The 72,089-nt window shown below is 30.3% G+C and overlaps 4 non-coding genes across 4 annotated transcripts; 2 read left to right on the forward strand and 2 right to left on the reverse strand.

Annotated features, from left to right (window-relative positions):
* Nucleotides 1–6,079: 6,079 nt before the first annotated feature.
* On the forward strand, nt 6,080–6,151 carry trnag-ucc (transfer RNA glycine (anticodon UCC)). The gene has a single exon. It is a non-coding gene; the product is annotated as a tRNA-Gly (tRNA).
* Nucleotides 6,152–8,214: 2,063 nt separating this feature from the next.
* Nucleotides 8,215–8,286, reverse strand: trnag-ucc (transfer RNA glycine (anticodon UCC)). The gene has a single exon. It is a non-coding gene; the product is annotated as a tRNA-Gly (tRNA).
* Nucleotides 8,287–22,495: 14,209 nt separating this feature from the next.
* On the forward strand, nt 22,496–22,567 carry trnag-ucc (transfer RNA glycine (anticodon UCC)). The gene has a single exon. It is a non-coding gene; the product is annotated as a tRNA-Gly (tRNA).
* A 390-nt stretch (nt 22,568–22,957) lies between these two features.
* trnag-ucc (transfer RNA glycine (anticodon UCC)) lies at nt 22,958–23,029 on the reverse strand. Its single transcript has one exon. It is a non-coding gene; the product is annotated as a tRNA-Gly (tRNA).
* Nucleotides 23,030–72,089: the final 49,060 nt, after the last annotated feature.

Genomic DNA, 72,089 nt, shown 5'->3' on the forward strand with positions numbered 1-72,089 from the left:
ACTTTATTTGGCTGCATATATCGTCATTCAACTTTAAATCCCAAACAGTTCATTGCAAACAATTTAACACCTTTACTTGAGAAATTAAGTTATGAAAAAAAAAACATTATATTAATGGGTGATTTCAACATGGACTTAATTAATTATAGAGAATCTCCTATTGTTTCTAATTATCTCCAAACATTATGCTCTTGCTCGCTTCTTCCAATCATTATACTTCCAACCATTACACTTCCAATCATTATACTTCCAACAACTTATATTTCAGAACACATGGCCCAGTTTCTCTGTATTTCTGGTATTATACAGAAAAAAAAAAGAATATAAAAACCTCTAGAAGATGCTTTAAAAACTTTGATACTGACACCTTTATACAAGATATATCTAGTATAAACTGGGAGGTGCAAATAAAAGACGTCGATATAAATAAAACAATGATAAGTTTTTTAGATGCATTTGAAAAAGTTCTAGACAGACATGCTCCATACAAAGTTTTAACAAAAAAACAAATTAAACTTCAATCTAAACCATGGATAACCGCTGATATTCTTAAATCCATCTCAACCAAAAATGTCATTTACAAAAAATTTGTTAAATCAAACAATACTAATACAAGAAATCTACTCTTTGATAAATTTAGGTTATATAGAAATAAAATAAGCAACTTACTTAAACAATCCAAAAAAATGTAAAAATAATCCCTAAATATGATTTTAGAGACTTTCTAAAAAATCCTGATGAAAGTTCTTTTTTCTTTAAGCCAGTGACTGAAGTTGAGGTATCGAGTCTCATTATGAAACTTCAAAACAAAAAAAGTCTGGGCCCAAACAGCCTTCCCACATTTATTCTTAAGCTTATTCCAAACATAATCTCAAAGTCACTATCCATAATTATGAACAACTCATGCACTAATTGATATAACTGAAAAAATTAGAACAGCTTTGGACAATAAACTGTTTGCATGTGGTGTTTTTGTTGATCTCCAGAAAGCTTTTGATACAGTTAATCATTCCATTCTTATCAGAAAGTTGGAGTACTACTTTGTTTCTATTAATGGGATAGAATCTGAATTAATAAAATCAACAAATGGTGTCCCACAAGGCTCTGTATTAGGACCATTACTTTTCCTTCTCTTTATTAATGATCTTAATACCTCTCTGAAGTTTTCACCTGCTTACCACTTTGCTGATGACACCAATCTGCTTTTAATAAACAAATCACTTATAAAGGTAAACAAAAATATAAATCATGACTTAGCGAATCTACTCCAGTGGCTTCTATCTAATAAATTATCACTTAACTCCAAAAAACTGAAATTATTATCTTTCAAACAAGTCAAATAAAAATTAAAAAGCACCTGAATTTTAGATTAAGTGGTCAAAAAATAGATACTGTGAATTTTATCAAGTATCTTGGTATCAAAATTGATTCTAATTTAAGTTTTGCATCCCATCTTCAAGACTTGAACTAAGCAGGTCCAACGGTATGTTGGCCAAAGTTCGACATTATCTTAATCTTAAAATGCTTCTTAACATATATCATGTGGTTTTTGAGTCTCATCTTAGATATGCTTGTCAAATATGGGGATAAACCCAATCTTTAACACCTAAAAGATTATCTCACCTCCAAAATAAAGCCCTAAAAATAATCTACTTTCAGCATTTTAACTCTGACCTAAATATCCTCTTCTACATATCAAAGATACTTAAGTTAAAAGACTTTATTCAACACTCCAACTGTTTATTTGTTTGGAAACAGCAGCATAAAATCTTACTTCCTCCATTTACTGATTTTTTTACTTATAAAAAAAATACTCGTTACCAACTTCGATCAGCTAAAAGCTTCAAATTATCTATACCTAAACATAGAATTGTTTGTTATGGACATGAATCGATTAAATATCAGAGCATATGCACATGGAATAGTCTCCCCTCTCAGTTAAAATCTCTCCCTACATTTTCAAAATTCGAAAATAGTCTATTTAATTTTTTATTAAACAAGTATTCTTCCTAATTTCTATGCTACTCTACTGATAACTATCTACTATCCATCTTAACCTTATTCACTTCAATGCTGGTCTATAACTACTAATAATTGATCTTTTCTAAAATTCTTTTCTACTACTTTCTTCATTTCAATGCTGATTTATTACTACTAATACTTGCTCTTTCTTAACTTTTTCTCAAATTAATATCACTATTCTATTTCCAACTCTAACTATTATAAATATTGCAAATTATAAATATTGCTATTATAAATATTATAAATATTATTGTTATTATTGTTATTGTTGCTATTGTTGTTATTATTACTATTAATATTATTGTTATCATTATTATTATTATTATTATTATTATTATTATTATTATTATTATTGTTATTATTGTTATTATTATTATTTGTATTATTATTATTTTGATTATTATTACCAATGACTGGAGTTTTTATTATTATTACCTATTATTTTTACCGATACTTATATTACTACATTATTTACAATGTTGTTACTGTATATTATTATAATCTACTTCTCTTTTATTGCTGTATTTCAATTAGGTATATAAAAGTCTTTTATTCTAGATGTATGAAAGTAATTTAAATTTTGTCCTAAATTATCAAACTTCTTACTTAATTATTATTCCAAAAGCGTTTCGTTTAAGTATTGTAGTGTTTTACGTTTTTTTTTTGTTTGTTTTTTTATATTTTTTTTTTTAGTTTGGTGTTTCAGTTTCTTATTATGGTGTTTACTTAAAATTAGGTTATTGTGCATTATTTTTATAGAGCGTTTTCAAAAAAACTAAGGTTTCTTATGTGTAAAGGTAGCATATAAAATTATAAAAAAGATTTTTTTGTATAAAAATTGCATTTAAAACATTTTTATAATGATATATATTTATATTATAAAATTTAACATGTTATAAATGTACCAGATGTGTTAGATTATAATAATTTATCATTATATGGCTTTAGAAAACACATTTGATCTGAATATTCAGTAAAATAATAATAAATTAATTTGTGTGGTATGATACTTACACAGGGTCGGTGTAGTAGGCAGGATTGACTTAACGGTAGCACTCACTGTATAGTAGCCGTACCGAAGGTAACAAACACTGTACAGTGCTCGCTGCCTAGGTACATATCACTATACAGTAATTCCTACCGGCCAGGTATCAAACACTTAACTAAGGTATCATGTACTAACAGCAAAAAAAAAAGAAAATACTTATTGTTTAAAGTTATTAATTTTTCATAACTTTTATAAGATTATATGATAATTATACTCTAATAGAGTTTTTATAAAAAGATGTCCTTCATGAATTTGACTAAGAAGATTACCTTTCAGGGTTTACGTGGTCCTACTACCATTGCCGACATGTAATTTCGGGGTTTTATTTCAGAGTTTTCCTTTTCTTAAGTTGACTTCATTACAGTTAAGGAGTCTCACTTGCTTCATAAAGCATGTTGTATCAGATTACATGTTTCCAGTAGAAGAGGGTGACCTGATCTGAGTAGCTAAATCAATTCGAATGTCTTATTGCTGTTTATAACCGCAATGTTGGTATAAACCTTTACAAATAAAATATATTTTTGAAAAGACCGCTTTTCACTCTTCTTGACCTCTGGAGTTGTAAGTTTTGTTAGCCCCTAGCTTCTTGAACTTTTTTTTGCTTAAATAATTGCTTGCAGTGTGACTATTTTTATGAATATAATTTTATGAGAATCCATGAGCGCAAAATTCGTTATATAAAACATTACTTTAATCGACGCACAAAATTTATCTGCATTTTATTTTTTCATTTAGTAAAATTTCTAGGTTCCTATTGGCACCAAAAATTTTGTAGTTCCTTAACCACACTACCTGTCAATGGTAAAGGCCGGATTTTAGAAGATTAATAATCTGAGTTGAGGTTGATTGTCTTCTAAAACTTCAATTTTAATAATTAACTAATTGGTAAACCGTGTTGCCGTTTTAAATCAAAACAGGTGTGTTTAAAAAAAAATGAGGGAAAAGAGGTCAACCAAAATGAGGGAAATAAGGTCAACCAAAATGAGGAAAATGAGGTCAAATAAAATGAGGGAAATGAAGTCAACCAAATTCATGACAAGAGATTGCTAATGTTTTCCTAAATCAAATAATTTTATTGTTAAAAAAACAAATCTAAACTATTAAAAATAAAAATAAAAATTAAGAAGTTTTCACTGAAAGTCTTTGCAGAAAAAAGATAATTTCCATAATATTTTAAATTAACCTCGCTAATTTCAATTTCTTGCTTGCTAAAACATTATCAAAACTTAAAAAGGGAGATAATAAACCAAGAGAGTTAAAAACCAACCCATGATTAGTTTTAGAATAATAAATTGCACAATATTCTGGATTTATAAGAATAGTCAAAACAATCTTAAAACAAAGTCAATAAAAAATTGAAATATATACTATAGAAATAGTCAACAAAAACACAACTTAATGTGAACAAAAATCAACCAACAACTACAACTCGTAATGAACACCAGTATTTTGAAGATAAGCTATTTGGTCGTTTTCTTTTATTTCCATCAGTTTAAAACCATTTGCATCTTGAAGAAGAGGTTTGTAAAAATACCACGAAAAAACAAAAGCTTCAGGAATTTTATAGTAAACAGCAATCGGTGTATTCAAGACAGTTGCTAATGCATATATTTCTACATCAGTGCCCCATATTTTATCATTGTCCATTTTTGAATCACTGATGTATTTTAAAACTGATTTTGATATATAAGCATCAAAAGCATTTCTATATTCCACTTTCAAAAAAGAATTGTTAGATGACGCATTATTTTGTAAAACTCTTGACTCAGACAAACTTCCTGACTTAAGGCTTGAAATAGACAATTTCCATCACCTTCAATTTTACCAACTTTGATCAGTTTGCCCAATTGCAGCTTTTTTTTTCGTATTGCAAAGCCTTTCTTAAAAGATATTTAATTAGTTAAAGGAATCTTCAACAAATAGCATTTCCTTATTCTCCATTTACTATTAGTGGGTATAAAAAAGTTTGTTTTGATACCAAGAACTTGGACAATCATAAAGGTTCAAATATATCAGACACCTCATCACATGTTTTTTGAATCATTTCAATTTCAGATCTTTTCTTTAAAAGTTTCATGTTTGAACCATGATGCTTGGTATGAAGTGTTTCACCATTTTTTTGTTTTAACTGATAAAGTCCTTTATCAATAAATATTTCTATAACTTCGTATGTATCACTCTTTCTATCAGCTCTTCTAAGATTATAAGGAAAAACTTCATTGCCTATATTGAATTGGATTTGGTTTTTATGACGTTTTTCATAGTCCTTCTTTTGTCACAATTGAGATTTCTTTATATTTTTTGCTACTTCATCATAAATTATACATTGAATGTTTTTAATTTGTTTTAAGTTTTCATGCAAGTCAACCTGTTCCAAAATACCTTAAAATAAGAACTAAATGAGTTAAGTAAAAGTTAATAAACTAATTTCATTCATTATTAAAATAAATACCTTCTTATCTTTCTAAATTAACAGGTACATCATGAATTAAGCTTTGATCATTTTTTATGCAATGTATGGGTAAGACTGCCTCCCTTGCATACATAACTTGAAAGGGAGTGACACCTGTTGACTTATGGCGAGTTGTTCGAAATGCAAACAGTATGCCATCTAATAAACGTGGCCATTTTTCTTGCTCTCTACAGTTCTACAGTACAGTGTTCGGCACCTAGGTAGGAATCAATTGTCAAGTGTTTGGTACCGTCAGGAAGGAGTTACTGAACAGTGTTCAATACCGGTTAAGTACTTCGTACCTCCACGTGAACCTACTCCTCGCGCGAGTAGGTGTCACGTGGGGGAGGGGCTGCCATTAAAATTTTTACTGATTAAAAAAAAAAGGCCCTTGTTTCTTAATATTTGTCGAATGATTGGTTCTAAAGATCTCCAACTTTTGTCGACTGACTGTCTACATTTGCCGACTAACTTGTCGAATTAGCCGACTAAACAAGCAAAAAGTTTATTGATTATTAAGCGTAATTACAATAATTTTAAAGCTCATTAAGAATGTTGCGTCGGTGGTGTAACGGTTAGCATTGTTGCCTTCCAAGCAATAGATTCGGGTTCGATTCCCGGCTGACGCAAAATTTTGTTTTCGTCAAATAAACGAACTAATTTCGTATTTATTTTAACCAAATAGTTTGTTGTTAAAGTTTATAATATTATATAATTTTTTAATTATTATATTGCATGTTTATTTATTATATATTTTTTAATTTTATATATAATTTAAAAACTATGTTGTTTTTTATTTAACTATTTTTAAGTAATTACATATTTTTTAATTAAGTACTTTTAATTTTTCGTAATTAATTAGAAAAAATTAGGGTAGCAAAACTTCCGGAAATTTTCAACTCGGGAAATCTTCCGGAAATTTAGAAGTTTTGGAAATTTTCGAAAAAAGATAAGTTATTTTTTAACTAATGGGTAAAATTTATGTCTTAGGCAGTTGCTATGGACAACTTTATAGTAAAATTTTGTGAAGCAGATCATATAAATTTTAGAAAGCCCTTTTAGAAAAACACTTTTTTGGTACTTTTTTGAGTTTTTTTTTTGTTATAACTATAAATTATATTAAAATATTATCCTGTTATTTGCTATGCGTATTGATGTTCATCGATGCATATTGATATTCATACTGATGTTCATATGCAAAACATATTGATGTTCATCGCCGTATCTGTCAATATCCATTAAAGTTACCGATAAATTAATCAAAACTGTAAAATTATATATAAAAAGATTTGATAGAAATATTCGCAATATTTTACAATTTTTTCTTGATTTAAAGACGTTATTGATTAATGTAAGGCAAAAATAAAGGAAAATATTTTTGCTAAATTTGAACTATTTAAAAATAAAGTTAGCATTAAAATAAAGAACTAATGATTTTCAGGTCATAAGTCCACCGTTATGTTTAAATTAGTGTGTTTAAGCCGTTGCGTTGCGGTTAGCGCGCTTGCCTCAGAAGCTAGAGATCCATTGTTCTACGCCACCTCTGGGCAAGTTTTACAACATCGGTAAAGAAGAGGGCTTTCTATCAAATGCGCTCCCGCAGTGTTTTGTGACGAGACCGTAGACCCAAAAATAAAAGACCCAAAAATAAAAAAAAATAAAAAAAGTCTCACTCGCCACAACCTTGCTAGGAAACTTTTAACTTTATAAATCAATATATTAAAAAATAAGGCGGAAGGAGGAGGGAGGGGGGGGGGGAAGGATCCGTAAAAAGTAACGTTCCTTAAAAATAAAAATAAAAGAGGTCTTTAAAAACAAAAATTCACCCGACTTAATTGTGTCAGATGCCCTTCTAGCTGACTAAGTTTGTCAAAAAACCGACTTTAACTCAAAAATCACCTTCTTTGAGGGGTTAAAACATCCCCTTCCCCAACACACCCTCCCCTAAAATTGTCTTTGTATGCAATATATACGCATAAAAAACCTTTGTTTCTTTAAAACACTTAAAAGAAATAAAACACAATTAAATTTTATTAATCTAAAAAAGACTTAATTCTTTGTATTTTTTATGAATATTTTACATCGTAGTTGAGAGAAGTAAAAGCTAGAAATATACACATTGTGTAGAATTATACACATTGTGTATAACATATTACAAAAAACAAGCTTACGCGGAAAACATCTACTCTTGTTGTTTTGCAAAAGTGATGTAAGTAAAAGTTACATATAACAACTTGAGCGTTTTATTGCTTTTAAAAAAATGTGTGATTCTTAAATTGACTATAGAAATTTCACTAAAAGATGGGCATTTTTTGCTTGTGGGTCTTTATTACTTTACATTTTTTGTTGAAATGTTTAAAGAATACCTAAATACTACGATGATAAAACACGTATTTTTGAAACAAAGAAATGAATTTTATAAAACTATAAAATAATTATGAAGTTTATTGCTATAGAAAAAATTTTTATAGCAATATTTCCGGAAATTTTCAACCCAAGAAAAAATAAACCATTAATAAGTTTAATAAAAATAAAAATTACCATTTAGTTTAACAAAAAAAAATAATAAAGCAACTATATTAATAATTATAAGCTTTTATTATTATTTTTTTTTTGTATAATGTTTATATAAAAATATAAAAGTATTAAAATTTAAAATATTTTATGAACACTTGCACTACTGACAAAAACGTGCGTCAGCCGGGAATCGAACCCGGATCTATTGCTTGGAAGGCAACAATGCTAACCGTTACACCACCGACGCGTTGATAGATGTAGATGTTTTTTACTTATTATAATTTACTAAATTCTGTTTGTTGGCTGACTGAAGCTTTTTTACATAAGTATATATTGTCTCTTTTTTTAAAATGTACGCGTATACACATTTCTTTAATGATATAAATAACGTAACAACTGAGTTTTGTTTCCAAAATACAGGTTTTACCAACGATACCTTCCTATATTTGGTAAGTGAATTAAAAACAATAAAGAAACTCTTTCGAACATTCAAAAAAACAAGCTCTTGCAGTATATCTCTTTTGGTTCAAGATTGATCTTGATCAAAATTGAATTGCTTGTTAATTTGATTTGTCATGTCGGTTGAAAATTCAGAATTATTCCCATCGGATAAGATAAGCCTCGCTTAATGCTGATGTTGTTGGCAAAAGTTTACGAGCAAAATTACGATCACAAAACAGAGCCCCACCCCACTTTTTTTGTAAGGTACCTTTTTTTTTTAAGAAAATTTTAGATATAGAGGACTTTATTTAGATATTGACCTGTGTTTTCGGCCATGCAAAAAGATTATTAAATAACACAGATATGATCAAAGATTTGTTTGACTTAAAAGACGAACAGCGAGCAAATATAACCGATGGTACTTATTTAATCTGTGAAAAAACTTCAAATAATTATTTATAAAGAAAACTGTACAGTGAGCAAAAAAAAAAAAAAAGAATACATTTAGTTAAGTAATAACTTTTTTATTGAGATAGTTATCTTTTAAATCACACAACCAGAGTCAAAGCCAAAATTGAGTGAGGAATTCTTACTTGTACCTTTAATTTTCTCGACATTAAATTTTCATAGGAATAATGGCTTTTTTGATGTTTTTGGCAAAATGAGTGGATGTAAGTTATGTGCTGCAGGATCTCCATCCTTGATTTTTGACCAGCAAAAACAACAAATAACTTTAGTTACATTTTTTGCTTGTAGAATTAATTATAAGCGCATAATCTTTTATGACTGGCTTAGCTTCTTTGATAATGCAAAAAGTTTCCTTTTTGGTCTTATACTTTTTTATTACCCGTTTTCTTCGCCCCTTTTACCTCATTATTAAAAGTTACTTTATTGTTACTTTCACTTTCTCAAAGAAACTTAAAAGTAACTTCAAAAGTCAACTTAAAAACTTCAAAGAAACTTAAAAGTAACTTCAAAAGTCAACTTAAAAACTTCAAAGAAACTTAAAAGTAACTTCAAAAGTCAACTTAAAAACTTCAAAGAAACTTAAAAGTAACTTCAAAAGTCAACTTAAAAACTTCAAATAAACTTAAAAGTAACTTCAAAAGTCAACTTAAAAACTTCAAAGAAACTTAAAAGTAACTTGTAAAGTTTTGTAAATGCATATGCAAGTGTATAATCAAATATTGCAATTTGTACAATTTAAACAGCTCCATGGTATAAACTTTGATTGAATGGAAATTCAGTTGCAATTCTTTCGTTTGGTAACTTACAAAATAAGATATTTCACCGTCAATACTACTTTTTATTGCTTTTAAAGGGGACGACTAAATAAACGCGAATTTCATAAGTGCGAACTGGCATAAGTGTAAAATAGTTGCAAAAAAAAAAAAAAAAAAAGTTGGCACAAGTGCTGGCATAAATGCGCCAAAAGAATTTGTTAACATTTTATTTTATACACAACAAAAGCATAATCGTTAATGATGCATTAAGCATGAAGACGTGCGAACAACTTCTTATTCTTTTAGGTCAATATAATGCAATAAAAATGTGCAATATAGCAAGAAGAATTAAATAAATCCAAAAAGCTAATTCAAAAAATTGTAACTGCAGTAAATAAAAACGAATAGTTTTGAATTTTTTAAAACTATATTTAAAGATCAGGTTTTATTCTTTAGTAGAAGAAACTATTAAATTCATTAAATGGTCAAATGCTATTATAGATGAAGACTTAGAATTAAAATATGACAATGGGTGACCCATTGTCTTTGCGAATCAAGATCTCGTCAAATTTTGAATTATACTATCGATTTTGAGTTTACATTTTAAAAAAAAAAAGACTGATTTAATTTTATATTAAATAAAATTATTGCTGATTATAAATTTGTTACTCTTAAAAATATTGATTTTTAAGACAATTTTATTATTTGGTTAATTTTTCATTATTATTGATTTTGAAATGTGTGTAAACTTTTTTTAATTTTTTATTAAGCTTGTTTTTATGATTACATAATTTAAAGATATATTTTCTCAAAAAAAGTGTGACCAAGGAAAACGTATTATTTCAAAGAAAACGTATTATTTCAAGACATTTAGGTAATAAAAATCATTAAATAAACGGAAAACGTTGAAACACATTCTACTTAATTAATACTCAACACTAAACAAACCAAAGCAGAGTAATTGAGCGCTTCAGTGGCGGATCCATAAGGAGGGGATGGGGGGATGCATCCCCCTACCAGAATCTAAAAGTTCTAAAATATTTTAGAAATGGAGGACTTTCTTTTTTTTTTTGGTATCTGATACAAAACACAAAAATGTTTCAACATCCCCACCCACCAAAAATTCCTGGATCCATCACTAAAGCACTTAAAATTTAGCAACTTAAAATTTTTACATATTGAAAATAAGTTAGCTTCAAAGTTAGAAAAGTTTGTGTTTAAAAAATTAGCATTCTTTAAAAAACTAATAGAATGTTGCTCTTCATACGAATCGACACGAACAACCTAAGCATGCACCATAGAAAATGTGTCACAGATACATTTTAATAATGAGGAATTTACAAAAAAGTTCAAATACTAAACTTAAATTTAGACCCTAGCCTAACAATTTCAAACAAAGTGGATGTTTTATGCTTTAAAGTCAATAAAAGAAGAGAAAAAATCTTAAACTCAAAGATATTAACAACAGCATAAACCTTCATGTACATCTTTGTGTGTGTAGTATTTACAATGACATGCATAAAGTATTTACTTTAAAAAAAAATGCATTGAACGCTCTTATTTAATTTTAATTAATAGGTAAACCTCCTTTGATGTCATTAAAATAATAAATTTTGTTTGAGAAGGTTGCAAGCAAGGTTGTGGTAGGTAGTTAAAAGCGACAACTGTCAGAATGAAAAAACATCAGATAATTTGTCAGAAAACTCCTACAATAATTTCCTCAGTACCATCACTGTCAACATCGTCAGGCTTTTAAATATATTGGCCTTTGATTCAGCAAGTGTTATCACAAGTGCTGTTAATACTGTTGCACTGTGTCTATAGTATTAAACAACAAGTGTCTTAAACAACATGTTTAAGACATCAATTAATAGAATTTCAGACACGTAGACTGAAGATAGGATTACTTTTATCACTTAACTTAATCAGGTAGTTTGCTTTGAAGAATTATTTTCAAGTTTAAAGAGTAACCTTTTATTTAGCTTCATTACAAGTGACTAATAACAACTGTCACAGATAATTTTGGACAAAAGTGTACAGATGATCTTGGAATACTCTACAGATGTTATTAGACAAATTTAGTAATCTTTTACCCACGAATACTAATCTGAAGTTGTTCTATTTGTATTTGTTCACTGACGTCAAAATTACAGGTTAAATGGCAGAAACCAATCAAACACTTTACTGTGTAGGCGTATAATGCATATATTGAGTACCAAAAACAAATAGAACAACTTCAGATTAGTATTCGTGGGTAAAAGATTACTAAATCTGTCTAATAACATCTGTAGAGTAGTCCAAGATCATCTGTACACTTTTGTCCAAAATTATCTGTAGTTTTTTTTTCATCTGGAAATTTAATGCCCCCTAACAATAAGGAATAATAATAATAAGGAAGATGTCGCTACATCTGGTAATTTTTCTCTAAGTCAAATAACATCTGGAAGAATTTCCAACAGATGTAACTACATCTGAAAAAAATCTTTTATGTAACTACATCTGGTTAAAGCAATGTGTTTGTATTTACTTTTTTTTTCAGATGTAACTACATCTGAAAGAGACCATATATGTAACTACATCTGGTTAAAATTGTAACAGCCGTGGCGCAGTGGTAGCGCAATTGCCTCAGAAACAAAGGACCCTTGGTTCAAACCCCACTTCTGGGCAAATTTTGCGACATCGGTTAGGAGAAGGCGTGAACTTCCTATTAAATGCTCATCCGCGGTGCTCTTTGATAAGACCGTAAGGAATTCTTGTGGCACCTAAATAAAATAAAAAAATAAAAAAAAGCATTACTATTTAAACAACCTTTTACAGATGTAACTACATTTGAAAAAAAAACATAAATCTAACTACATCTGGTTAATATAATGCATTATTATTTAATAACTTATTCCTGATGTTATTACATCTGAAAAAAATCCTGTAGTTATTTTTATTATAATTGAAACTACATCTGTACAACTACGTTTGTAGAACTCACAAATGTAGTTGTACAGTTGTAGTTGAATCGGTGAATGTTAAAAGGGCGGAAGTCCAATGATGTAAACTTTCGAGAAACTAAAAAAAACTGCATTTTCCCAGTAAATTTTTGTTAATGGTTCAATAATTTTTATTTTGAAGGTGAAAAACATTATCATCTTCAAAAAAAAAAATTATTAAACCATCAACAAAAATTTACTACGGGGGAAAACGCAGTTTTTTTAGTTTCCCGAAAGTTTACATAGTTGGACTTCCGCCCTTTTAACATTCACCGATTCAATTATTCTAAACATAATTGAAAAGGTGTAACTACATCCGTAAAATTTCCAGATATAGTTGTACAGATGTTGTTATACTTAGATAATTGAAAAGATGTTGCTACATTTGTAATATTCATATACTTTTTACGCAGATGTTGTTAGACAATGTTGTCTAAAAATGACGTTGTTATCTGTCCAAAACATCTGTAAATAACATCTGTCTAACAACATCTGAAATTTCATTGTTAACAAATTTTAAATATTGTTGGACAGATGTTATTATACCTCAGTGTATTTACAGATGTTACTGGACAGATGACAACGTCATTTTTAGACATAGTTATTAGACATAGCAAAACCTGATGTTGTTACCCTGGCACGAATTCGTGAACTTGAAGATGAAACTTGTATCATAAAAAAGCACTTGAAATGCAAACATTTTCTAATCCTGAAAATGAAAAAAAAATTAAAATACTATATAAGCAATGCTTAGTCCATTTAAAAGAGAAAAAAAAAATAGTAATATTTTTCAATTTAATTATTCACTTAATATTAATTAGTGTACGTTGGTAAATAGAAATCATGAATAGTAAATTTTACTCCTGCCCTAATAGATCAGAAACTTCTGTGATAATTTGAGATTAATCCAAACTATTTTAACTGTGTTTCAATAATTTGAATTTATCTCAGGATTAATCACCATATTTATTCATAGATCTCATAATTCAAAATACTAAATCAATCGACCATTTAAAGTCATTTAGACCACAAACCACTAGTAAACAAACTTAAAAGTTTCTTTTATTTATAAAAACTACGAAGATAGCTGTAGCAAGAAAAAAGTTTTGTTGATAACCATGTAAGTAAAATGTAGTAGCTGCTTAATATTAACATTATTAGACATAATTAACATAATTAACAACATAATTAACAATTAAGGCACATTGTTAAGAAGAGTCACTGTATTCAAATATTTAATGTACTTATTATTTTATATATATAACTAGTTATACAAATTACTAAGTGAAAAGTATTCTTGAACTTTGCTCGATTCCAAAACTGGTAGTCAAACTTGGGTTCACCGAAACAAACGTACTCAAGGAAACCATTGAATTTTGTTCTATTCTGTTTATGTTTTATTCTATAAGTTTAAATTTTAATAAAAACTTATTAACTCTTCCTGTATTTAGTTCAACTAAGATTATATAGAAAACATGGGTGTGTCGTATTTTATAAGCTCACTATAAACTAAGACATTAAAAATCAAGTTAGATTTTTGACTAGGTTTGTGCGTGTGTGTGTGTCTGTGTGTGCGTGCGTGCGTGTGCGTATGTCTATTAAGGTTATAACTATGTCATAATATTGACAACATTGCTAGTGATAGTTAGTATTATTCACAAATAAATGCAGTTTGAGGTCTAGTATTAGATCTCTTTTCATTCATGGCCATTTCTGTGTACAAATGTTTGTGCAAAATAGGACGTATGCGCCTAATAAAGGTCCACATAAAACAACTTGCAGTGCAAAACCAAATTGGTTTTGCCTTGCGAAAACAAACAAAATTGGTTTCATTTTAACGTTTTACATTATATTAGTTCCAGAGCCGGATTCACCCTTGTGAAGCCCTGTTCCATGTAGAGACCCCACTGTAATGAGCCTACAGCTATCTAGATTAGGTTGTGATTCAGATAATAGTTTAATTTTACAATCTGTAGCAGACAGCAACCTCGCCCGCTGTTGTGGGTATTAACTGCTTAGAATTTTAAAAATTTTTAGTAAATCAACAAAAAAAGTGTTTCTATGATTAACTGCTCGAAGTTTATCGCAAACAATTAATAGTTGTCGAGCTATTCAGTCGATAACTATTGTGTATTCAATCGCAGTGGATTATTAACGGTTACTCGTAATTAAATAACAATGCTCGTTAAAGTTAAGGCGATTTAAAAATATATTAAATATAAAATTAATTAAATAGATATCTACAATATCTATTTAATTAATTTTATATTTAATATAGTAAATTTTTAAAGAAAAGTATTTTTAAAAAGTAATATTAAAACATAGAATATTACTAACATATTATCCATGCATTTTAGATTTTTCTAATATGTCAAATAAATATAGCAAAACTGTGGTTAACAAATATTCAAGAGTATGGACAAAAAATTTAGTTTCATTTGAAAAACCATTAGATTCATTTAATAGAATACTAAAAAAAAACTTTTATTATTGGACGTTACAACTACCTGGCATCAATTGAAAAAAGCAGAAAAGGAAGAGTAAAGTTAGTTGCTGTCGAAATATGTAAATTATGGAACAAACTCAACTTTCCATGTATTTAAAAAAAATCAGTTTGAAGAAAGATTATAAAATGTTATAGAAAAACATCACAAGTATCTAAAAAGCCTGGCGAAAAGGAAGAATGCTCTGTTTGTGGAGATCTTTTTGATGTCACCAATATTAAGGGCATGTGGGTTAGTCTGGAAGATTAAAAATTTTATAACATACAATTATTAAGTTCATGAGAAGTTTGTACCAGTACTAACACACAAGTGCCATTACATCTTTCAAAAGTCAGAGTTTGTAATGTATAAGATATAACTTCGACAAGCAAAGTAAATATTTTTCCAGTTAGCAGTTCAACTGCATCAGAAGAAAGTGGTTCAGATTTAGATTCATAAAACAATTACAGACGAGTGGAAATTAAAAAATCAAGAAAGAGAGTATACAATACAACTAAGTTAGCGTCTAATCTTGTGATAACTGATCAGTTAGAATCTGTAAAAAGTTATATGAAGAAGGTATTGTATTAATAGAAACTCCAAGTCAGACAGGAATTGGAGGTCAACTATAAAGCAAGGGGAAAAAAAGAAGAGAATTATTGCTATAATAGTACAAGAGGAAAATTTCTGCCTACATTTTGATGGAAAGAATAAACAAGATTGAATACCAAGTTGTGATACTTTAAAATGAATATATTAAAATCAATTTAGGAACTGTTAAATGTAAAAGTGGAAAATCCCATGATATTTTTGAAGCTTTAAAAAAATTTCTAAATGGTTTTTATGCATGGAAATGTATTACAATGATTACATGTGACACAACAGTAGTAAACACAATAAAATTAAATGATATAGTCGTAAAAATACAAAATGAAATGGAAACCAGAAGCTTTACTAAACCACAATACTTAGGATGTCAGTATCATATACTGGATTTCATTTTCAAACATGTTTTGGATTATTTTGTAAATTATAAATCGATAACTCCTGGTTTTGATTTTAAATTTGTAAAAAATTTAACCAAAAATTATGAAAATCTTCAAAAAAAATTACGTATATGAAGCTGAGCCTAATTATTACATAAACCTAGGATGGTGCGATGACTTCAAATTCTTTTATGAGTTATGTGAAGCTTTTCGTTACTTCAAGAGTCAAAAAAGATTACCAAAAATTAAGTGGCATAGGCTTCCTCCATTGCACAGTGCAAGATGGAACTCTAGAGCATCATATGTTCTTATTGCCTATTATTAAAAAAAAAAAAGAAATAAGCAAATGTGAAATTTATTGGAAAGAATGACCTGTGAAGCATTCAACTAACTTGCAGAAAATAATTACTTTTATTGATCCACTTAGATGACATGTAGTTTTCATATACATGTCACCTAAGTGGAATATATAACTGACAGTTTGTTTTATTTATTTTTGCGGCTGTTTATTAATGTGTAGGGAATAAGCTTTACATGTTCTCATGTAATATATGAAAAATCATATTATTAACTATGAGGGAGGGGAGGAGGTATTTTTGAAACTAGACAATCAAGAAACCATTTTTTATCAATTACTCAATATTTCTCAGGTTATAAAGGTATGGCCACAACAGATTCAAAAATATCATAACCCTAATGAACATCCTAGTTTAATAATATGATCTGTTCTGACCGTTTATTGGCAATTGTTTTAATTATAAGCTCTTTCTTCATAGGAATTCTAATATTTTATGTGAAAATTGATAGAAGTGTTGTGTTTTTGACAATTATATTCAAATAATATGCGCTAGAACCGATTAGATCTAGGATTTATAGTAGATTAAGGCACTTTTTCAAAAAAATTCAGTCAAAATTAAGTTAACGCTATTAAGCAGAACTGGTCTAAAGACTCAATAATGGTGTTCTTTAGATTCATAATTATGAATAATAAAAAAGTTTTTAAAATCGTATAAAAAAAAGAAATGTTTCTTTAAACATTATATATTGCATCTATAGCTCTTGTTTGAAAATAATACGCAGACAGAATCATGCTAATTCCAAATAAAAGAATGCGAATATTTTATAAATCGCCTTAACTACACCGAGTATCTAAAACTCAAAAATCTTCGTTTAATAATTGCATTTAAAAGTTTTAAATTTAAATTTTGTTGTCAAAACCAGGGCCGTAGAACAAAAATTATACTATGGAAGGAGGAGGGGGGGGGGGGGGCAGCGGCGGTGATATTACTTTTTTTTTAAGTAATTTTTCAGTCAATTTCTTCAAAATTATTTATTGAAAAAATTACGGAGAGGGGGGAGGGGGATTAAAAGGGGGAGAGGGGGGCCAAAAGCCTCTGCTGGCCACCCGGTTGCTACGGGCCTGAAAACAAATGTTTGGATAACAAAGTTTTAATTTGTTGATTGAATTTTTTTTTACAATAAACATAAATACTTTCTTTTCTGAAATAACCTGACAAAGTTTATGTTTCACAATAATTTTTTTGTTTGTTTGTATAAGATCTAGTGTCTACTTATTTCATGTAGTCAATATAAAAAGCAAGTCAATTTTTTTTTTCTTTAAATAGCTGGGGCCCATATACCATAACGCAGCCTAACCATGTCTAGATTCGGGCATAATCAGTCTTATTGTACTTAAGAGAGCGGTATAATTATAAACTTAACTAATTTGAGAGGACTTCTTTTGAATGAACCAAATTGCGTTTATTCCCTGTCCCAAATAATCTGCGTTAGACAAAAATCTAGCCCTGTCTAATTGCTTAAAAGTTAACAACGCTATCACTACACTGTGCCAATATGAGGCTGAGATGTTAAGGTAAGTAGATGTTAAGGTAAGGTAAGTAGTACAGAAATTAAAATCGAAAAATTCATTTTTTTTTAAATTTAATTTTTTGCTAGTATAATTATTCTAAATTCCATTTTTTTCTTGGTTAACAAAAAAAAACCATGATATCCACTTCTAGTATTTGTTTTAAATTATTCGATATCAATTTTTATCCATAGCAAGGCTTTGTTTATTCCGTTACTACACGTTTTTACAATAAAAGTTATTCCACAAAAAGCTATAAACCCATCTCACTATCAACTGTACAAAAGGAATATTGTTATTCAGTTACTGCTTCTTGTTTATTGACTCGATTTATGCGCATACATTACGCATAAATCAGTTTTAATTAGTGTTCGGCACAAATTCAAATAGTTTGATCAAATATGCGTCAAATGTTTGAAATGGCCAAATTCAAATCTTCCTATTTTGAATTTAGATCAAATTCAAATCTTTCCAAGATTTGATGTATATTTGAACGTTATTTAACTTATTTCATTTATTAATTTTAGTTATCTGAATCTATAAATTTTATTCATATTGCAGCATTTGTTACTATTTCTCACACATTGCAGCTTCTTTTATTCTTTTTAATCCAACCAAGACTTCAAGCACTGGCAAGCTTGAATGGTACCTGCAGAGAGAAGATTTCTTTTGTCAGTAATAAGATTTTTTCCTAATGAGAAGAGCCTTTCTGATGATACAGATGTAGCAGGAATGGCCAGGTAATCTCTGGCCATTCTGGATAGGTTTGGATATTTGTCAGATCGAGATTTCCACCAAAGTAATATGTTGCTATTATTGCCGCCATCTATCTTACTTGTATCATTACAATAGTTTTCAAACTCATTACATGGGTTTGATGAAACACGCGATTTGAACGGGGTATATTTTGAAACGTTTTGAATGCTTGTAGCAGTTGTACCATTGCTTGGGGCATAATTGATTTGATATTCACAATTGACTGTGTCCATAATCTTTGTATACGACTCGCTGTTTGCGCCCTTATCATTTTTGTAATATTCAATACCAAATCTTGGGTCCAGGACAGTGCAGATAGTAAAGCAGTCACTAGTCAAATTATAATATTTTGAAATTTTTGCGAGCGCTGCAACTGTAGAGCGGTGAAGATTATCTCCAGGGTTGGTTTTTGTGGTCATCCATTCAGTAATGTGATCCAAAAGAATATTGAAGAGAGGAACCACCAAAGACAATGTGGAATATGAATCACTACTAATGAGCTGGGTAAATTCCTTGAATGGTTCAAGATACAAAACAATTGTTTCAAACCTGTTCCAAACATCTGCTGAAATTGATAGACAACAGTCTGGATTGTTTGCAGTTGAGTCAAAATCGCAAAAATACGCAATGAAACCAACTTTTAATTCCATTGCTCGTTTAAGCATATCAGCTGTTGAGTTCCATTTTGTAGGGACATCAAGTATTGGTTTTAAGGTGCAATTTGATTGCTGGAAACCTTTGAACCTAGAATATGATTGAGGACTGGATCGGATTTTTTTAATTCCTGTTCTAAGTTTTACAAGATCATCTTTCAAAACATCCAAACCTGCTTGCGCGCCCAAATTCAGCACATGAGCAAAACACCGGATATGCTCAAAGGTGGTTTTAATTTCGTACTTGGAATTTAAAATATCCATAAATGAATTATTATTGGAAGCATTATCTAAGGTAATGCCCATTCCTTTGCTTGTAAGACCGAATTCAATCAAAACTGACAAGAATGCATTAGATAAATTTGAACCTGAATGGGAATCAGGCAAGGATTTGAAATCAAGAGTTTTGGCATGTAGGTTCCAGTCTTTGTCAATGTAATGAGCCGTTATGCCCATAAAAGCAATGTTGTTGGGTGATGTCCAGCAGTCAGTGGTGAATGAAACCTTTGAGTCAAGATTCAAAAAAAGGGTCTTTAGCAATTGTTTTTTGGTGTTGTAAGTGTCCATTATCTGGCGTTTTAATTGGCGCGCACTCATGATTGACAAATTTGGTTTCAGTAGAGTGAGTAGTTTACGAAAGTGGCTGGACTCTACCTCATTAAATGATTGATCATTCTTGACAATCCAGCTAACTAAGTATTCATTGAATAGATCTGGAGAATAAACGATTGGTGTCATTATCATGTCATCTAAATGTCGTTGCTTTGGTTCTCTGTCCCCAAGTAATTTGCTTTTGTGTTGAGAATTTAAATGGTTCATTAGATTTGTTGTCCCACCTTTATTGTAAGCATACTTGTTCTTGTGCTTTGGACAATGCTGGCATATGGCCTTGGTTTTGTCATGCTCATCAACTGTGAAATGATCCCATACAATTGATTGTGAACGTTTGGTGGTTTTTGTAACAGAAAAAGATTCGGGTTCTGGATTATCCGACATAATTAGGAATGTAATATATATTTCTGAAATAGATACATTTCAAGGTTGTTTACAAATAGTAAATATACTAATATTAAGTAAACACCTAATGAAAATGATTAAAATAATAATGGTTTAAATAATAAAAATAATATTAATAATAATGATAACAATAATAATAATTATATATAAGTCACTTGTCTTTATAAATACAATAGCTACATAAACAAAGTTAGACAGTTACAAACAGTTAAAACTGATAAAACGTAAAAGTAAACAATGACATATAGCAACTATTATAATGAAAAACAAGGAAAAATAATTAATGAAAATAAGAATAACGAATATTAAAATAAATTTGAATTTGAATACACGACGGAAAATACAAACAATAGACAAACATACAAGACAATATACAAAAACGCACAGAAAATTAATAAAATTAAAAAAAAAAATTCTTTGCTTTCAAGCAAGCCATTATTATATTTTTTTATTATTTTCTTTTTTCGAATGATTGTTTCTTTCAATGAATGTTTTTCGATTCGTTATTGTTTTACTTTTTCCATTTTTATTGTGGTTAAATTGTATTTGCAATTTTTTCTTTTGATTTTTACATATATTTTTTTCTACGTTTTTTCTTTTAATCTTGTACTTTGTTTACATTTCTTTTCTTTTTTTCTTTCTCTATGCTCTTTACTTTCTCTTTAATATTAACAAACTTTAATTAAAAACTCTTTTTTTTTTTTTTTTTTTCCGTTATTGAAAGGCGACCGCCATTCCGGAAACCACTGCAAAGACCCCGGAATAAAGTGATATATACGTTTGCGGGCCTGTAAAATTTGGCGTTTTTTTTTCAAACGCAAAAATTGAGAACAAAGTGAATATTTGAAAATCAAATCCAAATCCTCCAGATATTTGTCAAATCAAATTCAAATCTATCCCCTCAAAGAACAGTTCAAATTCAAATCTTTAAAGGTTTGACGTATATTTGATTTTGCCGAACACTAGTTTTAATACCATTTTGCTCTTGACGAGCTTGCCTTTTTATATATATTGCAGTCAATTTTTGTAATATTTTATTCAAATAAAGGTGTTATGGGTGGATCAAAAAGAAAAGAAGCGTCGAAAAGACTATATCAAAATAAAAAATCAAAGTTTCATGGAAACAGATATAAAAAAAATTGCAATTTTAATGAAACTACTGCTATGCCTTCAGTTGATCAACTTCAGTTGTCAATTGACAACATTCCATGTTCATCATCCTTTAAGAGTAATGGAATGATATTTGGTATAAATGCGCAAAATTATGTATTGCATAAGGACACTAAACGAATATCTAAAGCAGAAAAGCAATGTACCCCTAAAGTAAAATCTTGAAGAAAAAAATTAAGAGCAATACGAAAAGGTTTTTGTGATCAAAATAAAACATTGGAAGGTGTGACGTATAAAAGTGGAGAAATTTGAACTAACGTTTTTTACTTTTTTTTTAAATTGCATTTTTCTCAAAGTCGTTATTTTTGGGCTGGCGACAGAAATATTTTCGAAACTAATAACCAAAATTACTTGAAATTTGGCACACCTATTTACTATATTAGTATCTACAACATACACTAGAATAATCTTGAGTGCCTATTTGGTTTGGTAATTTTCAAAGATTTTGTGCCATCATTTACCCCCAAAATTACCTTAATTCACATAAATGCAAATATTTTGTTATTTTTTAGACCTAATTTAAATCTTTTAGTCCATGACAAAAAAATATATCGGTTGCTGAAAAATCTCTGTCGCCCTCCACCCCATTTTTGGGCCTTTAGCAATTATTAAGTTAAAAATTATTTTTTATTAATTTTTTTGTATTTTTTTTTTTAGCTGTTTAATGGTGTATTAAACATTGTAGAAAAAAAAAAATGTAAAAGTTGAACATATTTTTTCTCTCATTACTGTACTACCACCTTAAAACATACATTTATTTTAAACCGCTAAACTCCAGTCAGGGCAAGGTTTTCTTCATTTCAAATTGTCTCAATACTATAGCAAATTTATCAATTTATTTTTAATTTTATTATTTTTAAATTTTATTATCATACCAAGGCGTCGGTGGTGTAACGGTTAGCATTGTTGCCTTCCAAGCAATAGATCCGGGTTCGATTCCCGGCTGACGCATTATTATGTTTTCATTTATTTCTTATCAACTGTTGTAACTAGTTAAATTTTTTTAAGTACATTAAGGAATTAAATAAAAACTAAACAATCAAAAAGTTTTTAATTATTAAGTTAATATCAATTAACGATTACAATTAAGTTTTAATAACGAATAATGAGATTGAAACGATTATAATCGTTTTATTAAATAATAAGATTAAAACGATTACAATCGTTTTAATCTTATTATTTAATGTAATTAAAAAAGAAACAATAAATGATTAATTAAAAAGTTAAAACAGCGATCCATTGTATTTTTTTTAATCTACTAGTTTAATTTAAATAAAAAAAAAATTAATCACTTGCTTTTTTTAAATTACTTTATGGATTTAACGAACGAAAACAAGAAATTGCGTCAGCCGGGAATCGAACCCGGATCTATTGCTTGGAAGGCAACAATGCTAACCGTTACACCACCGACGCCATGAATGACAATGCAAATATTTGCAAACAATATATATTTTTAAATGAGTCCTTAGATGTGTCCTGAGAATCTTTACTTTCTAAAACTATTTCTAAACACTTTGCTCGCTTTCTAATAAATTAGGCAATTCAGGATTCATATTAGTATCTTTAGTTTTAGCGCATGTTCTCCAGCTTGTTATAGCCGGACCTAAAGTAATTAGAAGTCTGTTTAACAAACGCGCTTCGTTGATGTTCCTGATGTTTTCCTTTAAAGTTGTTCCCTATACTGCCTGCTATGTTTTATTTTGAGCCTCTTGTCCGCCGTATTCCTGAAAAAAGCAAAGTTTCCATTGTTTGTATTACCAGTTTGCTGTTTGCATGATAGATGGAAAAGTTTGCAATCGGGCGTTGTAAACTTTCCCATCTATCATGCAAAATATTATAGTTGCTATTATTTGTATGTCAAAATTTTAAAGAGATACTTTGGAGGCGCAAGCACTTAAATTTTTTGCCTTATATCATTGACTTTAGTTTGACGGGTTAACAATACTGAGTTTATGCAGGGGTTGAGTAAGGGTACCTGGGGCCAGAGGCACGAACAATTTGGGGGCCATTTTGACTAAAAAAAAGTGATAGACATGTAGCATTTATTATTTCAGTCATGTATTTAAAAATTAAAAAGACATTTTCTGGATTTTTGTCTAGCAAATTGTTCAACAATGTCATCAATTGAGAGGTGCCTGGTCACCTCACTTTCAAAACACATCAAAGAAAGCATGTCGAGCCCCTCTTGATTAATTCTAGTACGGTAATCATTTTTTATATGTTTTAATTGCAAGAAATTTCTTTTTTGTGTACAATTTACCACCATTAGTCTGAAGTATATTCTAAAAGCTACTGCAACATTTGAAAAAGTTTCTAGCAAACCATCACCGTAAGATCAAAGTTGATCCATTTCCTCTCCCAAGCTGACTTTAATGTCATTAGAGTAATGTGCTGCTAAAATATCACAATGTTTTATCACTTCCATACGAGTTATTGTTTTTAAGTTGTTCATGAACCCAAATCTGCTGGCCACATCTGAATATGCGGCAGGTCTGTGAGCTAATGCTGCTTTTAATTGATCAATAATAGCAATCAGCACATTAATTCAAAACTTATCTTTTGCAAGCAGGAGAACTTCTTCAGAAGTACCTTCATCGAACTTTTGCTGTCTTTTTCTAACTCTTTTGATTTCGTTTTTATATACTTTATATTTGGACGACTCTTTTCCATATTTCTCAAATTTATCCAATTCTTTCGATTGAACATACTCAGACAACGAATGCAACAAATCATTAGCTTTATTCAAATCTAAAGCGGAACCTTGTAAAGCTAGACTTGTTTTATAATCTTTGAATTATTGTATTCCAAGACACAAAGTACCAGTTCAAAATTCATCAAGACGTTTTGCTAGTCCAAGCGCTTCTTGTCGAGTTTCACCTTTTGTACGTTCATAAGTTGCAATGGTATCTAGAGCAAATTAAATATCCGCAAAGCACTTGCTGCATCAGCATGTGCTAACCAACATGTGTCTGATAGTATTTTAGGGACTAGTATCCTGTGCTTGGCTAGCGCTTTCGTTAGGATTGTCCATCAATGAGTGGAGGCACTAAAGAATGTGAAGATCCGTTAATATCAAAAAAACCAACTGATGCTCTTCAACAACTAACAACATTCTTGCATAAATTTAATGAATGAGCAAAACAAGGTGTGTGAATAGCATATTCAAAAACAAATAAAATATGAGCCTTAACACCATTGTAACATCCAGACATATTTGATGCATTATCATACGTCTGACCACAGCAGTTGCCAATGTCAATATTATTTTTCTCTAAGAACTCCAGTAGTGCGTTTGATAGTTCAATTGCAGTGTGACTTTCAAACTTAATGAATGTCAAAAACGCTAAATTTGGTTCACCTTTGGTTACATAACGAACTGTCACAAACATCTAGTCGACGAGCGATAAGTCAGTGTTGAATCAACTGACACACTATAGTACTTTGTTTTTTGTATTTCATCAATAATAAACAAAAGGCCTATTTGACAAAAATTTTTTTTTTTTTTTTTTGAAAAGTTTTTTTTTGAAATTTGAAAAGGCCTTTATTAAGTTAATGAGTTCATTACAGACAGTAGAAGATAAGTATGACGTTTTGCCGCAAGCTTATCAATATGTGCAGCCAAAGAAGGATCATAAAGAGCTAATAGCTCGAGAATGCTCATAAAGTTACCTTTGTGTGCTGAACCAAATTTCTCTTTATGTCCACGAATTGGCAATCACGCTTAGCTAAAAACTTTACCGCACTCACCGTCCGCTGAAGAACATTTAGCCAATACTTATATTTATTTAAAATTGTTTTCTCCTATTTCTTATCAACACAACCAATCATTCAGCGTCGCTGTGCAAATGCTAAACAAGCCAATATATCACTTTCACTAATTTCATGTGGCTCGACATCACGTTGTCCATTTTTTCAATGATTAAGCCCTCGTGTAATAGGAGAATTGTTTTTTATATCCGATAATAAATGCTTACACTTGAAAAAATAAACATGTTTATTTGATGGTAAGCATCAAAGCCAGGTACGTTCAGAATTCTCACCAGTTAATTTATGATGTCGAGTGAATAATGAAGGAGTACAAGGTCTACCAATGCTTATTCTTGTACATGTTGAGTGTCAACTTCTGCCTCAGCAGACGTTGATTCAAGATTAACTGGTTCTTGATTTTGAATTTCTATGATTTCACACTTACCTTGACTTGCTGGTTATGAAATTTTACTTTTCTGCTTCTGAGCTGATGTACAATGGAAAAAAGTTTCCATTTTAGATAAGTGCGCTATATCTCTTTTTTTTCTGGCCTCTTTTTCAAGGGCTTTTTTTTTTTACAGTTCCAGTCTCATACTTTCTTCCAGACATTGCACAATTACAATGAACAGCCTTCATTCTATAAGAAATATTATTGTTCTTAATCAATATATATATATATATATATATATATATATATATATATATATATATATATATATATATATATATATATATATATATATTTCTGAATGCAAAAGTTGTTACAATTTAATGTCATTTATAAATAGTAATACCCTAATATGAAGTAAACACTAGATGTTAATGAAAATAATATAATAATAGATAAAAATGAAAATAATAATAAGAATAATAATACATAATATATTATACATAATTAAAGAGATTCATTTAATAAGAGTTATGTAACACCAAATAATAATAATTACAATACATACATATGATAATAAAAAATACAACACATACATAATAGCAATATTAAATAAATAGTTAATAGCGAGAATAATAGTAATAACAACAAAAAATAAATTATAATAATTAAAATAAGTCAATGTTAACTTCCATACAACAATAATTTATACATTCATAGTTACAGTTACAAACAGTAATAATCTGAAAAAACGTAACAACAAACGATGACAACATGGCTTTTTTTATAATCATCTACTCTTGGTCTGCGAAGCGGGTTATGATGCTCTTTAGTGAGCAAAACTCCTCTTCGCAGGCCTTGGTATGTGGCCTCTGTATAATAATTAGCCGGAGGAGGATAAAACGCTCAAGTTGTTATATGTTACTTTTACAGATATTACTTTTTTTAAAGCAACGGAAAGTAGATGTTTTCCGTGTTAGCAGATTAAAATTATGCATTTATATTTATCATTTTTTCCAGATGTAACCACATCTCAAAAAAATCTTATGTAAAACTACATCTGGTTAAAATAAAACATTATTATTTAATAAATTCATAAAAACCTGTAGTTACATTTAATATAATTGAAAAGATGTAACTACATCTGTAGAATTCACATAAGTAGTTGTACAGATCTAGTGATTCTTAACAAAATTGAAAAGATGTAACTACATCTGTAAAATTTCCAAATGTAGTTGCACAGATGTTGTTATACTTAGATAATTAAAAAGATGTAACTTCATCTGTAGTAATCATATACTCTTTACACAGACATTAATAAAATTTCAGATGTTGTTAGAGAGATGTTATTATACTTCAGTGTATTTATAGATATTGTCGGACAGATTTTATTAGACATAGCAAAAACTTAAAAATTATTTTATATATTGCGAATTAACTTTTGTCAATCAATATTTCAATATTTGTAATTACCTTGGGAATCAAGATGAGTTCCGTAATGCTCGTGTGAAAGAATCACCCCCAGATAATTCTCTACTTAGAGGTGCCATTCGTCGCTCAGCTCGGTTAAATGCACTGCGTCCCGCAGCGTTCGTCATGATCATAAAAGCATCGAGGTATTCTTCAAGAAATGGTGAATTCCTATTTCGATTACTTTCTGGTATCTAGGATTTTTGTCGGGTCCCCCATCAACACTAAAAACAACAATAGGCTTAATTATATTAGTTTGAGAAATTCTGGTAATAGAGTTGAATTCTATGATATTCAAGAGCCGCTGAAATTCTAATCCATGAGCAAAAGTGGTTGATGATGCTTGTTTTCCTCATCGAACAGGTATGTGGGTAGGTCCAGAACAAGTACCAGCATCTGTTTTTCCTTGACTATCTCTTTTGATAGTAATTCCAACGTATACAGATGGTATAACAACTTGTGTTTAGCAGCCACGACCCAATCGTGGTCTGGGAGAGTTACCAGGTACTCCAGAATGCACCAACAGCGGCGCCTGTTCTTTGGCTGCTGTGATTCCAATCGGCACTCTGGCCTTGTTGTATTGGCTAATGAAACACAATTCATCTGGTCCCAAAATAGAAAAACTTCTTCACCATACTTTATAGTTGAACTGCAGAAGAGTCCATCAACTTGTTTTAAATGACGTTCATTCTGAGGTCTGATCAATCTAACAGGAACTGATTTGACGTGTCTTTTCATTTCTGATGTTCCATAACTACTCGGAAGTAGTCGAGTATAGAAGGCGCTCTTGCTGATTACGAATCCAATTTTGATCATCTCGGATGTCAATTTGTCGAGGGATTTAATGCTCTAAATAATAAAAGGATATATTTGGATATAAAGAACTTCTTAACAGAAAATAGGATTTATTTTATTAACTATATTACCTGGAGAACTCTGACCAACGTCTTTCATCAGCGGACGAACCATGGGCAGCAATATCAATAATTGTCTTCAAAAGAAGATGTTGATCTACTTCTAATGACGGTCGACCAGGCTTTATTCTGATTTTCAGTTTCTCTTTAACTTCTGTATGTTTCAAGCAGATTTCCTCCACTCAAGCTTTTTCAATTCTCTAGTTTTCTTCTGATGAGCTTGATCATACTTTTTCTTGGCCAACTTTTTGGCTTGATAAGCTAATTTCTACTTTTTCAAATCATTCTCTTCAGCTTCAGCAACGAATCCACTTCTCTTCCTAGTCTTCAGTCCAGCAACTTCGCAATTTAAAGCTGCAATCTCAGAATTGATACGGTCTTGAGTCACTGTTCTTGTTTTTTTATTTTATCTTTTATTTTTTCAGTTTACAATGTTAGTCGTGTTACATAATTCATAAGTCGTAATACATAAACTTAAGTCGTAAAACAAACACGTAAATGATACAATTCAGCGTACTAACAATATAAAGCTAGGTTTCCGAAAGAAGATCATAAGGATCTTATCATCGGAACCTTAAAAAGAAAAAATATTTATAACATATATATATATATATATATATATATATATATATATATATATATATATATATATATATATATATATATATATATATATATATATATATATATATATATATATATATATATTAGGGTGTTTCATATTTTATCAATTTTTGAAATCGAACTTGCGAATCGATTTATAAATTGACTATTTGTATAAAAATAAGTTTGAGCAAAAAAAAATAAAAATAAAATTTAATTTTTAGGGTACCCGCCAGTTCGATTTTGGGCCAAAATTGTCGGGTGTTTTAAACGCCTGGCGGGGACCTTAAAATTTATCTAAATTTATCTTTTTTTTTTTTAAATGTTATATGTTGGATTGAATGTTTATCACATAAAAAGGCATGTCGAAAAAATAAAGAAATTAGTCTACATAATATTTTGAAATTGGTGAAAAATCCAAATTTTCTTTCACAAAAACCTATTTTATTACTCGGTGGCGTATAAAAAACTTTTTTTATACCCTAATAAACTGTTTCCAAACCCGGAAAAAACTATAATTTGAATAGTTTTTTTATTAGTGTTAAATGAAGTCTAAAAAAAATAATAATTGGATCCATGGAGTAACATGCCCCGGACACTAACCTTAATGGCCCCTACTTAATAAACATTAGAGAGCAATAAATTGAAAATCCGGAAATTTGATCGGAAAAATTTTTAGAAAATGTATATACCAAGGTACTTAAATAATAATTTAAAATTTAACAACTACTTTCCAATGCGAAGACAAAGTATTTAAACTAAATTTGCGTTACTAATAATAAGTGCTTTAATATTTTTTTAAATAATATTCAAAATGGCTAAAATTACGAGACTAAAAGCTAGAGCTTATTTATTTGAAGAAGAAAGCCTGATAGAAAACTTAACTCAGATAACTTTTGCAATAAATAAAGAATTAATTCTTAACTTTTAGTTTAAAAGATCTAGTAACAAGTTAACTCCATCCAAAAGGTTTATTGGTTGTACTGATGGGCCCGATAAATTCGCAAAGTGCTCCGGACTTGTCAATTGCCCTGACAACTGTATTCTTTTTGCAGTAAAAAAACCATGGTTAGACGGTGGTTATAAAGATGGATTATTAACGGATAAATCTATAAGGTAAGTTTTATAATTTCAATTTATAATAAAATAGTTATTATAAATTTGTATAATCATTCGAACTTAATAAGCTAGTAGATGATTAAGGTTTTTTTGTAGTACCACTGCAACTAATTTTTTTAGTTGTTATTACGTGTATAGCTTAATAATGCAAAATATAAGGTGCCTCTTAAAGTTAATATTTCTATTTTATTTAATGTATTATCTTAATTTTTTCAGGAATAATATTACTCGTTTAATCGATAGTTGGGAGACATTAAAGAAAAGTAAGAATAAAGACTCTAAAGCAGTAGAGAAATCTAGGGAAGAATTCAAAAAGAAGGGGGAGCAGGTATTTTGGATTGGTAAAGATAATATTAAGGAAATCTTAAAAAAAACGAGCCTTGATAAACTTTCATACTATGTTGATATCCAATTTTTAAAAGACTAAAAGTCCAGTTGTCTAATGACTTTGGGGAGCAAAGACATGAGATAAAAACGGTAAATAAAGATAAGAAGCCCTTAAAAAGTTGTAATATTAAACAGTTACCCCAAATAGACGAATCAACTACAGATCTAGAGCTTCTCTCAGATATCAGTGACGTGAGTACAGAATCAGATATTTCTTTTGATTTATCGCAACCCGGCCCAAGTAACGCAAAACAAGAGTTAAGGAAAGGTTTAAGGAGGCATGTTTATGAGTTACATCTAAAACACTTCTGTGAAAGACAGTGCAGTGGAAAAACTAAATCTCCAGAAAACCTAATGTTTAAACGGTTCCAATTAAACTGGAATGACATTAAAAGTAGCATTGACTCTTCAAAGTTTGTAAAATATGACACTCAATCTATTGCTACCACTTTCTTAGAAATCCATAAACTTGATGCTGTAAAATATTGCGAGATTGCTCTAAAAAAAAACACTTTTCCCAGAGGAGACTACAAGGAGTTATTGAAACTAACCCTAATGTACTTATGCCCTGAAAGAGATTTTAAAATTCAAGCTCCAGGGTGCGTGTCTCATGCACGTTTCATGTCCAAAGCTATTTATTATCTCAAGATTCGGATATTGAGTTTGCAACTGTCTTATGAATTGACAGACGATCAAAAGAACGAAGTGCAGTCTATTGCTGAGTTTATCTCAATCTTTTATACCGTCTGGTTTTTAAAAACCTCTTTACCTTACGCTGCGCCTTACCAAGATATAAAAGCCTATTGGCAAATGACAAAATATAGAGGTTACGTAGAACAATATGTTCAGAATTCTAAAACAATTTTAAATGGAATTGATGCCACAATGGTTTCAATGGAATCACATTTATGGTACCTTGATGAAACTTTAATTCCGCTGGCTCTTCTAGACCAAGGTATTTCTGTTGCAGAGAGAGAAGAAGTTGCAAAAATGGTCTTTTCGAAACCAGTTCCTGAATTTTTTCGGCATTCTGAAAAATTAAATTTGTTAAAAACTCTTAACTTTAACCTAGAAAAACCACCAAGTATTGCCCAATTAGTGGGAGAAAACTCTTGGTTCATATTTAGTTTGTTAAACCTTACTAAGCTAAATGATAAACTTTGGTTAAACAGCCCGGCACCACTATGGGAGTATATTGAACAGTTTAAGATTTTTTCCCAGTTTGTTTCCAACCTTGCAGTGGTTAACGACGTTTCTGAAAGATCTATTAAAGTTGTATCAGACTTTGTAAATAACGTTCACAATGAAGACGATCGTCAGGACTTACTGCTAGCTATTCACCAAAGGAGAGAAAACCTTAACAAGGCAAAGACTAAAGAAGATTTGCAATTAGCATATCAAGCAATTGCAAAATAGATAATATAGTTTTTAAATGATGACTTTTATTTAATGATGTAATATTGATTTGTAAATATGTATTTTTTATTTAATTATACTTAAACATATCATTCTTTTTTATTTTTTATTTTTTACAAAACCAAAAAAAACTTTGCAACAATACCAAGAAAATCATTTAAAGTTGAAAAGCTACCATATACTTTCTAATCTTGAGGCAATAAAATTAATAACAACAATACCACTTTTAACAATGTTGCAGTAAGTTCATTAAGTCTTTTTTATTATAAAAATAACTAAAATAAACAATTGTTATTAGGCTATTAAGGTTAGCGTAAGGGTTAGGTTACCTCGAAGGATAAAAGAAATTTTTTTTTAGACCTGTATATACCTCATTTGACACTATTATTAAAAAAAATCTAGGTTATTGATTTTTCCGCGTCTGGAAACAGTTTATTAGAAAATCAAAAATGTTTTTTATACGCGATTGAGTGATAAAATAGATTTTTAAGATGGAAAATTTGGATTTTTCACCAATTTTAAAAGATTCTGTAGACTAATTTCTTAATTTTTTCAACATGCTCCATTTATGTGATTAATATTCAATCCAACATATAACATTTAAAAGAATAAAAAAAAAAATTTTGATAAATTTTAAGGTCCCCGCCAGGCCTTTAAAACACCCATCATTTTTGGCCCAAAATCGAACTGGCGGGGACCCTAAAAATTAAATTTTTTTTTTTTTTGCTCAAACTTATTTTTATACACAGAGACAATATATAAATCGATTCGAGAGTTCGATATCGAAAATTGATAAAATTTTAACCACCCTAATATATATATATTTATATATTTTTATATATATATATATATATATATATATATATATATATATATTTATATATATATATATATATATATATATATATATATATATATATATATATATATATATATATATATATATATATATATATATATATATATATATATATATATATATATATATATATATATATATATATATATATATATATATATATATATATATATATATATATATATATATATATATATAGAAGGATCAAAATTTGATAATACTATTTTATTCCAAAGATATGGTGCACGATATGAAAAACAAAATTGATTGAACTTAGTTCTACAAAAAGGTTCATTTAAAAACTATAATTTCTTAATGTGTATTTATTTATTGGATTGAGCAACGTGAGCGGGCGACTGTTCTTTTGATTGTTCTGTGTATGCGTTCAACGATACCATTGCCTTGAGCTCGATGAGCTGCTCGATATTCTAAATCAACGTCCCATTCGTCAGCAAACCTTGTTAGCGTGTGTGAACGAAATTCATTATCCATTAGAAGGCAAACTGGCGGTCCATATAAGGAAAATATTTCTTCCAGCTTTCCAATAATTTCAGCCGCTGTTTTGATTACCAGTTTGCGCCACACTGTATACCGTGATGGGCCGCAGTCAATCATTGATAAGTATAGTTCTGCACCTACATGCGTCACATCGAGAGCAACCCGATTCCAATTCTGCTTTACACTCAGCTTACCATGCTTCCATTTTACGGAATAAGGATCGATGGAGTTGCACTGGTTACAACTTGCAATTACTGCTGAAACCTCCTTACGTGATACATTCTGGTTGTTTCGTAAACAAAGTTGCAATGTTCGATCGACACCAAAATGACCGATTGAGTGAACTTTCCATATGTCTTTCTGTTGGATTATTCCGGTTGCACACACTGTTCTGCACCATTTTTGAGGGATTCGTGAAAGTCGATCGGCCAGATTTAGTTCAGATGGAATCCATTGTACAATAATCTTAATATCTTTTGCTATTTCCTTTATCGTATTCAGCCGTCGTTGTACTATCAGTTGAGAAATTCCCCGAGTCTTTACGCGATATTCTTCTTTTAAAACTGCGTTTAACTATCCCACGGTGCTCTTGCTATCGCTGTATACTGTGAGTTCTTTTATATCCCATTTACTGGCTAAATTTAACCCTCAAAGTATCGAATCTAGTTCACTTATATTACAGGATTATTCAAAATTATAATCACTTGTATTCAAAATTATAATCACTTGTATTCAAAATTATAATCACATGTATTCAATATTATAATCGCCTTAAAATTCATGAAATTTTATTACTTCCGTGATGGTAAGAAAAGCTAGAAAGCAAGTAACGAAAGAAATTTATAATATAGTTATAAATATGCAAGAAAGCAAAAAATATACTATCAAACAGATTTCAAATACCGTAAATCTCTGCACCAGGGCGGTTGGAAAAATAATTAAAAAATATGAAGATGGAGTTGCGTTTGTATCATCTGGTGAAAAACTTAAAGCAACTTGTCTTAATAAAAGAAGAGTTTTTGATTCAATTGAACAACTATTATACATTTCCATTTTAATTGATAATTCAATAACACAAAATGAGTTAAAAACTCTCATACATGATGTAAATGGTGTTATAATATCACAACCATCTATATCAAGAAAAATTAAAAAGATAGGGATGAGTCTCTTTGATTCCAATTGTAAGAAATGATATAGAAAAAATCAACGCAAGAATTATCTAAGCAGCCGAGATATCAAGAATCGGGAATAAAAATCTCGTGTTTTTTGATGAAACTGGTTTTAATCAGCATACGAAAAGAAGATATGGTTATTCACCTCTGAATATAAAAGCATTTGTTGCTGTTCCAGCAAATAAATCGGTTAATAAAAGTTTAATATGTGCTATTGATTATAATGGGATCATTGGTTATAAATATAGAACAGGCTCTTATAATGGAACTGAATTTATTAATTTTATTTTGTGTTGGCTCCATATTTCGCATCGCACCCAAATAGCATTTTAATTATGGACAATGCCAGAATTCATAAAACTCATGAAGTTCAAAGAGTATTAAGTTCTCTTAATATTCCATTTAAATTTATTGTGCCTTATTCTCCTGAATTGAATCCAATTGAGGAATTTTTTTCAATGTTTAAATCAAGATATTGTGCAATACGAAGAGCAAATCCAACATTAACAATTGAACAATGCTTAGATTTGGTGGCATCATCTGATAATGATTATTCATTACAATGCCATGGATTTTATGAAAATATGAGAAGATGGGTTGAAAAGGCTCAAAACGGTGAACAATTCATTTAATTAAATAAATAATATAATTTTTTTATTTAAAATTTTATTAAGTTTTTAATAAAAATTGTCATTAATTTTGAATATATGTGACTATAATTTTGAATACAAGTGATTATAATTTTGAATAGATCTGATTATAATTTTGAATAGATGCGATTATAATTTTGAATACAAGTGATTATAATTTTGAATAACCCTGTAATATGGTGCGTACCACTCGTTGGTCGTAGCCATGCTGCATCTTCAATAACGATTCCTCCAATTAGAAGAACTACACCCAGTCCTATGGACGATGCATCACAGTAAAGCTCAGCTTTTCCATTCACTGGTACCAGCCATTTCCCACCAACCGAGTCCTCTTTTTCCAAACGGTGAAGCAACTCATTCATTTTTCCTTTGCAATCTTCAGAAACGTACTCATTCCATGGAATATTTCCAGCTAATCGTTTGATGTATGAAGCTTGTAAACGCAAACTTCCTGCCATCGGGTAATGTCCAATAAGTTTACCTAAATTGCTAAAAAGCTGTGATCATGTGACTGCATTTAAAGATTCGAATTGTACTACATTGTCCCGCTTCCATATCAATTCCCCATTTTTATTTCGTTCGACTCTCAATCTTAAAACACGCCCTTTTTCTAGCTCTTCTGGAGGTTTACACTGCAACCCAAATTTCTCAAGATGCTTCGCTAGATTTTCAGCTGTTTCTACACTTTCATCGACAAATATATCACCAATATAATTATCACATGCTTTCTTCACAGTAGAATTCATATTGAGCACGTGACGAAGAATTGTAGTCATTATTGTTGGAGCCACGTTGATGTCAAAACACATTCTGTTGAAACAATACCGTTCCCCATTTATAATCACAGTTTGATATGGCCACAGTTTTTTGTCAATGTGAATTTGAAGGTAGGCTTTCTTAAGATCAAGGATTTTTGCATTTTCAATTTTTTTCCAACGACGCAGTTTCTCTTGACAAACTTCGGCATTTGCTGTGTGACAATTTACAAATTCGTTGAGAGCTCGGAATTCTCCCACTGGGCGTATCTTTCTACCTTTATTTTCTTGCATAACACACATGAGCGGTATCAATACTTTAGGTGGTCCCAATGCTTGCTCGTTATACGGCACAAGAATGCCAGAGTTGATCCATTCATTTGTTTCTTTTCGGTAACTACTTTCATGCTTTTCGCTCATCTTGTATTCGCGGATCGTATTATTATTGCGGGCTCTTTATTCCAGTTCCATGATGCCGTCCACTTTTTTCCGTCGAACTTTGCCGTGAAATCCTGATGTTTTATTTCGTTGCTTTTGTTTATTTCTTTCTCTTCGTTTATTTTGTTATCTTCGTTTATTTTGTTTTCTTCGTTTACTTCGTTCTTTTCGTTTACTTTGTTCTCTTCGTTTATTTCGTTCTTTTCGTTTATTTCGTTCTCTTTACTTCTTATATAATTTTCCCCACATTTTGCCGTGTTTATTTCTTTCTCATCGTTTATTTCGTTCTTTTCGTTTACTTCGTTCTCTTCGATTACTTCGTTCTCTTCGTTTACTTCGTTCTCTTCGTTTACTTCGTTCTCATCGTTTATTTCGTTCTTTTCGTTTATTTCGTTTTCTTTACTTATATAATTTGCGCCTCATTTTCCCGTGTCACAAGCTAACATTCGGACGGTACGGTTTTTATCACCATAGATTACGGCTCCTCCGAATTTTTCAATAGCATCCATTCCAAAAATCAAATCAAACCCGAATGGTTTGTCTTTTACAATTAACGAATTAACCATCCGATATATTCCATCAATTTCCAATTTGATTACCATTTCACCTAGTACTTGTACAGTTCCTCCCAAAGTTGTGATGCATTTTTCACTTTTTGAAACAAGTCCACGTGTAGATTCAGCATGAACCACTGTAATTGAGCATCCAGAATCAATTAATGCTGTTCAGAACATTCCGTTTATTTTAACTTTTAATGATGGCAACGCTGTTTCAGGGAGAATACTGGATGCCATTATTTCCAAATTCTCCCTTTTCCTTTTAAACCTTGCAATCGTTTGATGCAGTCTTTAGCTCGATGATTGTGTGAACAGTTCTTGCATTTTGCCTCGCAGTCCCGTGCATAATGTCCAAATTTCCCACAATTAAAACATGTTATTTTATTTGTTCGATGTTGCTGCAACCATCACATTATCGCAATTATCCAACTGTCGGGCTTCTTGAGTCACTCGTTCCAAAGTAACAGCAACCTCAACAGCCTTTGCAAATGTAAGTTCTTCAGATTCCAGTAATAGCCGTTTGATCGTAGCTCCATCGTTAAAGCCAGTGATAAATTGGTCGCGCATCCTGTCATCTCTATCCGTAAATTTGCATCCTTCAGCAGCTCTTGCAATCCGTCGTAAAAATTCCGTCACACTCTCGTTACTTGCTTTTTTAATTGTTGCAAATTCAAAGCGTAGTATTAACGATGACTTTGGTTTAAAAAGCTTCATAATATTTTCCTCGATCTCTTCGTAAGTCACTGAATCGTCTTCTGGGTATGCCGGCAAGCATAGATCTTCTAATGCAGAATAAATCTGTTGTGGCAAACATGTTAGTGTTATCGTTTTTCTCTTTGCTTCGTCAATGTCCATTGCTGGAATATATGTTCGCAGTTGACGGATAAACCGTTAATGGTTGCCATCAAATTACTGGTGGCATAATAGCCGAAATAGCTTGTTGCATTCTTGTATTCGTTTATAGGCATATATTAAAAACAACTATCTACGCGTTTTTCAACCTTCTGTTTTATTACAAAAAATCGTATATAAATACAAAGTTATAATTCCCACGACAATTATAAAACAACGATAGTGATTAAAAACCATATATGAATGCGTGGCTTTCATCACGTTTATCTACGTGACTTTTACCACGTATACGTAATAATTTTAATTCACCAGCTTTAATAGAACACTTTTTGAGTCATTTTTAACTTTATTAATTAATTTTGAATAGTAAGTTTTTTTAAATTTTTTCGAAAAGATTTTTGTAATCTTTGTAAACTTTTTCGCTAGCTGGTGTTTTTGTTTTCAGATATTTTATTTTTTGCGTTTTCATTAAAATTTAAGTGTTTCCAATCTAACAATGAGCTGATTTTTGAAAGACTAATATTTGATGGTTTAAAAAAACGTTTTTTTTAAAACTTTATTTAATTTTTGTTTAGGCGGTTGGTCAGTGTTTATGGTTAGAAAAATAGGAAAGTGGTCTGAAATATCTGTTTTTAAGATGCCCAATTTTATACCACTGTTGAACAAGTCTGTGGAAATAATATTATACAGCAAAGTTACTGAATTTTTTGTTATTCTTGTTGGACGATTTACAGTATAGTCCATAATTATTTTCGCATCGTATATAATTATTTTCGCATCGTTCATAATTATTTTCGTATCGTTCATAGTTATTTTCGTTATGATAAGAAAACTTTTAGATAAAGTTAATCAGTTTTAATTCAAATTTAAATTTTAATATGGCATCAAGTTATGAACATAACGACGAAAGTTTTAATAATATAGGTTTAATTGCCTAAAATAAATCTAAAAGTTCGATTATAAAAGAAACTATTGATACAATAAAGCGTTCGATGTCATCACGTGAGAAAAATATTATTTCAAGAGCTACAGGTTTATCTAATAGAACAGTTCAAAATTGGGTTTCAAAATTAGAAAACAATCCAGATATTAGTCCAGCTAATATAACCAGCTTAGAAGAGAATTATTAATTTCTGCTAACAACTCTTTAACTACAGTTGATATTTCAGAACTAATGCCCTCAGATTTAAAATGCTCAACAACAACAATAAAAAGGGAACTCAGAAATATGGGATATACTACAAAACGTCTTGAACCTACAAGTAATTTCTCAAAGATTTTTATATTGCAATCTTATATTTCCTCTTTTAGATAGAGATCTAATATTTATTGATGAGACAGGTTTCAACCTGCATCAATCAAGACACTACGGATATGCACTTTCAGGTAGTACGCCATACATAACTGTTCCTACACAGAGAGGAAGAAATGTGAGTCTTATTTGTGCGATTTTTGTTGATAGTTGTATCTCGTTTAAACTGAAAATTGGTTCATTTAATGCAGAGACAATGAAAGGCTGGATTTTAGAAAGTTTTTTTCCTGCTATAAATAACAGAAGATTGATAGTAGTGATGGACAATGCCAGGTTCCATCACTCATCGACCGTGACTTCTGTACTACAGAACAGTAATTGCACCATACAATATCTTCCTCCCTATAGCTTCCAGCTTAATCCTATAGAAGAGTTTTTCGGCGTTTTAAAAAATTTATACAAGAAGGTCAATCCAAGGCCAGCTTTAACACTAGAGATGATTGAAAAAATTACAGAAATTTTGAACCAATTTGTTAATCGATAAAATTATTATACACATGAGAGAATGGTTATTGAAAGGTTTGCAGAGACACGAATTTATTCAAATAAAATTTTGTGTCTTTATTTGTTATTTAAAACGCTTTAGATTTGTGTTTAGCAATTTTTTATACAATCTACATTTTAAAAATTATTATTGATATAACAAATCTTATTTTTACCTAAAACGAAATTAATTATGGACGATACGAAAATAATGGACGACGCGAAAATAATTATAGACGATGTGAAAATAATTATGGACTGTATTAAAGGAATTGCTCCAGATTCAAAAATTGCATCATAAAAATTTCTGAGTTTGTTATTGTCATAGTACCGTAAAACGGGGTGAATAGAAACAATTTTCAACTTTGGTTTAAAATTTTGCATCTTTGTAGTTGTTTTAGGTACACCATTTTTTCCCCAAATACAGGTCTCTGTTAGATCTATTTTTTTATGGTATTTCCATTTTTTTATCTTATTTCATTTTAATGAAAACAAATAAAAACATGGTGTTTTTATTCACCCCGCAGATGGGGGTGAATAGAAACAGTACTTCAATTTCATGTGTTTTTCTATTGAAACAAATTTAGGGTGAATTGAAACAGACAAATATGGATTTTTGGTCAATAAATGAATACAAATAAATTTATTTCTCAACATAATGATTTATTTGAGTACATAAACAAAAGAAGTTACATAAAATGTGCCCTACGGTAAGAAAACAAATTGGAATAGTCCTCTTCATCTTCTGATGATATCTCCACATGCTTTCGGCTTTTATTTGGCTGAACCTGTTTAGTACCTGAGGTACCTGGGTTTTGGCCAGTAGAATGTGAAGTTTGGGGAATCACATCGTCCACGACGAAGTCTTCAACACCGATACTTTTGCCAGGTTTCACATTTACTTTGGTCTTTTTTTGCCTTATCTTAGGAGTCTGATCATTACGCAGACTCTGAAGGATCTCTTGGAAACTCCTGTCAACAGCTTCAGTGTTCTTTTGAATATTTTCTGGATTCTGATTTTCCTCATCATCAATGATTTTTGGAAGCATAGACAGCACTTTGTTCCTGTTTAGAGGCGCTATACCGCACTTCTTAAAACCGCTGATCACATTTTCTTCCTTCAATGAATCACACAACTTTTTCAATAACGCGGGAAATTTGTCCTTAGGAACAGTTGCTTATGCTTTTCCTGGGCCCTTTTTCCACTCTTCGAAAACCTGCCGCCATGTTGATTTCAATGGGCAAAATCAACATGGCGGCAGATTTGTTTCTGGTGTTACACCAGCCCTCGAGCGTTTAATATTCTGACACATTCTCACGGCCAGTTGTTCCTCATGACGTTTTATAAATGATTCCACAAAGTCACGGCCGGGGAGGTTATCTTTAAACCTCTTAACTTCTTTCCCTCTCCGGTCTAAAAAGTCTTTTACAAGGAGTCGTAGAGTTGTAGTGTCAATGAGATAACCCCATTCGCCACATATCTTAAGCCTATCAACAAACAGTTGTTCTTCTTCAAGAGATATGCTGTCTGACCACCATGTTTCTTCAAATTTGGACCTCTTTTTAAGTGTCGATAAAGAACACTATAATGCAAACCATGTTATTCAGCAGACTTTCGAAGGCTTAATCCATTCTGTAAGTCAGAAATTGCTTTTTCGATTGTTTTTGGATCGTGCTTTTTGTAGCCACCTCCAACCACGTGTTTGTACTTCCTTGGCATTTTACAGGGTTCTGAAATAAAACAGCTGTGTCAGTTAAGTATATAACACATAATATGTATTTTATATTGTATAAGTGTGATTTAGTATTAAATTTTTTTTGTGGGATGAATAGAAACACTAAAAAAGATGTGTTTCTATTCACCCCACGAATTCTAAAAATCTAACGTAATCAATATGAATAATTTCTGAAATAATATTGTTAAAGTTAAACTTAAAGTAAGCCTTATTCTTTTATATGGATAGTTAATCTATGTTTTGAACAACTATTTACTTCTATGAACAGTACACATTCTGACTTACCTGGAAAGTTCAAAGTAGATGAAAAAACAGAATGAATCACGTGCAACATTCAAGAAGGCAAACAAATAGGAACCAGTGCTGCCACCCAAACAAACCATTATTTCCCTTTTAGCCTAAAGTGTACCAACTTTAGGTTTTAGCCTAAAGTGTACCAACTAAAGTGTACCAACTTACCACTATTTGACCATAGTTATGTAGGAAATAAATTACTGTATATATAAAAATGAAGTTTTGTTTCTATTCACCCCACTGTTTCTATTCACCCCAATTTACGGTAGTCAAAACAATTCATATTAAAATCACCAACTAGAAAGTTTTTTTTTCGTTGTTACCTTTTGCAATAACTTTTCGCTGTAAAAATATGCTCAAGTTCTCGCTCACGCCATCCGGCGGTCGATAACAACAGCTAATTAAAATGTTTTTTGTTCTTTCGTTAATTATCTCAATTGTTAATATTTCTCCTTTGCCGTCAGAAACTAAAGGTCATTTCTACAACAATGCCTAATATTTTTATGAACGTAAATTAGAACTCCACAACCGCGCTTATTTATTTGCCTTTCAAGTGAAATTATTTCAAAATGAGAAAGATAAAAATTAGAATTTTTATTAATGTCGTTTGAAGTAGCCCAAGTTTCAGCAAATAATATTAAAAAAGCATTTAGTTTCCTCAAGTAAATTTTGGAACTTTTCAAAATTACAATTAATGCTTTTGATATTTACGTGTAGAATTCTAATTTGATCGTTGCTTTTCTTATTAACATTTTAAAATAGAATTTCTTTTAATTCATTTGGATAATAGAACATTCGATTTTTGTATCACGAAAATAATTAATATCTGGGTCGGAGTTTCGCGTAATGGAAAAAATTTTGTTTCAAAAAAATTAAAGGCAGGAGTTTCAAAGTCACTTATAAGCCATGATTAGTTATAACAAATAAATTGAAAACGAGTTTTTAAGAACGAAAGAATTTACTTCCGAAATTCTCTAGAAAAAATTTTATCATACTTTATAACTGCATACTTACCTTCAAGTCGCAGCTTTTTGACCTCTTCCCACAACTTTTTTCGTCTTTTGATCGTTTCTTTAGTGAAATTCTCATTAACGTATATCCTTGTTCCTCGGAAGTTTTTTTGTAGCGTTGAGTATTTTTGTTTTGTCTTGAAAATTTAATAACTTTAGGATAATAGTTCTTGGTTTCTTATCTTTTTTAGGTTGGCCTATTCTATGGGCTCTTTCTATAATAATATTGTCGTTAATTTTAAGATGTTTTTTGAACATTTCCTTTACTACATTTTCGCACTCAGCCCAACTTTCATTTGGTTTTTCATATATTCCGTCTATTCTTAAATTATTCCTTTGTGACCGGTTCTCCAAATCTAATGTCTTTTTATTTAAATTGTTTATTTCTTTTTCATAACGCTTCGTGATCTGATTTAATTTTTCCGTGATGCTTATTTCTTGAAAGTTAAGACTCTTTAAAACCGCGGAGGTCGTTTTTTATGCTCAATACTTTCGATTTGTTAACGTCTACTTTTTCAATTTTAGCTAATCGATTAGTGAGTATTTTCAAATTTGCACTAATTATACCAGTAAAATTCTTTTCTTGATCTTATTATTATATTTGGTCTTATATTTGTATTATTATTATAACATATTTGTATTATTATACCATATCAGTATTGTTTACATCGCAATCAAAAAAATAATTTTGCTCCAGTCAGCGCAAGTTGTTTAAAATATTTTCTTCAAACCGCTAAGACCAGTTAGCGTTGCGTATTTGCAATAATGATTTTATGTGTTTGCATTGAATCACGTTTTACAAGCCGCTAGAGAGCAATTAGAGTTTCGTATTTGAAATAATGACATTGAAAAGTACACGGGAAAAAACGGCCAACGACACTTGTAGCATACCAGTGTGTTTCTCTTTCCTTTTATAACAAATTAGAGCGTCACCGTTTTTTGCAATCATAATGGATACGACACAGAACATATCGAAGGTAGATCAGCTAAGCATTGTTGTAAGGTAAGCAGTAATAACCTGATCGGAAAATGGACAGCCAACTGATATAGAAGTAAAAGAAGTGTTTCTAGGCTTTTATACAGTCATCAAACATGACACAGTAGATTTAGTCAACCAAATGACAACATTATTTATCGACAAAAATATTGGTTTAAAAAAATGTGTGGGGCAAGGTTATAATGGAGCCAGTGTGATGAGTGGTGTGTATAATGGTGTACAAAAACATGTTAAGGGTATCCACCCAAACGCAGAGTACATACATTATGCCACTCATTATTTAAAGTTAGTGATAAATGATGCCGTTGCAACGTTGCAAGATTTGTATAACTTTTTCGGTAACAGCATCAAACTTTGGGATCTACTGTCAAAATTCACTGGTGAATTGGATACAATTCTAAAAAAACTAAATCCGACTAGATGGTTTAGTAGGGTCAATACGATATCTGCAATAAAACTTTGTTATTTTGATATTATTAAAGTATTATCAGAAAAATTTCTAAAGAGTCCTAATAAAGATGAGCGTAGTGAAGCAGAAAGTATTAAAACAAAAATGTTAAATTTCGAGTTCGTGTTGCTTTGCGAGTTTATGCACAGTGTATAGAACGACATCAACTATGCATCCAAAACTTTACAAAAATGCGACATCAATTTGGGCGAGGCGAGTAAAGTTTTAGCACAGACCGAAGCAAAGTTGCAAATTTATAGAAATGATTTCGAATTATTCAAGTGCAAAGCCAGTGAAACTGCAAGAAAATATGGTATTGATATGATATTGACGTTTTATTGGTATTAGTGCAGTCTGTCATATATTCGATTTTCTAACACCAATATTTTTATTACATGTTGATGAAGCAACTTTATTACAAACGTGTGACGAATTCCACAGAAAATATTTAGACATAATAGGCCCTAGTTTTTCACTTCAATTTATTAATATTTACTATCTAGTTTTACCTCTACTAACTCAAGCATGAACTGATCACCAATTATGTAAGGAAATAATGAGCAAATATGGAGTGCTAGAATGCGACCTAACGGATGTATTTACAGCAATGTTATTATCCTTTACAATTCCTGTCACTTCTGCTGCAGCTGAAAGGTCATTTAGCAAACTAAAAATAATAATAAATTATTTAAGAAATAAGATGGGCCAAACTCGACTCTGACATTTATCGCTAATAGCAATTGAAAACAAAACCGCATCAAGCATGGATTTAAACGAAGTCATTTATACTTTTGCGAAAACTAAGGCTAGGAAAAAATTTTAAATACAAATATTATTTAGTCAGTTGGTTGGCCCTACCTTTATATAATAAACCCTTGAATCTTTTCTATTTCGTTTTATTAGCCAAACCTACACCAAGTATTAATTGTAGTTCATGTTGTTACTGTTTAATGTTTTTATTACCTGCCCTGCAGTGCACAAGAGCTTAAGTAGCTTAGCATTTTTAAAGTATTTGTATATTTCATATTTTTATTTGATTAAACCTAATCAGTTTATATAGTAGTGGAGTCCCATTTTTTAGTTTGCCCCAGGGCCCTTAATTACCTAGCTACGCCACTAGTATATATATATATATATATATATATATATATATATATATATATATATATATATATATATATATATATGTATATATATAAATATATAAATATATATATATATATATATATATATATATATATGTATATATATATATATATATATATATATATATATATATATATATATATATATATATATATATATAATTATAGTTAAAAACGATAAAGAAAAAACTTTTTATTATGGAACTTTAAGTTTCATGCCTAACGGCAATCATCAGCCATATATTACAAAATTAAAAATTAAACGTTAAATTACAATTAGAATTACGGTGGCGTGAGTTCTAATGACTCCATGGAAACAAAATTTTAACGTATATGTAAATTTAGTATAACGTGACGTAAACGTGACGTAAACCAACCAGGATCAATCTTCGGTATCAAAAGAGGAGATAAGGAACTTATTTTTGTACCTGCACTTCGATATTATTTCGCTTCTTGTATTTAGTAGGTTTTCTCCTCTATACATCAAAATTTGGAACTTCTCTTTAAAAGGTGTTTCGCTAATTCCAAAATACACTTTTTCTTTATATTCCGGATTATTTGAATAGATGGTGGCCTGATAAACAATGTTGTTGGAAAGGCAATGGTTGTTCATGGGACATTTGGTTTTTTCAATGCAGTTGCATTTCATTTCATTAGTTTTTGCCTCCTTACGTAAAATGCTTTTGTTGTGAGAGTTAATAATGGATTTTATGTTTGGCATGCAGGAATAACTTATTTTGATTGTGTTTCTATTAAATATTTTACGAAGTCTGTGGTTAAATGCAAAGTGGAGGTTGATGAGGTTCAAGAAACATTTACCTATTTTTGTAACAACATTTGCACTGAAAGGAGGATTATACCAAATTATCTTGCGTTTATGGTTGCCGTTTGTTGATTTTATACTTGGATGGTATGCTAGTTCACAATTGTAACCCGATTTTTTCAAGGCATCTTGATAAGGAGGAATACTTTCTTTAAAAATTGGTTCACTCGACGATGCTGCTGACAATCTTAATGCAATAGTCTTAGGAATACTTTTAATTACACTCGGTGGATGGTTAGAACTAATATGTATATAATTCAGTATATTATCTGGTTTGCGATATGGCTGAAAAGATCCATCGTTAAGGTTTAGCGTTAAATCGAGATAGTTAACTATTTTCAAATTACATTGAATAGAGATAAGAAGATTGTTATTTTTAAAAATTTATACAAAATGTTTCTTTATCCTCTCCATTTCTTGACCACTTTTATTCCTAAATATAGCTAGCCCATCATCTCGATATATGCCGAAATTGCTTTTATCATAAAACTGCGAGATTTGATGCAAAATAAAAATCCCAACTAATTCGCAAATCTCCGCGCCATCAAAGGCCCCCATAGTAACATCGAATAATTCTCCCATTTTCTTAATCCAAGCAGTTCCATTGCTAAATAATAATGATTTTCTTGCATGGTGTATAAAACTCTTTTGTTCGCTATTTATTGTTAGATGTTGCTCTGCAAAAGTTATTGCATTTTTTAGTAGGTTTTCATTAATCGACGGATAAAAATCACTAATATCAAAGACTAAGAACTTACAGAATTGCTTTTCTTTCATGTTTTGAAACCAATGTATAACATTTTGGGTGTTTTGCCATTGGTTCAAAAATAGCTTCTTTCTCAGTTCGGAGTTAATGTTGGATACAATAGATTTTGAAATTCTTCCTATCTCATTTTTAGCAGGATTAATAAGTCTAACAGTTGGTTTATCTAGGAAGTTCTCTTTATGGTCTTTTAGAGTTATGAAACAATCTGCAGTACCGTTAATTTCAATTTTATTGTATACGTCATGGTTGATTAAGATTTTTTTACCTTGTTTATTTACTTGATCTTTGAGTTTAGGGTCCGCCTTTTTATACGTGGAAGTAATTTTGATTTTTGATGGTTCGTATAACGTAGCTTAAATGAGGTTTCGCCTATCCCAATGTACACTTTATTATTGTATTGAGGTTTATTTGAGCTTACGGTGGCTTGGTAAACAATGTTGTTAGACAAGCAATTGTTGTTCAGTGGACAAAGATATTTTTTAATGCAATTGCAGGCTTTTCCTGATAATTTTACATCACCATATAAAATATTTTTGTGTTGTGAGTTTATGATAGATTTAATGTTTAGCATACAGGAGTATGCTAAACATTAAATCTATCTTATTTGTGTTTCTGTTAAATATTTTGTGTAGTTTGTGGTTTTTAGGAAAATGCTTGTCAATTAGGGTTAAAAAGCGTTGACCAATTTTGGCTGTAACATTTTTACTAAATGGAGGGTTGTACTAGATTATGTTTCGTTTGTGGTTATTTTTTGGAACATTTTTTGTGCTTGGTTTATATGTCAACTTATAAGTGCATCCCGATTGCTTTAATGCGTCTTCATAAAGGTGTGTCGATTTATTAAAAATAACTTTACTTGATGAGTTGGCAGACAATCTTAGCTCGATATTTTTTGGAAGATTATTTATTATTCCAGGTGGATGGTTAGAATCAGCATGCACATAATTTAGGTTATTTTCAGGCTTGCAGTATGGTTGAAAAGAATTTTGAGTAAGATTAAAAGTTAAATCAAGGTAGTTAAAAATTTTAAGATTGCAATTGATAGAGATGTTGAGATTGTTACGTTTGAAAACTTGAACAACATGCTTTTTTATTTTTTCCATTTGATGGCCATTTTTGTTCTTAAAAATAGCTAACCCGTCATCTCGATATAAACCAAAATCATTTTTGTTGTAAAACTGCGAAAGTTGATCTAAAAGAAAAATCCCAACTAGTTCGCAAACTTCCGCGCCATCATAGGCTCCCATGGTAACATCAAACAATCCTGCTTTTTTCTTAATCCATGATATGCCACCGTAAAAATGAAAGATTTTCTTGCATGACGTATAAGGGATTTGCTTTGCTCGTCTATAATTATATGTTGTTCGGCAAATGCAATTGCGTTATTTAGCATGTTTTCATCAATTGACGGATAAAAATCCTTTATGTCAAATACTAAAAATTTACAAAGATGTTTATCATCAATCTTTCGGAACCAATTTATCACATTTTGCGTATTTTGCCATTGGTTTAAACAGAGCCTGATTCTTAATTCAGAATTGATATTGGATAAAATAAATTTGGACAATCTTCCTACCTCATTCTTTGCAGGATTTAAAAGACACACAGTAGGGCTGTTTATGAAGTTGGCTTTGTGATCTTTTAAAGTTATAAAACAATCGGCAGTTCCGTTTATCTCGATTCTATTAAAAATATCGTGATTTGTCAAAATTTGCTTACTTTCTTTATTTACTACGTCCTTTAGATTTGATTCGGCCTTTTTATAAATGGAAGTGATTGCGTTTTTCAGAAGGTGATTGTAATCATCTTTAGATATTTTGTACATGTTGGAAGTTTTGTCAGCTGGAGTTAAAGTCTTATTAGATTTGCGTAAAGATTTAATGTCATTATTTATTTTTTCTTGAAATGTGTTGTTGAGATTGCGAAATTTTATAGTTTTAACGAGATTTAATAAATCTTTTTCAAATAGTGACATTTCTTTAATTTGTGGAGGACACTTTAAAGATTTTACTCCATAGTTAGTGAAATCATTACACTTAGACGCATCATCGAGTTGCTTGTTAATAAAAAATAACGCTTTCCATCTCATTCTTTTTATAAGAGCTTCAGTGTTCTCGAGTAACTGCAGTATAAATTCTTTTTCAGATGGTATTGGTATATTTTTGATTGAGTATTTAAAGTTTATTTTTTCCATCTTGGACAATTTTAAGTAGAGTGCTCAACTGTATATATACATATATATATACTGTATATATATATAACTGTATATATTTTAAGGTTTTATGTAATTGTATTAACATTATATATATATATATATATATATATATATATATATATATATATATATATATATATATATATATATATATATATATATATATACATATATATATATATATATATATATATATATATATATATATATATATATATATATATATATATATAAATATATAAATATATATATATATATATATATATATATATATATATATATATATATATATATATATATATATATATATATATATATATATACTGCATATAACATAAGTCATGAAACCGACTAGTGCAATAATTTATGTAGCAGAAAAATGTATAGAATTTTCCAGAACATCGTATAACTTTTATTATTTGGTAAGTTACATTTAACTCTTTCGCAAATTATAATTGAGCAAATAATATTTTATTACTGTCTGCCTTTTTCATTTTTTATAATCGTTATTTGCTTCTTTTGAAATAAAATATATTAACAATAACAGTTCAATTGAAAATTTAATAACAGTTTCAAATTTAATTTGTTACGTACTTAATCTTTAACATTAAGGCCTTTCCTATTTCAATTGCTGAGTTGAAGACAACATGTCGTTCAAGAAGAGCTCTTCTAACACTGAGAAGAACAAGGAAACCTGGACAAAGAACTTAGTTCAGTTTCAAGCCCCATCAAGAAGAGGCAACGTGGCAATTTATGAAGCACCCTTGAGCAAACGGAGTCGCATGCCCCTGAAAAACCACGTCATTGGACGCTTCAAATTTCTTGAATCCACTTCCAAAAGAACGAAGAGAGAGGATCGGTTTAATTGCTGTAGAGCTTAAAGACCTATGGATCAAAACGTTGAACTTTCCGCATGTACCTGATCAAGCCATATGTGCAAAACTAGAAAAACTTCTGAAAGACTACGAGCGCTGCAGAAAAAGACAAAACTTTGATTCATTAAATGAACTGTTTGACATAACCAAGATGAAAGGCGAATAGTTGTGCAAAAAGGATAAGAATCTCTACAAACTGAAAATTGAGAGCAAAGGTCACGTTAGTTATTCGACTGGTAAATCTGCTAGTGCTAATACCATTCACCCATCCAAGCAAAAGAGGGCAACGGAAGCGACTGTGTCCACACACCAGCTTAGCGTTACTTGATTGTTCCGAAAGTAGCACGGGCTTATCTGAGAACAGTACAGACAGTCCTTGGGAGGATGACAATGCAGCATCAATAAGCAAAAAGAAGCATAACCCAACAGGCATTGGAAGACGTCTTGTTACATGCTCAAAGCTGTCGTCCCACGGAGCAGCAGTGGTGTGCCGCCAGCTTTCTGGTGAGGGCATTAAAATCTCAACCCCATGTCAATCAACAATCCACAAGGCTATCTACACGAGAGCTGCTCAGGTGAAGAAACACTTGGTGAGCACGCTTCATCTGGAGAAGTGTAGTATACACTTTGACGGCAAACACATTGAGGGCTTTGAATATCAGGCCGTGGTCCTCAAGAATGAGTCTAAAGAAGTTAAGTTGACTGCGCTAAAATTGAAAGATGGGAAAGCTCAAACAATTGCAGAAGGACTCCAGGACGTGTTAGAGGAGTTCAACATGTGGGGATCAGTTGTGATGATTTTTGCCGACATAACAAACGTGAATACTGGCAAGAAGACAAGCGTTGTTGTTCGGCTGCGACAAATGTTCAAAGAGAAAGGTTACCCCAAACCCAAGTTCATCAGTTGCCAACATTATGTCCTAGACCGCGTTCTTCGCGTTATGATGGACGATGAGCTCCATGGGTTGACTAAATCACCAAACATTAAGTATTTCTTTGTGCAGGATTTGATGAGCAATTACAATAAATTGAAAGCAGCCTTCAGCAATGGTAAAACTGAGATTAAGGAAACAGGCGGCTGGAGAGATGACATGAAGTTTCTCTACCACCTCACTTGTGTCTTCCGTCACTTAACTGAGAGGAATGAGATCCCCTTTGTGAATTTCAAACAGATCCCATCATCAATGCACGCTGGAACTCTCGTGTCATTCTAGTCCTTCTTGCGTTTATTCTGATGCCAAAAACCCAGATCAGGTTGCGTAAAATCTGTTCATTCATTTCTTACCATTGGTTCAGCAGTCAATTGTTCCGCGTCGAAGATTTTGAAGAACTATTTGAAGTTCTGAATAACAACCCAAAAGCTTTCAATTGCTTAAAAACCCACTTGAAAACAGATGACTCAAAATTGCACAAAGCAACCAGTGCTGCGAGCGTGCCATCAAAGTTATGCAAGAGTTGCACAACTCCTGCCGCAACAAAGACAACCTCCCACTGAGATTCATCCTCTCTAATCACAATATCGTGAATATTTGACTTCCTTGTACGTTTGATGATTCTATATAATGTTGTATGCATGTGACTCTACAGCTTGTATTCAATTTTGTATCTGCTTGTCAGCGACTTGTCAAAATTCATTAGCTTTTAGACAAAAATTTTGTCAAAAAGCTAATAAATAAAGTTCTTAAAATCATTTTGTGCGTGAGGTTTTTTATCAAATCACCTTGAATGTAATATTTTATTTAATCTTAAATGAAAGCTCATCAAATTATGATACAGAAAAACGAGGTTGTATAAAAGTCATCACCCCCATCACCCAAAAAACATAGTAATAAGATTCTTCAGTATTTATTATTTTTTTATTATTTATTTAGTATATACCCCTAATAACAAAAACATATTTTGAGACAAAATTTTAAATAAAAGTAACTTAAAACAATTTGACTTAAGAGTAAAAAATTAATCAAATCAATCTTCAAATATGTTTCAAATGTCTTCAGTTTCGTCAAAGCAAGGGCGGATCCATAAGAGGAGGGCAGTGATGGGGGCGATTGCCCCCCTCCCTTACATGATTTAAAAAAACACTTTTTTTGTATTTAGTATTTGTAAAAAAAATTGTTAAAAAAGCATAAGGGAAGGTTTTGTATGTTGAGCATGTTAACAGTGTATTTTTTTTTTTTTTGCGACCGAAATATTATAATATTTATATTTATTTTTACAGATTATCATAATTTAATCTTTCCTCTTAAAGAATATAAAGAAATAGTTCATTTAAAGAAAAATCTTTATACCAAAAAATTGCATTATTTTCAACACACACAATCATCTTAACTTAGGAAACCAGTTTCCTAAGATAACCGTTTTTTAATGGAACTCAAAATAACAAAAAAATAATCACGAAAAAAAATTAAATAAAATTGTATTTTCATGGACTATAAATAAGTAAAAAGTAGTTATCTCAACCATACATAAAAAACAATAAATCTTTCCTATCTCTAAAAAAGTTAACGATACTATTTTTTGAAAAACCTTTCCCTCTTAAAATACCAAAATAAAGCTCCGCGGAGAAAAACCGCGAATAATAAAAAGGGGGCTCACCCCCCTCAAAAATATTTCGACAGCTTTTAAGCTCATAGAATTTTTAGGGTATTCATTGGAAAGGATATTATAATAGTGTTTAAAAAAATATGTTTTCATTTTTAAAAAATGTCAGCTGTTGCCATGGTTACAAATTCAAAATGGCGAAAGTCATAAGTTCTTTAAATTTGGAAAGCTAATTCCCTTGGGTTGGTACACTATTTTTCAATGAAACTTTCTAACATTATTTATTTACATTAGATGCATGCAATAAACCAAAAAAAAGTGAAATATTATTTCGGGAAGAATGACTTTTTGAGTTTTTAAAAAATTAACAAAGTTTTTCTATATTTTCAACATAAAATTGAACTTTAGACAAGTTAATCACAGACAATATAAAATATTTAAATCAAACTTTTGGTTTATTGCATGAAAAAATCTATTATGTGTGTTGTGTGAAAATATCAGCTCAAAAGCTATAATAGAACCAAAGTTACCACATTTCTAAATTCGGAAAAAATGCAATCTGAGAAAATAAGCAAAACGTAAAACATTTTGTAAAAAGAGTTATAGTAAGATATTATTTTTAAAAGTTTATCAATTCTAAGCATAATAAAATCAATATGTTTTGATAATTGAAATTTATACAACATCTACATTATCTATAATTTTATATAAAAAGACTATATCACATGAAAAACATTTTTTATCAAAAAAACGATATATTACTAAAAATAAGAAAACAGCATATCCAGAATAAAAAAACTAAATAAAATATAAAACAACATCTTTAAAATTAACTTTAAAATAATCCTGCTTTATAGGTTTTTCCTTCATTTCGCTTTTTTTTATCATCCTTTTGTTTTTTTTTTGTCCTCTTATTTGACGACGACGGAGAACATTTTTAACTTTATTATGTTTTTTTGAATTTTTAATCCTTTGGTATTGATTTTATCACACCCAAGATTGGTATAAAATCCCGGAACAATATTTAGTCTTTTATACAAATTAATAACAGCTTTAGTTCCAATGTTAAAGTTAAAATGAAGCAGTAAGTTGAAATGCAACTTACTGTTCCATTTAGCGATGAAAATCCTCATCTTTGCCAGGTGCCATCACATGACACAGGTATATCATAAAAGTTATTCTGTGGTTGATTTTTGGATAACTCTTTTAATTCTTGAGCTGCATCATCCATAGTTTGAGTGGCAATAAACTTAACACTTTTTTTTAACTTAAGAACAATCTTGTTATAGTTATTTGATGTAAATGGTGGTGGAAAATTCATAAGTGCATTAAAGCGATTAATACCAGCAAAGCCTTGACCACTTCTATGCATTGAGTATAATATTCTGTAGTTTATATCAAACCTTCGTGACATAAATGGCAGTTTTTTTGATCTCCAAAATGAATGCTCCTATTGGCAAAAACATTTTACAGTCATTTTACTTGCTAATCCATGTTTTAAACTTTCACTTAGCTTTAAACACGAACTTTGTTTACATCGAGGACAACCAAGAACTGAAATTAAGTTTTATAAATTAAACATATCCAAAATTCTATTTCCAGTAATACCATCATTTAAAGGCTGAGAAATAGCATGGCATGACAGCTTAGTAAACGATCTTGTCTTTGGTAATGATGCTGAAGTACTTGGAATAAGATTTAATAGTTCAGATTGCATGGATACGAATTGTTTTTTGCTTGTGTATTGATTTCCTTTAAATTTTCTTTTCTTTTTTTTAAACTTGCAAACTTTACTCTTTTAATTTTATCATTTGTTATTGTTTTTTTATTTGCCTCATAATTTTTTTCCATTATCAACTTGATAATCAAGCTCTTTTTTTAAACTAATAATTATTTTAATACTTATCCACAACTAAAAATGCCAAGAAGTTATTTATAAATAAACAAAATAATCACTAAATAATCTACAGAACAAAATTTAATTTATAATAAAAAGTTAGACACACAATGTGTAGTGTATCTATGTGGTTGTTTTAGGTAAGCAGAAGACAGTATGGCTCAAAATGAGGTTTTGAGTTTTTAAAAAAACGCAGACCATATATAATACCGTTTTTGTGAGAAATGTGAGAGTGCTACTAAATTTACCGATTTATACCTGCCTCAACCCAAACCCTCAGTTGATGTAGTTGCATCCGCTTGCATATTCTACCTAAATCAGTCGATATAGCAGCTCTCCTTTTTATGTTCTCAATATATCAATATATTATCTGGTCTGCTTTTCCAGACCTACATGGAAGCAGTTCGAAAAATAATAAAAATAATACTTCACAGACTCAAATTAATCATATGAGATTAACTTTTAAGAAAAAGGTGTTGTAGATAAGTGGAAAAGAGAAAATAAAATTGTTGCTATGGACGTTGCTAAGAAGGTTATTTTTGACTATGATCAAATAATCAAGAAATAGACACACTTATGTGTTTTTTTTTTGAAAATTTTAATTCAGAATCAGATTCCTTATTAATTTTTACATTTGAAACATGAAAAACCAAAAATTTCAAAAATAAAAATTATTTTTTTGCTGTTTTGACAGGGGTAAGCCCCCTGAAAAAATCGCGCTTTTCTAAATAAAAAGCCGCATCTCATTTTGAACGTTTAAAAACGTGTCATCTTAAGCAACTTCAGCAATTACTATCATAGTTTAAATAGCAGACAGCGGCTTATGTATTATCTCATGTAACCCATGTAAGTAGCAGTAGATAAGCATAAAATATTGAGGATGTAATAAAGTTTCGATGATCTTGTTTCGTTTTGACGTAATTACAAAGTATTGAATTATAAAAAACTATAACGGGGATGGGAAATTTTTTTAACAGTAAAACAATCAAAGAATATTAACTATACAACCAAGAAATTAAATTAAATAGCACCGTCGAACTTGTATGAATATCCTTAACCTAAAAATTTCTCAAAAAAATCATTAGTCTACCCGTAAAAAAGGTTATACCATCTTAAAAACCTGCTCATCTTATGCAACCTTCCCCTACTGTTTAAAAGGGATTCAATTAAGTTGTGCCGCGCAAATTTTAAACTGGACTACTGAGATACCAATATATGACGTCATTTCATAGTTACACTGTTTAATGTAGTTTGTTTAGAATAAAAGATTAAAATTAAAAATTAAAGAGTAATATATAAGTAATATACTTAAACCATACAGATTTTTTGAAGACATTTTACATTCGCATCTCTTAACACTTAGAAGGATTTGAGTTGCTCTATCGTTATTAGTTGTTATAGGGATATGAGCATTGTTTTCTTTTTTCCATCTCTAGTCTTCAGGATTAAGATTCAAACGCTCATTAAGTAACTTCCATTCAATAATTTGAAGATAGACGCATAATCAATGCCTCGTTTTAAGTTGGTGGTAGCTTATGAGGTTTAGTAATACCTTAGCAAGTCATTAACAAATAGTTTTGATATCTTCAATGAAAAGACTAGTTTGTAGTTATTTTTTATACTTTTAACTGTCAAAATAGAATTAATTAACAGCTACTTTATAAGAAACAGTCTAATATTACCTTAAGATGTACAATAAGATGTACAATAGAATATCATGCTAGTGGATTATTTGTGTTATAATAAATATCTTAGTTTCATGGTGCATAATGTAGGTACATGGTACATAATGATGTAAATTTATAACATATAGTAAATAGTATATAAACTATAATTTTGTCATTAACTAAAATGTTTCAACTAGTGTTGCATTGTGAATAATTTTAAATACCAAAATTGCTGCTGTACCAGCCGCACCTTTGTCTGTGCAAAAGATTGTCATTAACTGTGATATTTCTTAATGGTCGTTAGATTTTCTTATTAGACTTAAAAAGCGGGGTTTTCATTTTTCCGTATGTTGCAGAGGCGGTGTCACACCTTTACCATGCATGTACAAATAAAAAGTACTTTTTAAACTCGCTGATTGTACAAGTTAATTCTTTGATGCTCCAGAGATTATTACTCTTTCCAGGCATGAAATAGACATTGTACATGTTTTCTCTCCAATGATACAAAAACATAACAGCTATATCAGTGTTATCAGCTGCAACTACAACTTCGCTATTTGATGCTAGCTATAAAAACTTTTGAAACAGTTTTTGTGTTAGTATCGCCTAGGCATATATGTACTACGAGCCCTGCAGCCATAAGATGTTTTACTAGCAGTTTAATAAACTCTACTTTGTTTTGTTAGGCTAATAAAAAGCATTCTTGGCCGAACAGCAATTTATTATCATCATGCACATTGATCATATAAGAATTTTTTTCTTCTTGTCTTCTACTCCATAATTGCGTTTGATGGATGTTAAGTACAATTTGCAAATCTCGCTGAATTTTAATCCTTTTACCCATCTTTCTTGATGTATCAAAGCTCCACCATTGATTATGAATTTGAAAAATTTTGTTTTTTATTTTATCTACTTTGCATTGAACCTCTTTAGGTAAAAGTAATTTCTGCAATGAAGACTTATCTAGTTTCCTCATCAATCCGTTTTAAATAACGAAAGAGGTGTGGTAGTCAACTCATAACAAAAATATCGTTCAACATCGTCATCTCTTAGTGCAATTGCAGCAAGTCTTGTTAACAGAATGGTTGGGTTAACATGTATAGAGTTGCATTCCTTTAGTTTTATTACATTATACAATGCAGCCAGTGCTTTTATTTGGTCTCAACGTCTGATTTTAACTTTGGTGATAAGTTGTCTAACTTTTTATGGATCATCAATCCTATTTCCTCAGCTTTTTTCACAATTTATATCATAACTTCCAATGATGAAGAGAGTACCTGTAGATAGAAAATACAAGTTTGAGTCTTGATATATAAACGGATTTTGCCTCCTTAACCACCTTTTAACAATTTTTTTTTTTGAAATTGTCTACTTTATTTGAAACGGTAATAAATTGTTCTGGTTCTACAAACTTCTCAAATTCGTCTTCAGTTAAAATAATTTTCATTGCTTCTTCAAAAATAGGTTGAAACGAGGAATATAAGGATATCCAGCAGCATAATTTTAAGGGAACTTTCTGCTAAAATGTGTTGTCAAAGCGACCTTGTGCTTTTCCGGACATTATATCTATAATATACTTTCAGCCTCATCCATAACAAAACGAAAAAATCTGATGAAAATGCATGTTTTATCAGAAGGATTGAGATCAATTATTGGGCGCAACAAAGCTAATGATTTTTGCGGACAAACCTTTGTATCAGTATAACCCTGACCAATGTTACTAGGCATAAAACCTGACCAGTTTAGCCGCGGGTACTTAGTGAAACTGAAGAACCAGCCACTTTGCCATAACAAATCAAAATTTAATTCTCTGGGAAGTGTAATCGGAGATGCCGTTTTTTTGTAAAGTTTAAATTTAATTATCTGAAAGCCAATATTACTAGATCCTAAATAAGGTAAAATTTAAACACGACAATCCGTAACTAAATGTTTTTTTTTATTTTGTTTTGTTTTAAACGTTTTATAGAACCTTTTTTTGGCATCCAGGTACCGAGCTAACCAATATGATACCCATCCCGTGAAATGTGTCTTCTTCAGAAAGTGTGGCAATATTTTGGTCTACATTATCAGCAACCCACTGAGCAACAGATGGCAGTCTTTCTTATAGATTACCGGTTTCATTTGTGGAGGATTTCATCCAATTTGATAGAGAATCCAAATTTTGAGAGACGATCAACTAGGCACTTAGAGCCAAAAAATTTGCTTAATTAAACACCGATTCCAAACGGAATTGGAGATATTATTGATTTAGGTCTTGAAGCTTGCACGTTACATTGTCAAATATTTATTTGCTTTAGTATGGATGGAATTAGCAATTGAAGAAATGTCATTAAGCTACTTTGAACCCATATTTTTGGATCATCTTTGCAACTAACTACATTATCTGTAGTAGGGTATTCATCTTTATTATGAGGGATTTCTCTAACATCTGATTTAATAATCTTTGATGTTGCTTTAACTATATCGTCAACTGTTTTTACTGTCTTCTTTATTTTATCTTTTTTTTCTTCTTCTTTATTTTATCAATATAAATTTTTAAAAATGATTTTGACATAGATAAAACAAGAAGTCTTTTTAATATAATTTCTTCGGCAATTTGAGCCATCTAAAAATAAATCAATACATTTGCATCTACAAAATGCAAAATACTGACAGTATGACTTTGGAGTAATCGTTACACGAGAGAAGTTATGACCACAATGAGCACGTAAATTAAAGCCATTTTTACAACTATTATATTATTAAATTAATAAATGTACCATTAAAGATTTGAATTTAGTTCAATACTAAAAATAAAGTTTTTATCAGGAGTAAAAGAAATTCACAATAAATAAAATAAATGACTAAATAATGTTTTTTACCGTTTAGTTTAAAAAATTAGGGGCGACACTTTTTACACTTTAAGTTAACATAAAATAAATATTACTTGAAAGTGTTTACTAAAACATTTAATAAAAATATAAACCTTTGCAACATGCATGATTAACTTCCATGTAATATCAAATGTTTTAATGCCATGGGTACTATAAATTTCATTTAATCTATATAACGTTGCGATTAAGTAATAAGCATATCTTATTAATTTTTCATTTTCAACTCACAGTTTTTATACAAATATGAATCAGCATTAAACTATCTTTCCAACAGTGTATAAAAAAGTATACTTTTGAAAAAAACAATTTGGACTATAAAAATTATCCATTTTTTATTAGACCTAAAAGTACACTTTCCGATGCTACTAAAAATTTTTTACAATTACTAAATTACTGCAACTGCATGAACGGCCACAGCAAAGGGTTGTTTAAGTCGGAAAATAGGTGTTTTAGAGTTTTGCGCCATATACTCTGGAATCAGCTTTTGATAACTGTTTCTGCCAGTAACTGTTTTATGTTTATTAAACTGAATAAGCCATGATTTCTAGGAACAATTATTATATTTAGATTTGTAACGTATAGAAAAACTATAATCTTCGTGTTTTACTTTATTTGCTAGCCTCATTCATAAGTGCATTTTTTATCAAGGGAAAAAGAAAATATGATTAAATCTAAGAAGGAAATCAGGTGGTAGCAGGATATTTAAAAAAAATATTTTTTAAAGGAAATCAGTTTTCTCCTGTATCATCAGTATGCAATACAAATAGTTTGACTTCTCAATTGGAAATCACTAATTTAAATAACGCAAAATCTAAAATCTCGACGTCAATATCTTCAAAAAAAGTAACACAATGCAGTATTAATAGTAATGTACAAATCAATAATTCAAATGAATTACCTTCATGTTTTATATTTATTGACAAAGACATTTTAAAATCAATTATTATTTTAATGGGACATTGTCCACAATGCCATAACAATTCAATTGAAATCTCAACTGATTTATCAAAAAAGAAAGGATTAGCTATTTTTTAAAAATTTTTTTGTATAACACCTTCTTGCGATTGGAATAAAGACATAAATGCCAGGGATAAATTTAGAGTGCTTACATTCTACAGCATAATTGACAAACTGGCGACTGAAATGGAAAAAAGAAGTTAAGTTTACAAAGATGTGTCAGCACATTTTTATTCATCAATAACTTACTAATTGAAGTTAAGCGAAGAAGAGTATTTCAAAGGCTGTCTTACCTTAGTCAGTTTTTACCAGGAAGATCTCAGCATGGACACCGTTGGAGAATTGCAGCAGTTTCATAAGTATCTCAGCTCAAAGTTTCAGGGGAAAAAAAGTGATTTTACTTATGCTGAACTGTATGATGTTTTATATCCAGGTTTGGAATCCATGCGAAGTGCAATATCCAGGTTTTTAAAAAAAACTTCGTTTTTTTTTCAAAACCTGGATATTGCACTTCGCATTTTCCTTACTTTCATGCTAACAAATATTTCTGCTGAGTAGTCCTTTTCACAGCTTAAGAGACTCAAAAACCCATGTAGAACAACAATGAGGAGAGATTTGACTCTTTATCTCTACTCTGCATCGAGGCAGATATGCTTACTTCTGTTGATTTTGACAATGCAATCAACGATTTTGCACTTTCAAAGTCTAGGAAACGAAATGTCTAATTATAAAAATTATAACAGTTACTAGCAGTGTAGTAGTTTCGTAACTGTTTACATCATACTCATGCACGTTGTTTACAACTTACATCATCATATTTACATGAGATGTGACAGTGTGATGTATAGATTATAGCATGTGTATATAATATTGTAAAAAATATTAATGTTGCGCAGCGACTTGCACTTACCTACTATTGGTTGGCTATGTTCGGGCACCATACTTGGTTAAGTGTTTAGGGCCCCTGAATATGTTAATTCGGCCCTGGGTCCAATTGATAGGGCGTTTTTTTGTTTTATGATTGCCACAATCTGTGGTACTATGTTCCATTGCACGTACCACTGCATGTGCAATGTATGTGTATATGCAAATAAACTTTTTCCGCACAGCGGTTTAAAAATTAAAACTCTAAAATTTTTACAAGGTTTTGATTTTATTCTTTTTTTTTTTTTTTTGCTTTCCATTTATTTTTGTTTTTTTACAATTCAAGTTCGCAGTATAAAAAACTTGTATACATTTAAAATGAACAAATTATATACCGTAAAATCGTCTAAGTTCGGCCACCATGTAACTTTGGTCATTAAAGAAAATATATAAAAAAAGCATGCAAAACTCAAATTTTTCAAACTTTTTTTTCTCAAATAATATTTGTAATTAGTTCGTAAATATAAATCTATAAAAAAAATAATGTTTATATGCAACCTCCTGAAATACTACTTTTTTTATAAAAATTAATGAAATTTTGAAATACTCCAACTTCGGTCATTTAAGAATAAGCAACGAAGAAGACAATTAGAAGTAATATTGTGAAATTTTGAAAAGTATTGCGAATGTAAAACCTACAGGTAACTTAACCTGTAAATTTACCAGTAAATTTTGATATTTTTATAATGGATACATACCATGGTATTTTATTTGAATAACAAATTTGTTCATAATTTCAAAATTAACTGACGGTTCTTTGAGTTCTAAAAAATGTCAAGCTTGTGACATTTTTTTGGAGATAAAATTACAGCTCAACAACAATTATGGATGCGTTGCGAATCCTGTGACGATTGGTTGTGCGGATCTTGCTGTTCTACTATGGTCAACGATACGTGCAAGAATTGCCAATAACATACAAAGCTCATTTAAAGCAAAGTAGTGTTTTTTTACTAATTGAATAAAACCTTTTTAAATTATTTGAAAAATGTATTTTTATAATGATAATTTTATAGTGATAATGGCCAAAGTAATACAATAGTTGACTAATTACAATAAAAATTAAAAATACTACTACTTATATTTTAAAGGGCGTTTTTTTATGTCCTCCTTTTTGTTTTCTTTGGTGGCCCAAAAGACTTTTTTTTGAGCCCGAGGCGACGCCCTCCTTAGTTACTGGTATTACCTGTATTTATATCATAATTTTACAATTAAACAACATTTAAAAATTAGTTTTCATTATTTGTACCGTTAAGTTTGCGATACGTTATTGGTATTGATATAGCGACCGAACTTATGAGATGGTATTGAAAGTTCGGTCAAAGCATATGTTTTCATTTTAAATTAAATATTGAGTACAATTTTTTAGTTTTTAATTTTTATTTTTACAATATCAATTATCAATATAATTTTCTGTCTGTTTCAGGAAAAGAAAATTTGTATTTATGCGTGACAAATAAATGTTCAAAGCTTAAGTGACCGAACTTTACGGTATATGTGAGCAGAAAAAAATTTAACGTATAAAAGTTAAATTACAAATTACAAATTTTTATAAAATGCAGTGTTATAAAATAAAATAAACAAAAACGCGGGAAACTCGCCGAAGTCATCAAGAACCGTTGTGTAGCATTCATGTTTTTACAATATTAAGTTTTTGACAATGGTGTTAAAAATAAAAGTTAAGAAAGTTAAAATTAAGCGTAAAATAAAATAAATAGTATTAAGAAAATAAAAACTTTCAAAGATCAGATTTTAAAATAAAAATATATAAAATGATTTAAAAAAAAAAAAAAAAAAATATTTGAATACTCTCAAATATTCTTTTTAATTATTTTTGAAAGTTAATTTATATTTATATTATATTTTTGAAAGTTAATTATATTTTCTACACGTGTTATAATATTATCTTTAGCTAAGATTTTATTCCAAATATTAGGAGCAAGATATGTAATTTTAAATTGTTCCTGCTTCGTTTTGCATAAAGGTTCAATCAAGGTTGTGCGCAAAGTATAGTTAAAGTTAAGTTTTATTTCATAAAAAATTATGAAAAATTTCATGAGATCATGAAAAATTTATTTAACTATTGGACTTGTTGAAATTTGCTTTTGTACACAAGACATAAAATTTTATTTTTTGTATAAATATTCATACTTTTAAAAAGTGGTTTATGTAATTTAAGTAACTTTGTATAAAACTGAAATATATTTGTTTTAGATGATGTTTTTTTAGTAGATCCTTTGATTGGTAGAGAATTCCAATACTTTTTGATTGGTAGAGAATTCCAATACTTTTTGATTGGTAGAGAATTCCAATACTTTTTGATATTTCATTGCCAATATAGGCAATATACTTATTTCAGGAAATATTTTCGTCGAGAAACACCAAGAAATTTTGTTGCTCTTACACGACTAGGGATAGCAATCCCAGGATCTTGGGATCCCATACAAACTGTTCATCCCGAAACCCTGGGATTAGTCTCCGAAATTTGTCATAAAAAAAGTAAAGTACAAAAGTTTAAGCATAATTTGTAATTAAGAAATTTGTACGTCATAAATAAATTTGTACGTCATAAATAAATTTGTACATCATTAAGAAATTTGTACATCATAAAATGTAAATATTGGCTTCGGAATAGCAGCTGTTTGGTTTTGTAGTTGTTTATCTTCTTTGCAATGTTTTCTTTTTCTTCTCCGTCTTTCTGTATTTTATCAAAAATGCAAACTTTAAACATTGTTGCTTATCTGGAAAACATGTGCGATTAAACATATAAAAAATGTATATATAGTATAATATTAAAACTAATATATAATTAAAAAAAACATCAAACATTTTTAATAGAAGAAATATCTCATTGGTATTCCTCCTATTAAAACAATTCATTGTCAATTAATGAAACATCTGAAGTTAAAATTAGGCGCCAAATTATTGGAATAAGGCCCGCACAGAGACTTTACGATCCCCAGGGTCAATTTTTGTTCGGTGCCTTAAACTTTGAATTCCTGGGTATATTGAGTTAAGCATAAATTTCAAATAATGAAATATATAATTCCATTCATTTTAAATTATAAAATATAATTTAAAATGAATGGAATTATATATTTCATCAATAAAATGTTAATTATGAAGACTAGTCAGATCACACAAAAATCACTTGGCGGGCTTTCTTCTTTGTGAAACTAGAGATAACATTTTTGTACGATAAAGTCTTGGAAAACTCGTTTTCAATTGAAATCACCATGAGGTTAGTAAGGCGTTCTTTAATCATTGTTGGTCTCAATTTGGATTTAATGAGAGCAAGCTTACTGAAAGACCGCTCTCCTGCAGCCACTGAAACCAGGATTATATTAAAATTGCAAAGCGAAATCCAGATCGAAGCAAATATTGACTGAAGACCTTTCTGGTAGATTCTATTAAGCAACTTGATAGAAGAAAGAGATTATATTTGTCCAAAAGTATTTGATTGCTTCAGAAAATATATATTACGTATTTATTTAATTAACTCCTCTTCTTTTGCATCATATGCATAGAGATTTGCCAGGACTTTGTATTTTTCTTTCCGACTAAGTTTTTCTTCATTACCAGAAGGAGATGGAGAACACCATTTGTACGCAAACATATCCATCGTCTTTTGAGCTGTATTAGTTCTGTATCTTATCTGCTGGAGCAGCGTGTCAAGAGCAACATTAAATACGTTTACCTAAAAACCTTTTGATTTGTCTTGTGGAAGTGGGCTGTGTTCATTGACTCGCTGTGAAGTGTTTTTCTTTTCCATGTCCTCTTCTGAACAAAATCATTTTGAAACCCAAAAAAAGCTAACCCAGGTGAAACCAGTTTTGCTTCTAAGAGGATTTGGGGCTAAGAAGAACGTAGTCAATCAAGATCATAAACTAGAGTCTTTGAAAACTTTGTCTCGTTATCCAAACAAATGCATTCTGATTGAAGGAGGCAGACATTATCTACATGTAGGAGAACCTTGAACCAGAAGGAAGTCAAAGACAATTAGTTCAAATAATAGAGTTTATTTTTTGAGTGCCTTGACTAAAGTTAGTTGATGATCTTCTAAATCAAGTTCTTCAAGAAGTTTTATGGACTTTAGTATTTCTTTTGATCGTTTTGACAATGGCCATCTTGCTTGGAACGTTTGGTGAAGGGACTGCCCAGTTTTCTTTAGTCTAAATTTTCCAGCGCATGGGACTACTACTAAAAAGGTTATACAACGATGATGTTTAAAAATAGTTCTTAACTATAGTGGGGGTTCTGTAGAATAAACACCAGCTAGATTGAGACTATGAGCACTGCAAGGAATGAGCAAAGCTTGAGGATTTTTCTCAAGAATGATGGCACCGAACATATTAGCCCCGTTATCATAGCGCTGCCCCTACAGTTCTTTAAATCAATTTGGCTTTGATCCAAAACATCTATAATCAGTTTCGCAATACCCAAACCCTTTATTTTTCTCTCCATATTTTCTACCTTCAAAAAACACTTCTCTGCTATCCATTGTCCTATGCGGACAAATCGAGGAACAAAAGTGATTTGTTCCGTATGAGACACGTCCGGAGTTCTATCAACAATAATGAAAAAATAAATGGTTGTGTGGACCTCTTCAATAATAGCCACAAAGACAGTTTCACAAACTGTCTTAATGACCTAATTTTGAGTTCTCCCGCTCAAATAGTGTGCTTGCATTCTTGTTCCTTGATTTGGTGTCGAGAAACTTCTTCTTGATGGATTTTATAAACATAAACTCCTAACACACCTCGCAAACTTTGATTTCTCGAAGCTAAATGAAGAGTAATATTCAGGACGCAGCGTAAAATTTCACACCAATTAGATGCCTCATTTCTTATTGACTTTTCAAGTTCTGAATTGATCCCGATCTGATTCTTTAAAGCTTCAAAGGCTGATTTCCAGACGATATAGTGATTTTTATGTTGAACATTTAACTGGAGGCTTTTAATCTTTTCTCCTAGCTTTTGCCAATTATCTTTTATCCCGCCATTCCACATCATGACTGAAAAAAAGCTTTTGAGAATTGTGGTATGATTTTAATATCTGCAGATATTATATTATATGTTTTTAGAATTTGCAGATATTAAATGATATTTTTTTAATATCGGCAGCTTTTTTATAAAATAAGAAGGCGTCCCAAACTAACCCGATTATTATCTTCTTCTTCAGAGACCGTTGAAAAATTTGAAGGAGAAGATGGCTTTCTTGAACTCAAGGGTTCATCAACGCTGTTGGTAGGTCCGTCTAAAAAAGAATTGCTTTTACAGTTTTGAAATGAAATTATGAATATAAGGTTGTGAATAAAAGCTGCTAACCTATACCTTGACTATTTTGTTGGACGTAGAGTTATTATATTTGAACTTTATTAAAGCCATTCTCTTCCACAGAACATTTGTTCTTGCATTCTTTTAAACTTTTTCTACAGCATTTTTTTGCCTTGGGACCCTGAATTTCGAAAACTGTACATGTCCTTTTTACTCTAAGATATGGGTAACTTATTTTTAAATAAAATAAAAAAATTTTTCATTTGTTTTGAAATCGAAATGAATTTTTTATATAGAATCTCAAAGTAGTTAAATAATAAAAGTATTAAAGACAAAAATATCAAATATCAAAATAATTGTGAATTTCACAAATATCAAAATAATTGTAAGCTATGTATTAAGAAAGAATATTCAAAAAGTATTGGAATGAGAGTAACTTTTGAAAATGTTTTAAAACAATTGATAATGTTTTAAAACAAGCCTTTGGTTTGGATAAGTGTTATGTAATTCGAATTTTAACTACATTTAAATTGGAGCAATTGCAATCAGTCCTTCCGCGCAGATAAAATAAAAATTGTGAAATTTCCATTTAACTTAATCTAAATTTCAATTTCATTTCATGCTATGAAATTCTAAAAATCTGACAAAAAATCTTAAAAAAAAATAATAAACTTTTATTTTGCATTGCATTTTTTACTCAAAATTATACAAACAGTGTTTCTTTTTTTTCTTTCTTTTTTACATCTTCGCTTTCAACAAGGCTGCAAGCAGCCACTATTAGAGTTGGAAGTTACTGGAAGAGAAAAGATGAATTTTGTAGAGCAAGATACGATTGAAAGATGACTTAAAAGATTGCAAATTATATGAATCAGAAAAGCAAGATGAAGGAAGCGAATTCCAAAGAACTGATGTTCGAGGAAAAAAGCTAGACGAGTAGGAGTTTTTGGAGCACTTAGGAACAATCACAGAAAAAGGATGAGATTTAATTGAATGACTAGTATCACAAGAATGAATTATAGCAGATGGCACAAGAGACACTAGTTCTTTATAGCAGTGTCCATTATTTGTAGAAAGGAGAAAGAGAAACAATATGATAATGGTTGGAGGTTGGCTGCAAGAGCAGATCCAACTATGTTTTCAATGCGTTTTTGTACCTTACCTAAAAGAGAAAGGGTAACATTTGAAGATCCGCCCCCGATATGGCAACAGTATTCCATACAGGAAAAAAATTTGAGATTTCTAGAGGTAAAGAATAGAAACCGGAGTAAGAAAGTGTCGAGCTCGATAAAGAGATGCAACCTTAACAAATGCTAATTTTGCAATGGATTTGGTATACAGTTTCCAAGAAAGATTGGAAGTAAAAGTTAATCCTAGAAGATAAAGGGTAGATGACTTATCAAATACATTACTGTTCATAAATATAGGAAAATCCTTTTTCCTTCATAAATATAGAAAGAGCCTTTTCAAGCTCATATGCCCCCTCCAAGCAATCAGATAGTGTTAGCTTCTTATCATGACAAGAATAAATGGTAGTGTTATTAGTGAACAATCCCACCTAAGATGTGAGAATATCTGGAAGATCGTTAATTTAAATTAAAAAGAGTATAGGGCCAAGGATTGATCCTTGAGGAACTCCTGAAGTTACAGGATATGAAGAAGAGTGCGGTCTATCGAGGACAACGATTTTGTACTACGATTGGAAAGGAAGGACTCAATAATTTTAATGATGTTACCAGATACACCGTAAGAAAAAAGCTTATGGTGAAGACCAGCATGCCAAACTTTATCAAAAGCTTCATGAATGTCAAGAACGATAGCTTTAACCTCTTAATCTCTGTCTGATGCACGATAAAACCTTTCAGTTATTACTGTTAGCAAATCAGTTGCAGAATGAGAAGATCAAAATCCATATTGATGATCACAAAGTAAGCTATTTGATTCAAAATGAGAGATTAAGTGTTTGTTAATTAAAGATTCAAAAACCTTGCTTATGATAGGAAGAAGACTAATGGAACGGTAGTTAGACGAGTCATATTGCTCTCCAGAATTTTTAAAAATAGGGAAAACAGCATGCCGAAAAACAAGACATGGATTAGCACTTGTTAAATAGTTTTGAAAGTATAGATGACAGCTCCGGAGATCACTTCTGCAAGACTACAACAGGTATATTGTCTGGACCACAAGCTGTAGAAGAGTTTAAGCAGAAAATTTCTTTTGATACAGAAGCTGGAGTGATACGAATGTCAAGCAATGGATCAACCTGTTTAACGGCTACATCAGGTAGAACGCAACTAGTGGAATCAAGAAACGGTATTGATGATAAGTTCTTAACAAACAGTTCAGCTGTGTCTTTAGGTGAGGTTACAAAGTCTGAACCATACAAGAGAGGTAGAATAACAGATTTACCCTTGTTATAGATGCTGTTAAATATTATCCAGATGTCATGAGAGCCTAATTTTTGCAATGAAATAAAAGATTTTATAACCTGAGAATAGCGGGCTTTCCCGTTAGGCAAAACTTTTATATGATAGTTTCTTGCAATAGTAAACAGACGTCTGTTTTCTGGAGAATTGTTTTGCTGATGGGTATGGAAGTAACGGTTTCGATTGGAAATTGCAACGGTACAATGTGAGGAAAACCATAGAGAAGAGTAAGGCTTGACCTGGAATTATCGAGAGAGAATAAAAGATTCCATGCCAGTCTGAATCCACGAAGTTATGTAAGAAGCAGCTTTAAGGTAGTTGTAAGAGGTACAATAATAGGGGGATTCAAATGATGAAGAAGAATGAGATACTAGTTTTAGAGAGATCAAACTGTGATAAGAAGCCTCTTAGGGTAAATGTGGAGAAACTGAGCACTGACTAGGATCAGAAACAAGACATAATTCTAGTAGAGAAGGTAAAAGATTCGGGTTGTCTGGAAAACGAGTTGTAAAGTAGACTATTTGAGTTAGAGATTGAGAAAAGCAAAAGTTTTGGGCTTTAACGCCAGCAAAGCCACTGACACTAAAGCCAAGTCATTCAGTTTGATGAATACTAAAGTCACCAACAACAACAATATTGGCTGATGGATAAAGCGAGAGGACTTGGTCAATATTATGAGAAATAACATCAAAAAGAGCGCAGTTTTGAGATAAAGGAGAGCGATATAGAACAAAGAGAAAGGGGATTGAGTGAAGTGGTGCAAAACCAAAGCACATAAAAGAATAGTCTGTGGATTCAAACCTAGTTTTTCCGACAAATGGGTGAATTCTTACGAATATAAATGCCCAGGCCAAGCATTTGATTATTGGAGTTTTTACGAGTTAAAGAAAGATAACCATCAACACTAAGATCACAAGATGAGACAGCTGAACTCAAATTAGTCTTACAAAGACCAAGTAGGTCTGGTGAACTTTGCAAGAGATAAGGCTTAACAGAAGTAAAGTTACTTCAAAGACCACAAGTACTCAGCACACTGTTTAATAGCCCAAGCAATTGTTTTATTACTATTAATAAACCCTAAGCCGTTACAAAGGGCTCCAAATGTGGCCTTGACAATGCACACCAAGAATATGAACAGGGACGCCATCCATGCTCAAATGGCATTGTTAATACTTTGATATTTTTCAGCTGTTGATGAATCAGCCTCTCTGAGAGCTGCCAATTTTCGGAAAATTAGTCAAAAAGTCACTGAATCATCAGAGATAAACTCATACTTATTTTTTACTTCATTTATAAAAAAATTCCGAAAATTTAGTTAGAGATTTTAAAGTCAGTTCATTATTTTTAGGTTTTAAAACTTTTTGAAAATCAAATGTCAAAGGTATCTCAAGATATATTTATTAACTTTCAAAATCTCTAGCTAAAAGGAAAGATATTAATGCAAGTATCAATTTAAAATGTAAAACTGATTGTATATAAGAGATAACATAGTGGTTTATCGATCTTTTTGTAGACTTATTTATTATGATTATAATAATACAAAGAATGTGTAAAAATACATATATTCTTCCATGAACAAAAAATATAACTCATATTTCAACATATTAATACATTAAAACATTCAACTTTGGACCAATTAAGCCATGATTCTTGGTTACTTAACTGCATATTTTAATGTAGACTGAACCAAACGTAAAAATATTCCAGTCAACACGACATTTAGTTTTAATAGCCGCGCGAACGATTCGCGCAAAAAGATTTTTGACCAAAAATTAAAGCCATGTATTCATAGATAAAAATGTTACTGTGGTTAGCAATCGTAGTTGTTGATATTTTTGGTGCTCTCCAGAGATCATTCACATATATAAGGAAAAGAAGAGGTCCAAGAATAGACTTTTTAAATTTTTATAATGAAATTAAAATAGTTAAAATAAAAAAATAAAAGCAAATTTATTTGCAAGAAAACATAAACAACAAATGAAAACATTTAAATTTTCGATAGTTTTAACAACTTTTGCACAGTGGACATTGCTCAAAAATCAATTTTACCAAAATAGATTTCAGTTAGTTGTTATTAATAAATTTCCAGTTTATTAAAAAAATTATTTCAAAAGCATGATTTGTTCAGAAAATATACTAGTTTGAAAAACCTAAATTCGTTGCAAAATTTAGGTAATAGGTATAAATGATACATTAAAGTCATTGTTGGCGTTATATAAGAAAAAAAGTTGCTATATAAGCAGTGCTAATGTGATTATTGTATGTAGAAACAATCTTAGACTGCAGTTTATGGAAATGTGAATGTTAACTTTATAGGCTATTGCCCAAAACTTATTTTACATGCAATACCGAATGAAACAACTAAAAATTTAGCAAAATTTTAGTGTGTTTTAAATAATTTTTTATCAGAAAAAATAATTTATCACAAAAAGTACTAAGTTGGCACTAGTAAACCCATATATTTTTAAAATCCTACGACAAAGAGGAATAAAATACTTTTTAACTAAATTGTGCTAACCTAGCACTTTTAAACAAAATAAGTGAAAGAGTGACCCTACCCCTTTTGTTTAAATTTTTGTAAGATATATTAAAAAATATTAATGCAAATAGTTTTACATGATTTTGTACATATTTTTTAAAGACGAAGATGTGTTCAGTAAAAGTGTAAGTCTAGAAATTAAAAAAAGGGTTAAAACCAATTTTTGACCAACACCTCTACCTCTTCCCCCCCCCCCCCTTTCACCCTTTTTTATTGAACTTTTATTTTCAACCAAATTTAATCTAGTTAGTAGAACCATTAATAGCAAAAATTATTGCAGCATTTAAATCTGTTTTAAAATGAGCGAATCGCAAGAGTTAAAACCAAAACTGAGTGCTTTGTGGTGTATATAGTAATAATATAATATTTTTAATTATCACGTTAACTTGTTTATAGTTTGAATTATATTATTTGAAGTTTAAATCATTTTGTTTAAAAGAATCAAGGGAAACTCTTTAATCATTGTCTGTCTTTAATTTTGACATTGAAGAGTTAAAAAATAATGGTTTCCTTATGTATAAAGAGGGAAAACAATTTAAAGTAAAGGTTATAGTGCAGTCATATATTATGGATATGAAAGCAGCGAATCTTTTTTTAGGAGTTAAAATGAATTTTGTAATCTGTGAACATACTCAAATGATCAGTGTTTGAATATTGAAAGAATTGAAAATGGTTTTGTTGTTTACCGAGAAACTATAACTATGAATTAAATATTTAACCAACTTGAACAGGAAGACAGTTCTCCACTTAAAAAAACCCTGATTATATTACAAGGACTGGACAAACCCTCAAACCAAATTCAACCAGTGATATTAAAAATTTGATTATTACATTCAAAATTAATGATATTTTTATAGGTTCTTTTATATGTCTCACTGAGTACATTAGACCATTTCAAAGAGACTGTTGTAAATGTGAAAACTGGTGTTTTTGATTGGTCTGAGTCCTCTTTTAGTGCTTCTTATAGATTTCTGAAGCAAGCAGAGACTTCATTACGAACAGAGATATTAAAAAAAAAAACAGGTATAGAATGGGACTACCCTGATGCAATTGTAAAAAGAAGAAGAATAACAACAGGTTATATAGCTAGAGAACTACTGCATAAAAAATAAACAGGGATTTAATTAATGCACAATTGCCTGCTCGATATCATGCAGCATTTCAAAAATTTGAGTTAGTGATTTCAGTAATTCTTTAAGTACTTTTCTCAAAAAGAAAAATTTGTTTGGATCAATATAAAAACTTTTGTCTATTCCTCTTAAATGAGTTTCCACCTGTTACAAAAATAAATTTACCTGCACCATAATATAACATGGATTAATATAACACTATCACTTCACAAACTGATTGGTCATTCTTAGGAGCTAATTTTGAATAATTAGGAAAGTGGTTTGGAAAATCTTTATGATTCAAGGTTAAAAGGTAATAACAAAATATTAAGACTGAT

The sequence above is a fragment of the Hydra vulgaris genome, chromosome 09 (assembly GCF_038396675.1).
Source record: "Hydra vulgaris chromosome 09, alternate assembly HydraT2T_AEP".
NCBI lineage: Eukaryota > Metazoa > Cnidaria > Hydrozoa > Anthoathecata > Hydridae > Hydra > Hydra vulgaris.